Source organism: Trichosurus vulpecula, chromosome 2, assembly GCF_011100635.1.
Source record: "Trichosurus vulpecula isolate mTriVul1 chromosome 2, mTriVul1.pri, whole genome shotgun sequence".
NCBI lineage: Eukaryota > Metazoa > Chordata > Mammalia > Diprotodontia > Phalangeridae > Trichosurus > Trichosurus vulpecula.
The window spans coordinates 48,684,535-48,754,840 of NC_050574.1; the positions used below are offsets into that span (position 1 = coordinate 48,684,535).

Sequence of the window (70,306 nt, forward strand, 5' to 3'; positions counted from 1 at the left end):
TCCTCAGTTTTCTCACCTATAAAATGGGGAATAAGAATAGCATGTACTTCCCAGGGTTGTTGTGAGGATCAAGTGAGATAATGTTTATAAAGCATTTTATAAACTTCAAAACCATATATAAATGCTAGCTATTATTAGTCCCTCACAGAGTCCTGAGGATAAAATGAGACGATGTCTGTAAAACCATTTGGAAACCTTGAAGAGTTAGATAGATGCCAGCTATGATGGACATTGAATAATAACCACACAATTATAAACTGATTCAAAAGTGTTCTTCCTAAACCCCTGGGTAAGCTGGCAAGAATTAATAATCATTTCCATTTTACAGAAGAGGGAACTGAGGCAATATGGAATAATGGATAGAGCCCTGGACTTGGAGTCAGGAAGACCTGAGTTCAAATTTGACCTTAGACACTTTCTGACTAGATGACCTTGGGTAAGTCACTTCAAACGGTTTCCTTCGGTTTCCTCATCTGTCAGATGAGCTGGAGAAGGCAATGGCAAGCCACACCAGTACCCTTGCCAAGAAAAAACTGAATAGGTTATGAAGAGTTGGACAGGACTGAACAACAAGTTTCAACTAGGCCCTCACTGCTAGGTAATCCTCTTACATCTCCCTGATTAATTTACTATTCCATTCTCTATAGTGGCTCTTCTAAACCTTTATATCCCTCTTCAAACCTCCCCTGGCTCCACCTCTTCCCATCCTCTCAGTTCTGAGCATTGCCTCTTATTTCACAGAAAATATTGAGACTATTTGCCAAGAGCTTCCTCTTCTTCCCTCCTCTTCACATCACATCTCCCAGATCCCTTCTGCTACTCTCTCCACCTTCACCCTTGTCTCACATAATGGAGTGCTCCTTCTCCTTCCAAAGAATACTCCTCTACATATACATGAGATCCCATGTCTTCCTATCTTCTCCATTGGATTGCCTCATCTATCATCCCCACTCTTATGCATATTTTCAATCTCTCCTTGCCTACTGGCTGCTTCCCTACAGCCTACAAACATGCCCATTCCCCATACTCAAAAACCTCCCACTTCATCCATCCATCCCCACTAGCTACTGTCCCATTTCTCTCTTCCCTTTTGTGGTTTAACTCCTTGAGAAGGCCATCTACAATAATGCCTCTACTTCCAGCCCTCTCCCTGTCTTCTTAATTCTCTACAATCTGACTTCTAACTTCATCACTCAGCTGAAACTGTTCCCTCCAAAGATACCAATGATCTCCTAATTGTCAAATCTAATGACTTCTTATTTTTCATCTTTCTTGACCTCTCAGCAGCCCTTGACACTGTTGTTCACCCTCCTCTCCTTGGTTCTCTCGATACAGCCACATGTGTGCTGAGAGGACCATGGGGGATGCAGGGTCAGAAGGCCTTGCCAGCCTCCAGTGTAGCTGGAGGTAGCGTTTGGAAGACCATGGGGGGATGCAGGGTCAGAAGGCCTTGACACTTGACAGTGTAGCTGGAGGTAGCGTTTGGAAGACCCCCTGCCTGCCATTCTTCATGGAATTCCATTCTTCCATGAGGAGTTTTCATGACTGTACTCTCTCCTGGTTCTTTTTCTTTCTACCTGACCACTCCTCAGTCTTCTATTCTGGTTTTTTACATAGTTAATCAACCATGGGTGTCTCTGAGGGTTCTGCCCTGTGATGCACCTTTCCTCTCTCTCTCATCACTATTTCGCCTTGTGATCTCATCAGTCCCGTAAATCCATTTATCTTGTCTATGCTGATGAATCTCAAATCTACTTATCTAACCCTAACTTCTCTGCTGACCTCCATCTTGCATCTCCAACGCCTACCAGACATTTTGAATTTGAAGTCCCGTAGACATCATAAATTCAACATGTCCAAAACTGATTTCATTATCTTTCTTCTCAAACGCTCCCATCTTCCTGTTGTTGAAGGAAATGTCATCCTCCCAGTAACCCAGACTCACAGCATCATTCTCAGTTTCTCACTATCTCTCATCCCCTCCCCAAATCCAATCTGTTGCCAAGGCCTGTTGATTTTACCTACACAACATCTCTCCTACCTATCCCCTGACACTACCACCACCCTGTTATAAGTCCTCATCACTTCACCTCTGGAGTATTGCAACAGGCTGCTGGTGTGTCTGCCTGGACCAGCCTCTGCCCTCTCCAGTCCACCTTCCACTCTGTGTCCAGACTGCTCTGCCAAAATCGAAGGTTCAATCATAGATCTTCCCTACTCAATTAACTTCCATGGCTCCCTATCACCTCCGGCATCACATATAAAGTCCTCTGTTTGGCCTTTGAAGCCCTTCATAGCCTGACTCCCCACCTCCTACATTTCCAGTCTTTTTATACTTTATACCCCACTCTCACCACCATAGGCACATATACTCTGCTATCCAGTGACTCTGACTTTCATCATGAAACTTCATCTCCCAGCTCTGGCCATTGTCCCTGGCTGTCCCCCGTGGCCAGGAGGCTCTCCTGCCTTATTAGCACCTCCTGGAGCCCCTAACCTCCTTCAGCTCTCATCTCAAATACCACTATCTACAGAAAGCCTTTCCTGAACTGCCTCTATTCTGCTGCTTTCCCTCTGTGACTTATCTCCAATTCATCCTTGTATGTGGCTTGTTTGTACATTCTGTTTGCATGTTGTCTCCCCCATTAAACTATAGCCCCTCGAGGGAAGGGACTGTCTTTTGCCTTTCTTTGACTCCCCAAACCTTAGCACGGTGCCTGGCACACAGGAGGCATTTAATAAATGTTTCCTGATTGTCATTGTACATAGTAGGAGTTTTAGGAATGTTAGTTGAATAAAACTAAAGTACTTATCGTCTCTATCAGACCAAAGAAAATCCTGCAGTAAGAAAGCCTTCCTCGGAACCCACACCAAGGGTAAATAACCACTGAGCAGACTGAATATGGAGCTCCTAGGTGATACCATCGGTCAAGTTTCTGCCTGAGATGGTAAGTATGAGGATATATCTGCCTGGAGACATGGGCCAGACTAGGCCCTCCTCCCATCCTTTTGGAGGCTTCCTTCACTCCATGAAAGGCTGGGAAGCCTGGAAAGGGAGAAGGGGCCTACTGAATGTGTTAAGACCTAGGGTGAGGGCAGGGCCAACTCTATCACTTCACTTCTCTTTAGGTATGGACAGGGGTCTCCATGCATGCTGGTCTCTAACCCCATTTCTACTCTGGGGACTGAAATTCTGCTTGTCCCTTAAGGCTTAGATCAAGGCCTACCTCTTCCAGGAATGAGATTACTGTCATCCACATGGATCTCACCCTTTACAGACTTTCCTGGGGTCTTGTTGTCCAGGAGTTTTCTGAGGGCCAAAATGGGAATTTTCCTAACAGAACCCAAGGAAAGGGGCTCTCCCTGAGGGCAGGATTGGAGAGGAGGTGCTCCTTAGGACAACATTTGGGCCCCCTGCTTCAGACTGGGGATGCCCTGAGGGCATGGACCAAACCTTTCTGTGTCTGATACTCCCAGTTTTCATCTGGAACTCTGGACATGAGGCATCATCAGTCTCTGGGCATGGATGATTGTACCTGAGTCTGAAGAGGCCACGAAGCAGGTCCCTTGACCAGAAGGGAATGAAAGGGAACAATTGAATAATAGGATTTATATCTCAAATGGATCTTAGAGCACAGAATGGCAAAGGGAGGAACGAACTTAGAACAGAGAATGACAGAGCTGGGAGGACTCTTAGAAATGAGCTAATTCCTAATCTGACGGAGGAGGAGACTGGTGTAGACACATTTCCTGTCTCCAGATCCAGTGATGGGGGGAGGAAGGGGCAGGGATGGAGAGGCACCACAGGGGCAAAAGAAGGACTTCAGGGGTCACTGTGGCAGGGCATTCTGGTCCAGCATATGCTTCCTTTCTTGCCAGCTGGGGGCCAGCTGGGCAGGAGTCTAGGTCACTCTGCTCCAACTGGGCTTAGGGGTTCCCAGCATCCGTCCCTCTTGCCCAGAGTCCAGGCCTTCTTCATGGTCCAGGGTGAACCTGACTCACTCTTCTCAGAAGTGGGCCAGTGATGGAGGGGAAGGGGTCATGCAAAGGGGGTGGGGCAGGAGTAGTCCAGGAATAAGGTTCCAGACAGGGAAACAGGAGCTGGCCAGCTAAATGCAGACACGCTGTCATGGTGGCAAGGCCCTGAGTCACTGTTGCTGGGTGAGAGATTTTGTTCCCCAGCTCTGAGGAAGGACAACCCTCCTCCTTCTTCCCCCCCACCCCCAATCCAGGCCCCTAGGCCTTTGACACATATGCTGAGAATTTATGTTCCAAGGGAGCTTGGAAGGTCACCCAGTTTATACCAATGTCTTTGGTCAGAACCAGTGTCCCAGAATTATTTACAGTTATATCTAGAAGGGTCCTTAGAACAGAGAATGGCAGAGCTTGGAGGGCCTTTAGAACATAGAATGTTAGAGCTAGGAGAAGACAGAATGTCAGAGCTAGGAGGGGCCTTAGAACACAGAATGTTGAGCAGGAGAGATCTTAGAACAAAAGATGTCAGACCTGACAGGGACCTTAGGACCCAGCTGGAAGGGACCTTAGTGATCATTTAAATGCCCAACTGGGCACAGCTGAAGCCTGCAACTGGGCCAGCACTGTATGCCCTAATACCAGGTGCCCACAGGAACATTGTCACCCATCCCAGTGGGACCAGAAGCCTGACTCCATTTGTAAACTCTTTCCCCTGACTAGGGCTGTCTGTGCAGATCCCAGGGATGAGATGACAGGGCCCATAAGGCCAGCTAAGGGAGTTCACACCAGCCCACCTGTCCAGTCAAACCCAACCTCAAGGCATATTCACAGGGGCAACCTTTGCCCCCTGTAGCTTCTGCAGCCTCTTTAAGGAGAGGAGGACCCCAGTAACTCTGATATGTGATGATAACCTCCATGACCCCCAACATACCCCATTACTGCTATAATGACCCCCAGATGCTGAGAGGGAAGAGAATAGTCCTGGGTCTCTCTCTCTCTCCCCCTCACCCTCTCCATGGCCTCCCTGTCCTCACTGGCTCCCTGTGTGTACAGTAACAGCATCTGCTGGCAGGCCCCAGGCTCTCTTGTTGATAGCCCAAACCCTGCTTCCAGAAGCAACTGCCTTAGCCTGTAGCCTCAACTCGCTGGCACACCCAGAACCTTCCCTCTGTCCCTCTACCTCCTAGACTTCCAGTGCCCCAGAGCAATTGGTGGGGGGTACACATACGCTTTAGCTCTTCCTGCCCAGTCTTGAGGAAGATCCTTAGAGGAAGAGCCCCCAAGCCTGACCTCTGTGTACCTAGCACAGATAGCCTCCTCCATCTTAGCAGCCAAAGGCCAGAGGGTCCCCCCCCCAAGACAGAAGAGGAAGGCTGGGGAGAGCAACCTTCATGGAACACAGGGAATCTGAAGGGGGAGGACTAAGGCTGAGCTGATATCTTCCAGGGTGTCTAGAAGAACCCCCTCCCCCATGTTCTAGCAATTCATTAGAATCATAGGATCACAGATTAAGACAGGGAAGGGGCCTTAGTCTGACCCCCTCACTTTACAGATGGGAAAACTGAGTCCTGGAGACACTAAGTGACTTGCCCAAGGTCACACAGCCAGTGTCAGAGCTAAGACCTGACCTCAGGCCCTCAGATTCCACGTCTAAGCACACTTTCCACTGAACTCAATGATTCAGATGCTGAGGCTGATGTTGACCTAGAGGAAGGGCCAGGAACATGGACTTGGGAGTCAGGGAACCTGGGTTCTAGCTCCAGCTCTGCCACTTAATCACTATATGAGCTTAGGTCAGTGACCTCTCTTCCCTAGGCCTCAGTTTCCTCATCTGTAAAATGGAAATCATAGTACTACCTCCTCTGCCCCACTGGTGGGTCCCTGTGAATAGCAAAGGAACAGAATGGATTCAAAGTGTTTTCTACATTGTCATGTTAGTGGGAGCTTTTCTAGCTTGGAGGCCATGAGACCTAATGGATGAAACTGGGTCTGAGTCCCATCTATGACCTGCCCTGTGTGAGCCTGGCAGCTCTGCAATGTAATGATTGCCTGACCTCAGATCCATTCCCTTACTGTACCCCTCCCCCTCCCAACCTTGAAAGAGAGTCCTGGGCAAATAACTGTCATCTTGCTTTTCTGATCCTCAGTTTTCTCACCTATAGGATGGGAATAATGATAGCGCCTCCTTCACAGGGTTGTCGTGAGTCTCAGATAAGGCAGTGTGTGTGACATGCTTTGCAAGGTTCCTTAAAGCATTATGGCAATGGGAGCTGTCAGCCAGTTAATAAACACTTATTGAGCACCTACTGTATACCAGGAGCAGTGCTGATCAGTATTATGGGCTGTACTGGGGAGGGCAGTGAGCCTGGAGCCTGGAGCCAGGGTCTCCCTAGTGCTGTCCTTGTAGATAAGCCAGAGAGAGCTGGGACAGAGACAGCCTTGTAGAAAGCCTTATTTGGAGCTCGTGGGATGACCTGGCCCAGACCTGTCATTAACAGAGAGAGGCCAGCCCCAGGGGATTCATGATGGAGCACCCCAGGGGCCTGTGTTTGGCCAGTGGTGTTTGACATCAGCCATAGACAAAGGCGGGGATGTCGTCCTTGTCTAGCTGACAGATGACACAAAGTGAGGACCGGAGGGTTGGAGGACAGAATTGAGATGGTATGAAAACATCTCGGGCTCGAACCCTGGGCTGAATGGGAGAAGAGGACCTTTAATAGGGGGTAGATGGCTACTCCTACGCTTTGGTTCAAGAAGTCACCTTCCCTGGGACAATACAGGGGAAGCAGAGTGAGATGACAGTTTTTATGAAAGAAATCTGGGGGTTTTGATGGATAAGAAGCTCAGGATGAGTCAAAAGTGTGATCCGGCAGCACCCAAAGCTAACAGGAGCTGGGCTGCACTGAGAGGCTGAGTGTCCAGAGAGAGGAAGGTCGATAGGGAGCTATTGGCCTGGAATCAGAGATTTGGAACTGGAAAGGACTTCAGAGGCCAGCCAGTCTAGCTGCGTCAATTTATAGATGAGGAAACTGAGTCCCAGAGGAAGGGGGTGACTTGCCCCAGATCAGACGTGTAGAAATGTCATAGCCCATATTTGAACATAGGAGGTGGCGCCCTAGTGCACAGAGCACTGTGGTGAGAATCAAACTCCTCTTCCTGAGTTCAAATCTAGCCTCAGACACTTAGTAGCTATGTGACCCTGGGCAAGTCACTTCACCCTGCTTGCCTCAGTTTCCTCATCTGTAAAATGAGCTGGAGAAGGAAATGGCAAACTACTTCAGTGTCTTTGCCAAGAAAACCCCAAATGGGATCATGAAGAGTCAGACATGACTGAAATGACTGAACAGCAGCAACAAGTAAATGAGTGGTGTCAAGTTCAAATAAAAACAAGGGCCACTAATTTGTACATAGGGATCCCTACCACCACGTATGGACTTGCTTTTAAAATGTAATCTTATAGATTTGATATGATACGATAGGATATGATATAGATATGTCTTATTGCATTTTTGTTCATTTGTTAAATATTTCCCACTTACTTTTTAATGTGGTTCAGGCCCACTTGGGAGAAGCATTTGGTCTGTGGACTGAGTAGGTAATCTTGTTCTGATTGGCCTCAGAGCAATGAACTAGGAGTATTGTGGGTGGGAGTGGGGCGGAGCTGAAGAAATGTGGATTTAGGTTTGGTGTAAAGAAGTTTCAACCACCTAAATAGTATCAGAGGTCTCTCCCAGCTCTGTCATTCCATGTTCTAGAGCTCCTCCCAGCTCTGACATCCTGTGTTCCAAGGGCCCTCCCAGCTCTGACTTTCTGTGATCTAAGGGACCTCTCAGCTTTGACATTCGTTATCCTAAGAACCCTTCCAGCTCTGACATTCTGTGTTCTAAGGGCCCTCCCTGCTCTGACATTCTGTGTTCTAAGGGCCCTCCCAACTCTGCCATTCCTTATTCCGAGGGCACTCCCTGCTCTGACATTCTGTGTTCTAAGGGCTCTCCCTGCTCTGACACTCTGTGAGCCAAATGATGCTATCACCATGCAAACAAAGGTCCCTCACTGCATCTTGAGCCAGAGGCTCTGGCTTAGAATCTCGGGGCTGTGCACTAATTACCTGTGTAACCTTGGAGGAATCCCTTCCCTTCTCTGGCCTCCAGTTCCCTCCTCTGTATAATGAAGGAGATGGGCTGCAGGACCTCTAAGCCCCCCTCCCCCCACCTCTGATTCGGTGATTCTGTGACCTGGGTGATGCAGCCGTTCGGCCTTTGATGCTTCATGCTGCCAGTTTCTCAGCAGCAGACACAGACCTGAGCTTGCCTCTGTGGACTGGCTGGGGCTCATTGATTCCTTGCTCTCTGGAGGAGGCTGGGGGCCTAGGAAGCTGCGAGCCAGGCTGGGGAACACTTAGCCGGACCCTTGGTTTCCTACTTCTAGCTCCCTCCCTCCATGCCTAGAATAATTGGTGTGTCCTGTTCAGGTTGACTTGTCAAGGACATTCTAAATAGCTGTAAACTCTCCAGGCTTTGGGGAGGGGCGGGCAGAGGGGGAAGAGGCTGATTGGTGGAGCTCCCACCTGTCCAGGTGCAGCTGAGCCAGAGGGGGAGACTCACAGTAGAAGGTCTGTGCAGCCAGATGAAGATCAAGGGTGAGTTGGTCAAAGGTGGCCCTCTGGATGTGGGGGACCCAAACAAATAGGATCCCTGGGGAATCCTGGGTCGTTGTGGAGCATTGTGGCATTGCACAATGTGTGTGTGTATGTCTGAAGCAGTCTAGGGAGAAGGCTGTTTGCATACCACCCAGTGGGATCAGAGCACTTGGACCACAATCTTTGCTTTGCTGGGTCCTAACTGTGTGACCTTGGGTAAGTTCCTTCCTCTTTCTGATTCTCTTTCTCCATAAAATGAAGGAGCTGGCCCATGTGAGATCCAGGTTCCCTTCTAGCTGTAATTCCAATCATTTTAGTTCAGGAACAAGTTTCTTCTCTCTGGGGAACTGAGGGAGGAGAGATGGAAAGAACCCTGGGGGCCAAGAGCCAACCCTAGGCCAGCTTGTCCTATAGAGGTTAAAGGGCAGGTGGGAAGAACTGTTCAGTAGGCAGGCACTGACTATTCCCTGTAACAAACACAGTGATGTTCTGGGCAGAAGGGGATATCTGCTTTTATTCAGAGTCCCGGTCTAGTCTCCCTTGCAGCCATCCTCCTACTCCAAGGGGCTATGAGGGGTGGCCAGAGATATCCAGGAGGCCCAACGTCAGAGGGCCAAGCAGAGGGGCTCAGGGAGGTCAGGTGGCCTGGGGGACATTGTATCTGAAGGCTCCTCTTCCTGCTGCCATCCTGGAGGGACATGGCCAAAGAGCTGCCCTAAAGTGTGCCCCCAGACACACTACACAGACATATACAGGAAAAAGGCATGTAACGCAGAAATAACTCATGCACATATTCCCAGAGATGGGTGGCCCCTACATGCATGCATACACAGACACACACGCGCGCACACACACACACACACCACACACATACACGTACCACTCAAAACATACCGTACACATACCACACACGTATACACACATACCACACACACATATACGCATACCACATACACACCATAGGCATACCACACACAAACCACAAATGCACATACTACACATACCACACACCACACACAAACACACATACACTCACATTCCCACATCTCTCTTCCAGCTCCAAATCCTCGTCTGTATAATGTACACATTCATCAGAACAAGATTTGAAATGGGCCTTGGGGAGGAAGGAATCCTAGGTTCTTGGAAAAGAGCAGGTCTGAGCCCTAAGGGGTCTTAGAGATGACCTACTCTGAGCCCTTCATGTTTCCAATGAGGGTCCTGAGGCCCAGAGATGTTAAGTAACTGAGTTGAGAGGCACAGTAGGTGGCCAAGTTGGTTTTCTTTCCATTTCCCCTTGTGCCCTCTGAGCTGAGTTTCAGCCTGGAGACCAGCTGAGTGGGTGCTGGGGGTGAGGTGTGAGTGGGTGGTCACTACTGGGAGAGTGAGCCCACTCAGAAGAGGAAGGCCTAACTCTCTGGGCCATGGGGGGGGGGGGATGGCTGGGCTGCCCAGCAGGGTCCTCCTGTCTGTCCCCGCAGGGCTCTATGATGGAGGATCTGGTGGGACTTCGTGAAGGGGCTTCAGGGAATCCTGTGGCCTTGCAGGAGCTATGGGGTCCCTGCCCCAGGGCCCAGCGCCGAATCAGAGGTGAGAGGCCCCTGCCTGCCAAGCTCCAAAGGAGCAAGGGGGCAGGGTCATGGGGTACCTGGGCTCTGCCTCTTTCCCTGACCTGGCCACTTCTCTTCCCCAGCTTGCCTTTCTCTCACCTCCCCCTCCCCCAGCTTATTCCCTTCCCTGCTGCCTTTTTTAGTGGCCTGTTTCTCTCTCTATCTCAGACCACCTCAGCCCCTAAAAATAGCCCCTCCCCTAGGGCGCAGTCTGTAATCTCAGTCCCTGAGATGGACAGATGGGTGAGCTGCCAGCCCCCTTTCATCTGACCCCTGCACTGTCACTGCCAAGCATGACCTGGGAATGGGGAGAAGTGAGGTTCCCCAGCTTCCCTCTGCTGCCTGAAGAGCAGGGAGGGAGCCACAGGTCTCTCTGTCCTTTAGAGTCAGGTGTCCTCTGGCCTCTCTGTCCCTCCTCCACCACCCACCTGCCTGCTTTGGGAGACAGCCTGGGCTCCTACCTCTTTGGCTAGACTTTGTGGGCACCACGGTGGGGTGGGAGGTGCTACCACCTCACCCACTTCTACTAATCCTTATCTGGGAAGGTGAGGTGGCAGTGCAGTGGTCACTCTAGACAGCATTCTGGGAGTAGAGGATTATCTGAGGGTATAGTGTGTGTGTGTGTAAGGGGGTCATAGGAGATAAGGCTAAGAAGGTGGGGTGGCCCTAAGTGAATGTCAGGTGAAGGGTTCTGAATTTATGCTCAGGGGTATAGTCCTGGCAGAGTTCAGCTCTTTCTTCCCTGAGGACCTTGTCTTTACTGGACACCACTTCTTTTTGATGCCAGGACAGGGGTTGGAGCCAGGCCTCTGAGGGAAGGAGGGAGCCTCCAGGTCCCTGGAGTTGGCAGAGGCTCCCTCTGTCTCCTGCCTGGTCACTGGAGCCCTATCTCCCAACCCCTGGTCTTGGAGGGCCCACTTGGGGGGTGGGCTTTGCTTCCTTGTTTACTCTTAGCAGTAGGGTGACAGATTTATGACAAGCAGGAGCTGACACTGAGGGCCTGCCTCCCTCTTCCTTGCCAGACTATAAATATCCTATCACAGCAATTCTCTGGGAGGTGGAGCGGAAGTGGCTGGCCTCACTCATCTCCATACAGCTATAATCCCATGGATGGCTGGGCATGGCAGCATGTCCCCAGCTGGTTCTAGCTCCCCTCATTTATGTTCACTGGCTCTTCCAGACCCGGGTAGAAAACTGCCTTGGCATGGTGCCAGATGCTGGGGCACCTTCTGCTGGCAGGATGCCTCACAACACTGTTTGCTTTCTTCAGTGATACCCACTGCCTCTTCCCAACCTGAGGCTAGACACCTATTTACACTGAGGTTGGCAGGCTGTACCACCTTGACCCCGACTTTCTCTGGTCTTCCCCCTCCCTCCCTCTGTGATTGGCCTCATGCTGAGCAGACTTCTGCCCTGCCATGGGGTTCATTCCTAACCCAGCCCAGGCTACTGCCTTACAACATCCCCCAGATGCCCATGCCCTGAGCCAGGGTTGGGAAACCTTTTCATGTTGGAAGGCCACATTAACATTTAGCTGTAATCAAATAAGGCTGCATTCAAGAAACTTCAATTAGATATACTTAAAAATGTACATTATTTTTTAAAAATCTAACTACTATGTATTTAATTTCAAAAAATGAAAAGTATTTGTTAATTTTAAAATTAGCTAACCTTTTAATGGTTCTGCTGCATCTGCTTTTGTTGGAAAGCAAACGTTTGATTGCAGCATGGAAAGTTGATCCTATACGTGGGTATCAGTCATATGTGACCTTAAGAGCATCTTGATCGGGTCAGGTGGGAGAATGCAGATTGACAGCAATAAGTAGCTGAAAAGCAAGAGAGTATTTTTCAGGCATGTTGCCTAAAGTGTGGGTATTCCAATGCATTTTTCCACATTTCAATTGGATCTTCCTTAGCATCAAACAGTGACTTCAAAATGTCATCTACTGAGAACTCAATCAATCTTATCTGTAGTTCTTTAGGTGCCTTGGTGATATCAACTAGGTGAAGCTGAAACACTAATTTGAGTGTGATGTCATGATTGTCCAAGTCAGTGAACCTCTCATTGTATTCTCCAATGAATAGGTCTATAACAGCTGCATCTTCTCCGCACGATGTGCATATATCATCCTGCTCGTCAATGATCTTTGCTAACTGGGGAAAACGTTCATCTGAAATTTCCTTTTGAAGAAGTGTTTTGAAAAAAGATAGCTTTTTTTGAAATGCTTGGATTTTTGTCCATGTGCCATGCATGTATAGACTTAGTTTTACCTTGCAAAGAAATATTCAAGTCATTTTGATTTGACATGATATCACATAGAAATGCAGCATTTCTATAGAAATCTTCTTTCAATAATTCAGCTTGCTGATTCTGTTCTTTGTAAAATTTAACTGTCTTTTCTCATAGAGATAAAATTTTGGCTAACACCTGTACCTGTGTGAGCCAACACACTTTAGAATGACAGAGCAAATCCACACTGAATACCTCATCATTCAACTTCAGCATGTTATGAAACTGATGATACCATGTTGCATTTACACAAATATAGTTAACAATACTTGTAACTTGTTGCAAAGTATCACTTAAAATAGGAGCTTTAGCACAGAGATTTTGTGGATGAAAGATACAATGTAAACAAATGAGAACATTTGGATCTGTTAATACTTTTTTTTTATCTGTGCAATAAACCCTTCATGTTTTCCTGTCATGGAAGGTATACCATCTGCACATAAACTCACTTAATTTACCAAATTCAGTCCAACTTCATGACATTTATCTTGAAAGTTGTTAAAGATAACTATTCCCCACATTCTGTTCCCAAGGGTGCCCAAAGTGAGTAACTCTTCTTAGCAAAGAAAATACCTGAATGAAGTATAAAACCTGCGGTGAGTCAGTGGTATCAGTTGATTCATTCAACGTGACTGAATAATATATATTTTCCTTTTGAAGTATTGCATGAAGTTGTTCTGTTAAGTTGAAGGCTAATTCATGCTACCAATCAGTTACGGTTCTCCTTGAAAAAAGGCAGTTGTTTGTACTTTGAAACACTACCAGGGTCTAAGCATCCTACAACTTCAGTAATGCATTCTTTCACAATTTCTACACCACTGAATGGCTTCCTGTTTTTCCTGAGCATATAAGCTGCCTTATAAGTTGGTTCAGTGGTATTATATCTGGGTCTTATTGTTGCTTGAAATAATTGTCTTTGCTTTTACTTTCCAACTTTTAATTTCTACAATACAACCTTTCATGCCTTTCCCTCCAATTTAAAGTATTTATAGTCCTTTATGAGTGTTGTAATGCTGATGAGCACTGAATTTCTTTAATGTTGATATTGCAGTATCACAAAGCAAGCAAATCATCTTATCTTTAGCAGAAACAAGATAATATTGAAATTCCCAGCCCTCATTAAAAAAATCTGTTTTCTTCCTTCAGTGTTCTTCTTTGACATGATGGGCTGGCAAGCAAACAGAATTTAAAAACACTGTTGAGCTGTGCAACTATTCACAAATTCCACTGCAAACAGAAACACAGTGCACCATTGTCAAAAGCTGATAACAGAATGACCTACTCGACCCCAATTAACTCTCACGACCACCCTTGTGTGGTAGTGGCTCCAGTTAGGTGGGGGTAGTTAGAATTAAATCAAGAGCATAGCAGCTGTCAATTTAGCCGTTATGGCCTACTAATGTTCTAATGCTGGTCACTCTGGGAGGATTGATTATTTTGTTGAAACTTACTTTGTTCTTCGGTATTTTAAATACGTTCATTAAAAAAATAAAATAAAAATATAAAAGACAAAAATGTAGTAATAAAAATAAAAGGATTTGTTCTGTAAAATTTGGATTTAGGCAAAAGGCCACACTTAAGGACCGAGAAGGCCATATGAGGCCTTAAGGTCACAGGCTTCCCACCCCAGCCCTGAACTTTATAACCTTGACCATGCCTCTTCCATTTTGGCAGGCTTCCTGGAGAGAGTGAAGAGACACCTCTTTTGGGTGGGTGAAGATTGGTATCTCTTGGTTGGCCTAGGAGTACTCACGGGTCTCATCAGCTTCGCCATGAACTTTGTTGTCTCCAGGATCGTCCACGGTAACTATGGACATTGCCAGCCTAAGCAGTCCTGTCCTTTTATATCTGTGGAGTGGAGGGGGTCCTGGCCCAGGGCATCTGCAATGCCAGCAGGTTTGCCTGGCATGGGGAAAAGTGCCATATCCCCCTTCTCATCAATGCATACCTATTCCTCCTCTTCCCTTTTATCTGCCTTCCTGTGGGAAATGCTCTCCATTCCCTTCCAGAAGAATGGTTATGGTAGATTCAGAGTCAAAGAATGTTGGATCTTTGAGGGCCATTAGAACAAAGAATGTCAGGGCTGAAAGGGTCCTTAGAACTCAGGATATCAGAGCTGGAATGAGCCTTAGAACACAGAATGTCAGAACTGGGAAGGCCCTTAAAACACAGGATATCAGAGCTGGGAGAGCCGTTAGGACAGAGAAAGTCGGTGCTGGGAAGGGCCTTAGAACAGAAAATGTCAGAATTGGGAGGGCTCTTAGAACATAAAATGTCAGAGCTGAGAAGGACCTAAGAATAGAATATCAGAGCTGGGAGGGCCCTCAGAACACAAAACATTAGAATCTAGAATATTAGTGGCACACGCTGCATGGATTGGATATAGTCTGTTCACTGTGCTCTGATTGGACAAGTCTCTCTCTGTCTCTCTGTCTATGTCTCTGTCTCTGTCTCTGTCTGTGTGTGTGTGTGTGTGTGTGTGTGTGTGTGTGTGTGTGTACGTGTTGGGGGGTGGGGCTGGTTGTTAGTATAAGTTCTGGATGCCAGATACTAGGAAGGACGATGACAAATTTGGTCACATTCCGAGGAAGGCAAGCAGGGTGTTAGGAGGCCTGGAGACCATGTCATGTGAAAAGAGTTCGAAGAAACTAGGATTGGGAAGCCTAGAGAAAAGATTTAGGGAGGACAGGAAGTTGTCCGTTGGAAAGGGGATTCAGTTTATTCTATTTGATCCCAGAGGGCAGAACAAGTCTGCAAGTGGTTGGAGTTCATTGGAACAGATTTTGACTCAATGTAAGGAAAACTTGCTAACCATCAGAGCTGTCCCAAAGCAGAAGAGGCAGCCTTGGGTGGGGCAGGTAGTGAAGTCTTCAAACAGTGGTTGGTGACCCACTTGGCCAAGCATGTTGTAGGGGAAATTTCTCTCCAGGTTGGGCCTTGACTAAATGACCCCTGAGGCCCTAATCAATGCAGAGACTCTGTAACCTTAGAACACAGAATATCCAAAGTGACCAAATTCCTCCATTTTGTGGAGGAGGAAACAGACCCAGACAAGGCAAGTGACTTTCTCAAAGTCACTCTTGAAGTCATCAGGAAACACCCCCATCCTGAGTGGGAAGCTGACCATACCTTCTGGTTACCACCCACTGTCCCCAGCCCCAACCTTACCCTCTCCTTGGTGACTCTTGATACTGACTCACCCATTCAAGCCAGGAGCTCAGGGGCAATTCCATGAAGAATGGCAGGCAGGGGGTCTTCCAAACACTACACTGGAGGCTGGCAAGGCCTTCTGGCCCTGCATCCTCCATGGTCCTCTCTTAGCACACATGTGGCTGTATCGAGAAATCGGGGACAACCATCTTCTCCGCTACCTGTCTTGGACTGTGTTTCCCATAGCCTTGGTCTCCTTCTCCACTGGCTTTTCCCAGAGCATCACCCCCTTCTCTGGAGGTAAGAACCATGGCCTGAAGTCCTTTTTCTCCAGGGAAAAAGATAATAACAATAATGTTAGTAATAGGTATTGTCTCCATAGCATTTTCAGGCTTTATACAATGCTTTCTTCGTAATAACTCCAAGAAGAGGGCAGGGTAAGGTTTTTTTTTTTTTAAAGCAGATGAGAAAATGGAAGCTCAGGGAAGATTAATGGATTATCTATGGTCATTAGCTAACAAGTGTTGAAGCTAGGATCCCAACTCACGTGTCCAGATTTTAGGCTCAACAGAGCTCCTGCTCCCTCCTACCCTGTGCTATCCCTCCACTGGTGGTATCTTGAATTTCTAACTTTGTTTATACTTTTCTAAGTGCTGTCTAATAACTGCATCTCAATGAAGGAGATCACATAGATATCACTACCTCCAATTTATAGATGGGGAAACTGAGGCCCAGAGTGGGGGTGGTAGTGGAAGATTTGCCCAAGAGAAGCTCGTATATTGAATTGGTAGCAAGGCCAGGACTAGAACTCAGGTCTCTTGACTTCTTTTGCATACATCTACTGTATAGTGACAGACAGTATTGAGGTGGTACCAAGGTGATACCCTGGCTTGGAGTGTGAAGTTAGAAAGCCCCAGAAATGAAGGTGGCCTACTGGCAGCTGCCTACGAGGGAAGCCTTGAATCTCTTTATAGAAAGAGTGTCTAGTTTAGTCAGAGGGCCCAAATTCAAAATCTAGCTCTGCCACTTATTTGTGTGTAAGTCATTTATCTCTCTGGGCCTCAGTTTCTTCATCTGTGAAGTGAGGTGGGATGGACCATAGGACCATAGCTACGGAGCTCAAAGGAACCTCAGAGACCATCTAGTCTAACACCCTCATTTTACAGATGAGGCCCAAAGTGGTCAAGTATTAGAGGGAGCATTTGAATACAAGTCCTTGTATTTCAGAGTCCACACCACACAGCCTTCCTGGGATTATGGGTTGGTCTGTGTGTGTGTAGGGGGACAGATAGGGAGAAGATAGTGAATTAAGAGGTACCAGCTTCAACCCTACCAGTTTTTGCCCTGGATACATGACCAGTAGATAGGGGTTTCCACACTTGCTCCCCATAGCCCAATAAAACCACTTGCCTCTCTCCTCCTCACGTTCTCCCTGCTATTAGGCTCTGGAATCTCAGAATTGAAGGTCATTTTATCTGGTGTAGTTCTGGAGGATTACTTGGACATCAAGAACTTTGGGGCTAAAGTAGTGGGCCTCACGTGCACTCTGGCCTCTGGCAGCACCATATTTCTTGGCAAAGTGGTATGTGCCCCTGGGGTAGGGATGGATGGGAGGACAGGGAACAGTTTATATACCCCTGGGATTATGGTGGGGCTGCCTGGCATGTGGGGCCTGCCTGCCTGGCTGTGCTCATCCACCCCTTCTTTCTCCCAGGGCCCCTTCACACATATTTGCTGCATGTTTGCTGCCTACCTGGGCAGGGTTCGAGTTTCAGCCCTTGGAGAGTATGAGGTAAGATCTGGGGCTTTGGGTGGTGCAAAGCTCATCTTTGGAGGCGTTTGATTCTCTGCTTCAGAAATCCCTGGGCTCTGGCTGAAGAGTCTGGGAAAGACTGGGAAAGTGGGCTATCACAGGGAAACTGCAGGATCATAATAGTCTGGGGTCTTGCCTAGCTTTGATGTTCTATGTTCTAAGGGCCCTCCCAGCTCTGACATTCTCTCTTCTAAGGGCTTGCCCAGTTCTGACATCCTGTGTTCTAAGGGTCCTCCTAGTTTTGGCATTCTGTGTTCTGAGGCCTTTCCCAGCTCTGACATTGTGTTCTAAGGGCCTCCCAGCTCTGACATTGTATGTTCTAAGGGCCCTCCCAGCTCTGACATTCTGTATTCTTCCAGGCTTTCTTCTTGCCTGGACATTCAACATTCTAAAGTCCCTTTTGTTGTTGTTCATTTGTTGAGCTGTGTCCCATTCTTTGTGTCCCTCCGCCAGGCCCCCCTCTTGTATGCTATCTCCCAAAGTCTGTCCCAATTTGTGTTGGCTGCTTCCATGACACAATCTATCCATTTCACCCTCTGCCAATCCCTTTTCCTTTTGCCTTCGATCTTGCCCAACATCAGGGGATGTTCAGTGAGTCCCCTTCTCATTATGTGGCCCAAATATTTTAGCTTCTGCTTCATTGTAAACATTTCTTTTAGCTCTGGTTTTAAATGACTCTTGCAACCTAGGGTGGGCATATTCAGAACTGGAGGGTGTTCAGAAGCCAGGAAAGGGACAGGGCCACCAGGTCCCTAGGTCTGTCTTTCTTCTCAGAACAAGATCAAGCAGAATGAGCTGTTGGTGGCTGGAGCAGCAGTGGGGGTGGCCACTGTCTTTGGGGCGCCCATCAGTGGTGAGAGCTGGAAGGGGGGAGGGGAAGAACAGAGCTCCCCCTGCCCCTAGCCCTGGGACCTCCCCATCAGGTTTTTACTCCCTTACTCCAGGCCCCTTCCTCTCCAACATCCAGGGGCTCCCATCTCTCAGTTTTCCTGACCTTAGGATGGAAGGAGCATTCAAATTCCCACCCTTGCCCCATTGCCTGGGATCCTGGGAGCTGTGTCCTGCTTGAGCCCAGCTAATAGATGGGTATGTGCTTCTTAAGCACATGCCATCTGCCCAAACCTCTGCAGGAGACAGAGAAAGGAAAGGAAAGTTCCTTCTCTTAAAGCATTTATGATCCAATTGGGGGAGATAAGACAAGAAAACCACTGGGAAACAACGTAAGACAGCATTAGAACTAAACTATTAGAACATTAGGGGCTGATAGCTGGCGCCATATTGCACAGAGCTCTGGCCCTGGAGTCAGTAAGACTCATCATCCTGAATTCAAATCCAGCAACAGATACTTACTGGTTGTGTGACCCTGGGCAAGGCACTTCACCCTGTTTACCTCAGTTTCCCCACCTGTAAAATGATCTGGAGAAGTGAATGGCAAACCGCTCCAGTATCTTTGACAAGGAAACCCCAAATGGAGTCAGAGAGAGTCAAACATTACTGAACAACAGCATTAGAATTGGACACTGCATTAGGTGGCTCAGACGCTAAGAGCTTTAGAAATGCAAAGAATGATGAATAAGGTCCATTGCCGTTGCCCTCTGCCAAGCACTCTCCCCACACGCCTCTGGTATTGATAGTAAAAGGATTATCATCCCCATCTTACAGATGAGGCAGCTGAGGCAGTTTGGAATCAGAGTCCCTAGGGTCAAATCCTCACTCTATCTGTGTGGCCTTGGGGAAATCATTTCTTTTCTCTGGGCCTCAGTTTCCCCCCCTGGAAATAAGGGAGTTGGACTTCAAGACCTCTAAGGCACCTTCCAGGTCTCAATCTGTGATCCTATAAACCTAGGTCTTCTCCAGGTTGCTCTGGTAGTGAGTAGTTGAGCTGAGATTTAACGCCAGACCCTCTGACTCCAATGCAGAGGAGAAGCAGACTTCCCTAAGGTCACACAGCTAAATGGCAGAGCCAGAAGTAGAGAGCTGGTCACCTTTGGTGTCAGAGGACCTGGGTTCAAATTCTGCTTTTTCTCTCTAGACCTCAGTTTCTCCATCTGTAAAATGATGGGGCTGGATTTGATGACCTCCAAAGTCCTTTCCAACTGTAAATCGATGACTTCGTCATTCACCCCTGTATCTTCTGACTGTAGGCTCAGGGCTCTGAACAGGGGTTAATCAGGGAGGGCTTCCTGGAGGAGGTGGGATTTGAGCTAGTCTAGGTCCTCCCATTTCTTTTTGCTCAGGGAAAGTCCATCTGGGAGTGAGTGGGGGAAGGGGGAAGGAGGCTTCCCCTTGCAGCTGGGAACTCCAGCTGGGTGGGGGAGGGGGCAGATTGTTAGCTATCAGGTCTGGTGGAGAGGCTGGGCTGAGCCTCTTATGTCTGCCCCTCCCCCACACAGGGGTCCTGTTCAGCATCGAGGTCATGTCCTCCCACTTTGCTGTCTGGGATTACTGGAGAGGCTTTTTCTCCTCGGTCTGTGGGGCCTTCATGTTTTGGCTCCTGGCTGTCTTCAACAGTGAGCAAGGTGAGTGGAACCTGAGAATCCTCCTAAGAGGACATTTTTGTAAATAACTCAAGAGCTCCATGTTCCAGATCAATGGAGGGGTTTCTGCTCCACTGTCTCTAGGGCCTTCTTTAAGGAGGTGGCAAAGGGATTTGGCTTGGTTCTTCATGGTCCCAGAAAGTACAACCAGGAGCAATGAATGAATGGACAATGAAGTGACAAAGAGGCCCACTGAGGCTTGATGTTAGGAAAATGTCCTAACTCTTAGGGCTAGCTCCAAGAGGAATGGACTGCCTTGTGGAAGGAAGGTAGTGAATTCCCCATCCTTAGAGCTCTTCAAGCAGAGACTGAACATGACCACTTGTTTAGGATATAGTAGAAAGGTTACCTGTTGAGGCATTTAAGTTAAATTAGATGCCCTCTAAGGTGATGCCAGGCCTGGAGTCAGGAAGATTCATCTTCCTGAGTTCCAATCTGGCCTCAGACACTTCCTAGGTGTGTGACCCTGGGCAAGTTACTTAGCGCTGTCTGCCTCAGTTTCTTTATCTGTAAAATGAGCTGGGGAAGGAAATGGCAAACCACTGCAGTATCTTTGACAAGAAAACCCCGAATGGGGTCACAGAGAGTCAGACACAACTGAAAAATGACTGAATTAACAGCAAGGTTCCTTCCAGCTTTGAGATTCTATGATTCTATGGGAACAGTGGGACACAAAGTCAGTAGGGGTCAAGTTGTTTAAGGCCTTGAATGTCAGGCTAAGAGTTTTTGGAGACTTCACTTTGGGGAAGGAGATCCCCTGGCAGGGGCTTGAGGAGTGCAGTTGTGGGGACAAGGTACAACAAGCCAAGGATGTAATTCCTTTCTGCTCCATCTTTTCCCCAGAGACCATCACCCCCCTCTTTAAGACTCGATTCCGAGTAGATATACCCTTTGACCTACCAGAAATCTTCTTCTTTGTACTGCTTGGGTGAGTAGGTACAAAAAGGGCCAGAGACCCAGAAAGATGAGTGGGCCTTTGGCTGGGCATGGGCCTCCTCATTTTCAGGGTGCTCCTGGCCTGCCAGTCTCCCCTTTCCTCAAGGAGAAACTCCACTCTGAACCCCAATCTCTACAGATACAAGTGGATGGTCACCTGCTGACTTATTTCTGGGGTCCCCAGGCAGGGAGAGGGGGAGGGGATCTGAGTTGAATTTGAAGGTTCCTCTTGCCCCTCTCATTCCAGGTTTGTCTGTGGGATTGTGAGCTGTGCCTACCTCTATGGCCATCGCCATTTTGCATTGTTTGTTCAAACAAACTGGATCACCAAAAAACTGCTATCAACAGAGTATGAACCAGGATGAAGGGCTGGAAAGAGTTGGGGGTGGGGATGGTGTTCCTTGCCAAAACTCTTCCTGAGCCCCCATCAGCTACCTGGGCCCCCTTCCCCAATTTTGAGCTCCTAGCCCTGAGTGCCAGGCCTTAGTCCAGGACTGGGATCAATCAATCAATCAATCAGCATTTATTAAGCGCCTACAAAACTTAAATACTTTGGCCACGTGATGAAAAGATGGGACTCATTGGGAAAGATGCTGACGTTGGGAAAAGTTCAGGGCAAAAGGAAAAGGGCATGGCAGAGGGTGAGACAGCTGGATAGTGTTGTGGAAGAAATGAACACGAGCCTGGACAGACTTTGGAGATAGAGTAGTTTAGAGGAGCCTGGGGTGCCATGGTCCATGGGGTCCATGGGGGATACAGAGGCAAAAACTGTCCCTGCCCTCAAGAAGCTTCCCTTTAATGGGAGAAGAGAACAAATACAGGGATCTGGAAAATGGGATGAAGTGGAACATGCCCAGTCAGCAAGCATTTATTAAGTGTTTACTGTATGCCAAACCTTATATAAAGAAGAACAAAACCAGTTCCTGCCTTCAGGGAGCTCACATTCCAATGGGGGTGGGAGTGGGAAGAGACAACAGCACTAGGTAGACATGGGATCTATACTGAGGAGATGGAAGGCACCCTGAGAAAGGAAGTCATTAGGACATTGTAAGACTGCCCCTCACTCCCAGCATCCCCCACTGCATAGGGGATAGAATGGGGTCATCCTGGCTGCCTTTCTCTCTCTTCCAGCAAGCCTGTGTACTCAGCCCTGGTGGCCCTGCTTCTAGCCTCCATCACCTATCCACACAGCCTGGGAAGATTCATGGCCTCCAGGGTAAGAGGGAAATGAGGTGGCAGAGCTAGGGCCCCTCAGTCTAAGTGCAGTGCTTTGCCCCCTGTATCTCACCAGAGCCTATTATTGCAGAGAAGTATGAGCAAGGCTCTCTGCCCTCAGAGAGCTCCCAGTCTAGATGGGGAGACAGGACCCCCGGGCACCACCTACACCACACAGTGAGGGGAAGAGAAGGAAACAACATTGATTAAGTGCCTTCTATGTTCCAGGCACTGTGCTCAGCCCTTTATAAATATTATCTTGTCTCATCCTCACACATCCTTACAATTTGAGGAAACTGAGGTGAACAGAGGTGCAATGGGTTCTCCAAGGTCACATGACTAATAAGTGTGTGAGGCTGGATTTGAACTCAGGTCTTCCTGACTCCAGGACTAGCTCTCTATACACTGCACCACCAGCTGCTTCTGGCTATGAGGAGCACAGTGATTGGTGCAGTAGTTCAGAGGATGTCTCTGTGGGCAGGGATCAGCAGGAGTGGACAGGGAAGGCTCCTTGGATGAGTTTGGAGGCCTTGGGTAGGAGAGAGCAGTAGTGGGGTGGGGAGCAGGGAGGGACGTCTATGAGAATTTACTCCCATCTCTACCCCCAGCTGTCTATGAATTTGTACCTGGATTCCCTGTTTGACAACCAATCCTGGGCTCTGCTCTCCCGGAATTCCTCCCCTGAATGGCCTCCAGAAGTGGACCCCAACAACCTATGGTTTGAGTGGTACCATCCCCAGTTTACCATCTTTGGCACCCTCACCTTCTTCCTGGCCATGAAGGTAAGTGGCCCCACCTGGCCCCCTCAGCCTCCTCGCCACCTTCTCTAACCTGGCAGTTTCCCCACTCAGGTGCCATCTCTTCCACCTGCTTCCTTTCCTGACCACACTGGCTTGCTGCTGTTGAGGCTGTAGCTGGGCCAACCTGGGCAGGCTGGTGGAGAGAGCTTTGGTTCTCAAGCCAGAAGGCCTGGGTTAAAACCCCAGCTCTGACACCTGGTTCCTGTGTGAAGGAAGCAAGTTGTTTTATTCTCTGGGCCTCCTTGCCTCATCTGCAGCACAAGGGGACCGGACCTCACGCAGTAGCCTTCAAGGTTCCTGCTGGCTCTCAGTCTATGATCTCAGCAGCCAATGAACTACTCAGAGATATGAGGTGGCTAGGCCTCCATGTGGGTGTTCGGTCCCGTGGGAGTACATGGCTTGGGCACTCACTGCCCCTAGCCATCTCTATTACGGCTCACTTCCCCACTCTGCTGACATCCTTTATCCTACCTGCATCCAGCTCAAGATCATTCCCTCATTCAGCCCTCTCCCTCCCTACTCCACCTCTCCTACCTGCTCGACATACCCTCAAACATGCCTTCACCCTGGGACCCTGACTCTATCCACAGTTTTGGATGTTGATTCTCGCCACCACAATACCCATGCCAGCTGGTTACTTCCTGCCTGTATTTGTCTATGGTGAGTCTGGAGGGCCGAGAGATGTTTGGTACCGTATTATCCTTAATTAACCCCTATGCTGTTTATATGTGGAAGAGGCCTGGGACCTGAGAATGGGCTGCCTGCTAGATGCCCTTGAAACCATTCACTCAACAGATCTTTGCAGAATAAGTCCTGTGTGTAAGAAATGGTGCTAGGCTTTATGGAAGCTATAAAAGCTAATGTGATCTTAGGTCATATTAAAAGAGGCATAGCATTCAGAATGAGTGAGGTGATAAGTCCCCATGCAATGTCCTCTGCAGTTCTGTGCACCACATTACAGATAAAACATTGTCAAGATGGAGCAAATGAAAAAGAAGGCAACCATGATAGTGAGGAGAGGACTGGAGATCATGCTATTCCGGGATTGGTTGAAAGAACAGGGAGTGTTCAACTTAGAGAAAAAAAGGCTCAGGGGGACCCTGACAGTTGTCTTTGGGTATTTATAGATCTGTCACATGGAAGAAGAAAGACATATTCTGCTTGGCTCCAGGAGGGAGAACTAAGGAACAGTGACTGGGAAGTGGTTGTTGTTGTTCAGTTGTTTTCAATTATTTCAGACCCTTCATGATTCCATTTGGGGTTTTCTTGGCAGAGATACTGGACCATTTTGCCATTTCCTTCTCCAGATCATTTTACAGATGAGGAAACTGAGGCAAACAGGGTGAAGTGACTTGCCCAGGTCACCCAGCTTGTAAGTGTCTCAAGCCAGATTTCAACTCAGGTCTTCCTGCCTCCAGGCCCTGTGTTCCTTTGCACCTACCCTGAAGAGGCCACCTGGATAGAAAGTTACAGAAAGATAAATCTTAATTCAATGTAAGGAAAACTTTGTTAATAATTGGAGGCATCCAAAAGTGGAAACTCAGGAAGTCGTGGGATCACCTTCAATGAAGTCTTCAAGCAGAGACTGGATGGCTCCTGGTTGGGGATATTATAGAGGGGGTTCCTGCTCAGGCAGAATGGACTAGATGCCCTAAATTTGTGGCATAGTGGAGAGAATGATAGACTTGGAGGCAGGAAGACCTAGGTGTGAATCCTGCCTCAGACCTGGAGCAAGTCACTTAATGTAGCTGGCCCTAATTTTCCTCTTTTATAAATGAGGGCATTTGATTGTAGAGAGCAGCTCTGAAGCTATGATCTTCCATGTGACCTTGGGCAAGTCATTTACATTTTATAAGCCTCAATTAATTTCCTCATCTGTAAAGTGGACTCATTGACCTCCAAGTTTCCTTTTCACTCTAAAGGTATGAGTGTATATTTCTCTAATTCTGAGGCCTAGAGCTCTTGGGGGTTGTCTGACTGAGGGTATTCTCCTCTGCAATTTTATCTTAAGGATAGTTTGTGCACATGGAAGGACTTCAGGGCCTTTTGAGCAGTAGAGCAGATCCTGTCTCACTTCTCGCCCCTCTCCTAACCTTTGCCAGGGGCTGGCATTGGACGGATTTTTGGTGAGATCCTAGCTGTCATCTTCCCAGAGGGCATTAAGACAGATGATGGGATCATCAATACCATCATCCCTGGCGCATATGCCCTAGCAGGTAAATTTCTCTGTGTGACCAAAGAACATTAGCCATGCCTGAGCCTCTGGAGCATTTTGAGGAGAGCCTGCCTGTGGGGAGGTAGTGATAAGCAAAGGATGCCAAGCTAAGCCTGGACTCAGAGTCACAGGAACCAGAACCACAAGGCAGGCTCTGGTCCAAGGCCAACCTTGCTTAAGGACAAAAGTCTTTACCAGGGTTGCCCCCTTTCTCTGGGAGCATCACAGACTCATTCTTATGTAGGTCTTAGGTGCTGGGTGTTGACCCCTCCCCAGCACTCTTGTTAAACCCAGAGGTTCTGGGAGGTAGAGAGGGGATTGGGTTGGGGTGGTCTGGGGCTAACTCCCAGATTTCTCCCCAACTCCTTGATAGGAGCTGCTGCCTTCTCAGGAGCAGTGACTCACACCATCTCCCCAGCCCTGCTGGCTTTTGAGGTGACCGGCCAGTTTGTCCACGTGCTTCCTGTACTGATGGCTGTACTGGCAGCCAATGCTGTGTGTCAAAACTGCCAGCCATCCTTCTATGATAATGGCATCATCCTGAAGAAGCTTCCCTACCTGCCCCGGGTCCTAGGCCGCAAACTCAAGTGAGTCCTAACCATTGCCAACTGCCTGGTGGGCTGGGAGGAAGGCCCAGGACTCCCTCACAGGGGCTGCTGTCCTGGAAAGAGCACTGGCCTGGAGGCAGAGGCTCTCTGCTGCTGAGTATGCACGTAACCTGGAGCAAGGAATTTCTCCTCTCAGGTTCTCAGTTTCCTTGCCTGTAAAATGAGTGGTTTGGACTAGATAGCCTCTAAAATCCCTTCCAGCTCTAGAACTATGGTCCCACAGTCCTTCTGGCTCTATACATTCTAAGGGTATCCCCCAGCTCTGACATTCTGTGTTCTGAGGGCCCTCCCAGCTCTGGCATTCTGCGTTCTAAACTCCCTCCCAGCTCTGACATGCTGTGCTCTAAGGGCCCTCCCAGCTCTGACATCCTGTGTTCTAAGGGATCTTCCAGCTTTATTGATCCTCGCACAGCTCTAGTGGTTCCTTACATCTTCTATCTCTGGCCTAGAACAAAGGGAGTCTCTTCCCTGGCCTCCCTTCCATGACACCCTCCTCTCCAGATTCCCAGGGCAGCACAAAGGCCCAGGGTGTCATTCCTGGTTCCTTCTCTGACTGGGTCTCCTTTGCCCTCAGCTCCCACTGGGTGACTGCTGAGCTCTTCATGAACCCAAACATCACCACCCTGGCCAAAGATTCCTCCATGGATGAGGTGATCCAAACGGTGACCTCCACAGAAGCTGTTGAATACCCCCTGGTGGAGAGTGCAGGTGACCTGTGGGAGGGAGAGGGCTGGGCATTCCCCTTCCTTTCCCTCTAGTCTCCTGCCTGGAGGAGAAAAGGCCAGAAATGTAAGCAGGAGAGACCTTTATTAAACACCTATTGTAGACAAGGTGCCATGGTCAACTTTGGGCTACCAAGGCAGAAAGATATAACACTGACCCAGCCCACAAGGACTTTATGATCTGATGGTGAGAAAGCTAAATACACCGACTAGGATCCAAGGTAGAGGGCGATGAAGTATAATGGAGAGATCCAAATAGGATAGTATGTTTAGTCAGAGGACCTGAATTCAAATCCCACCTGAGATGGCAGCTACCTTTGTGACCTCATTGAGTCACTTTACCTTCAATTTCCTCCCTTGTAGAATGAGGGGGTTGGATTTCAGGGCCTCTGAGGGCCCTTCCCACTCTACATCTAGAGTCTTAAGTCACTTCTTGAGCCTCAGTTTCCCCATCTGTAAAATGAGAGGGTTGGACTTGATGGCCTCTGAGGTCCTTCTGTCTATGGTGACAGGCATTATCACCCCATGGGCTTAATTGTGTAATGGGGAATTTGAAGGGGGAGAAACTACTTTTGCCCTGGTGGAGAAGGAGACTGCTGAGGGAAGGCTTCATGGAGGAATACGTAGTACTTGATTTGAAGCTTGAAGGAAGGGAAGCTATTCTCCAAATGGAGGTGGGGAGTTCATTCCAATGTGTGAGTGGGCTAGCCTTAGTCTGCCTAGCCCCTGAGGGCAGGGGCCAATAGGAGCAATTGGTAGATGTTGGGGTGGGGGGAGAGAAACAGAGAGAGAGGGAGAGAGAGAGAGAGACAGAGAGAGAGAGAGAGAGAGAGAGACAGAGAGACAGAGAAAGAGAAGAGAAAGACAGAGACAGAGACAAAGAGACAGAGAGGGGAGAGAGAGAGAGAGACAGAGAGAAAGACAGAGAAGGGGGTGGGGTGAGGAGTGCCTTAGCCTCAGTGTTAGGAGAAGCTTCCTAACAATTCCAGCTGTTCCAAGGTGGGGTGGGAGGCTTTGATGGGGGTGCTGTTGTAGAGGGGATTGGTAGATCAGGAATGGCTCACACTGGTTGATCTCTGAGGTTTCTTTCATGGCTAAAAGTCTAATTCCGCTGGAACATAATGTCCATGAGAGGGAGTGATGTGAAATGAATTGAGAAAAGCAAGGATGAGGCATATCATAGAGGGCTTTGAATGCCAGTATCAGTCTTGCTCTGGAGACCTCTGGGAGTCACTTAAAATAATTGCAGCTTCACCAATTTAGAGATGGAAAAGACTTGGGAAACCCTCATTTTGCAGTTGAGGAACCAGCCTGAGCCCAAGGGATATGACCAGACTCACAGTTTGCCACCCACATGGCAGATTCAGGATTTGACTGCAGATTCACAACTCCAAATTCCACCTCTGTTCCCCTGTCCCAGACTGCCTCCCCAGTAGCTACCATTTCCCAGAGTGCTTTGAGGTTTGGAGAGGATTGGGGAGGTTCTCTGAGCAGTGGAATGAGGGACAATTACAGAGGAGGTAGACAGGAGGCAAGAAAGCCAGTTAAAAAGGCTAGGGCAGCAAGCTAGGTGAATTCCATCCAGCTGTGTGACTATGAAAGATCTGCATAACCTCTCTGAATTGGTTTTATTCACTATAAAATGAGGAGATTAAAGGTAGCCAACACCCAGCACTGCTGACTGGGGCCAAATCAGATTAAAATGCAATTGGGAAATATTCAACAAAACAAACGAAAATGCAATAGAACATAGGTAATGTTAATATGGGCTTTTCAAAGCCAACATGCGCAATCAGGATTTTTATGTATCATTGAGTGGCCCCCATTTCTATTTGAATTTGATGCCACTGCCCTAGAAGACCACAAGGTTCCTCCTGGCACTGATATTCTGATTCTAAGCCAGGGCTAGTGGGGAGACCAGAAGAAAAGTACCTTAGGTCTTTCCACAAAGGTCCCCCTCTTTAAATCCCCATCCCCTGCTCCCCACTCAGTGGACTGTTCTACCTCCTCCAGCTCTTCTCCTGATCCATTGCCCTGCCCTGTCCCTCCACCCAGTTTCATTGAAGTCTGACCCAAATTCTCACCCAACCAAATGTTCCTGTCTCCTCTCCCCCTTTCTCTTTCCTGCTCCAGAATCCCAGCTCTTGGTGGGCATCATACATAGGGACCAGCTGCTGCCATTCCTCCAGGCAGAGCCGACCATCCAGGTACCCAGACACCAGGTGGGTGAAGGTGTTGGAGGCAATGCCCAAGCCCAGCCACCCACCCAAGATAAGGGTGGTGGGAGTAGATATCCAGAATAATCTTCTAAAGGAGGAAGAAGGGAGAGGAGGGGAGAAGGCTGAGGCCATAGTGGGGTTTGAGGGACTAGGCTGGCAGACCCTGGGGTGGGAGTGGGGAGAAGGAGGGGCTCAGAGCCATAGAGAGCAGCAGGAAACCCCTCCTCCAACTGGCAACCTGTCCTAAAGTTCTGCTATGGGTGTGCAGCGTGGCTTAACATGCAGAGATCTCAATGGAGTAAGGAAGACTTGGATTGGAGCTCCACTTCTGACACATAAGGGCCATGTGACTCTGGGCAGGTCACTCAATCTCTGCATCGCCCAGATGACTCTAAGTTGTGGAGAATGTATTAACTCTGCATTGACAGAGATCATTCTCCACCGGGAGCTGCATAAATGATAAAATCACAAGTTTGGAAAGAAAGAAAGAAAAAAAAGAAGGAAGGAAGGGAGGAGGGAGGAAGTAGGGGAGGGAGGGAGGGAGGGATGGAGGAAGGAAGGAAGGGAGAAGGGAGGAAGAAAGAAAGGAAACAAGAGAGGAATGAATGAAGAAAAAGAAAGAAAAGGAAGGAAGGAAGGAAGGAAGGAAGGGGGAGAAGAGAAGATGGAAAGAAGAGAAAGAAAGCAAATGAGAGGAAGGAGGGAGGGAAGAAGAGAAGCAGGAAGGAAGAAGGGAGGAAGAAAGAAAGGAAAAAAGAGAGGAATGAATGAAGAAAGAAAAAGAAAAGGAAGGAAGAGAAAGTAAGAAAAAGGAAGAGAGGGAGGGAGGAAAGAGGGAAGGAGGGAGGGAGGAATCTCTTCTGTGTCCTTTCCATGTAGTCCCTGGGAGGCAGGGGTTTGGGGGGCAGGCACTCCCTCACCCCTCCCTTTCTCACCCTCCCAGTGGCATCTCCATGAGGTCCTGGCTGGGGGCTGCCCTGTGGAGCCTGTAACCCTGCAGGTGTCACCCCAAACTTCCCTACACCAGGTAACTAATTAAGTAGGCATGTGCTAGGGGGAGGCAGAGAGCAGTGTGCTATGAGGAATGTGCTTTCAAGTGTGTGGATCAGAACTAAGGGAAGACAGTGAGCTGTGGTCTGGAGACTTACAAAGAACTTGGATTCAAGTCCAGCCCTGGCTCAGTCATTCACTAATTATGTGGTTTTGAGCAAGTATTCCCTTCTCTGGGCTTCAGTTTCCCCATCTGTAAAATGCCAGGGTTGAATAGGATGGATCTCTAGGGTCTATTTCAACACACATTCATTAGTAAGGACCTCCTAGGTGCCCGGCATGTGCATTGGCAATACAAGGAGAAAGAATAAATGAAACAGTCCCTGCCCTCAAGGAGCTTCTGTCCTACAGAGAAGGATTCATTTGGGTGCAATGTAGATTCACTTTTTTCCTTCTTTTTGAAATGTTTATTTCTTTTTTAAAGCACAAAGACTAATTTTTTTTTTTACTTCCCAATTCTGTCTCTCTTCCACCTAATGAAAAGGCAAGAAAAAGGAAATCTATTACAAATTTTAAGAAAAAAAAGGAATTTACATGATAATTTTGTTGTATATTTGAAAGGAATAGCAATTTGCGCATAGTAGATTTAGTTTCATGTGCAATCATTTTTTTTTATTGTACTGTTATGGAAATGTTGATTTTATTCCACACATTAAAAAATAAAATTTAATAATGATTCAAAAAAACCCCAAAATTATTAAAAAAATCCAAGTGTGTATAGTCATGCAAAGCATTTCTGCACTAGCCACATTTTTTAAAAAGTAAGAAAAAGAAAGAGAAAAAAATGTTTCAGTCTCCAGTGTGAGTGCATCAGTTCTCTCTGTGGAGGGAGATAGCATGTTTCCTTATGAGTCCTTTGGAATTGCAGCTGGTCATCGTAGATTCATTTTGATGGAATTTTGATGGAATATTCCTCTGATAAGGAAGCTGATGGCTCAGTGGATAGATCACTCGCCCTGGAATCAGGAAGACCTGAGTTCAACAGTGGCCTCACATGCCTCCTAGCTGTATGACCCTGTGCAAGTCTATTAACCTTCTGTTTATTTCAGTTTCCTCTTCTGGAAATTGGGTTTAATAACAGCATCTATCTCCCATGGTTGTCACAACTCAGATAACTGTAAATCAATTAACCTAGTCTCTGGCTGTCACATAGTAAACACTATATAAATGTTAGCAATGATTATTATAGAGCCCTAGAGCTGGAGTCAGTAAGGTCTGAGTTCAAATACAGCCTCAGACACTTCTTAGCTACATGGCTTTGGGCAAGTCTCTTCATCTCAGTTTCCTCAGCTATAAAATGGGGACAATATCTTGCAGGGTTGTTGTGAGAATCAAATGAAATAATATGTCAAGTGCCTGGCAGATATAGGAAGTCCTCTATGAATGCATGTCCCCTTCCCTGATAGAATGTAAACCTTGAAGGCAGGTGCTGGCCTCTTTTGTTGATATTTCTGTTTTCAGCACCAAACACCAGATAGTGAGCACTTCATAAATTAATTATAAATACATTGTAAATGAATTGATTGAAATGCCAGTCCAGGGATTGGCACAGATTTGAGGTAAAATTTTACTTGTAAACAAAACTGTTAGAAGTCAAGGTCTGTTCCTGCTCCCCATGTACCGATCTGCCTTCCCTCTTTACCCATACTTCTACATGGCTCATGGTCCCTACCACCTGAGTCCCTGAAAGCCAGCCTGGAAACACTGTTGGACTGGGAAACATGGATCCGGTGGATTGAGTTTTTCAGAAGAATCCCTTTAAACCCAAGGACCCCACTCAAGGCAAGAGTGGACAATCTCACTTGCATCAGAGCCTCTTAGAGGAGAATCAGAGCTGCGCCTCAGTATGCTCATCTGTGAAGTGGGGATAATGATCTCTGCCCTGCTTACCTGCCAGGGACACCTTGTTAAGGAGGGAAGGGTGTTTTGGGAGACATAAAGAGCAAGTTTTTGTTGTTCAGTCTGTGCATTGGCCCTCAGACCATCGTCAGCACAGGGAGGAGGGAGGGGTAAGGAAAACGCATAAGATTGTGTGTGTAGAGCCAGAGACGTTAGAGATTATCGTTAGCATTTACATAGTGCTTTACAAATACTATGGAGTTTTATCCTAATAACAACCCTGGAAGGTAGGTGCTATTATCCCCGTTTTACAGATGAGGAAACTGAGGCACACAGGGTGAAGTGACTTGCTCAGGATCACACAGCTAGTAAGTGTGAGGCAGGATTTGAACTCAGGTCTTCCTGACTCCAGGTCCAGGACCCTATCCACTGCACTACCCAGCTGCCTCACCTACTCACCCACCCTCCACCTACTCTGTCTAGATGCCCTGTATCGATCTCAGAGGTTCCTCATTATTTACATGTTGTCTCCCCCTCCTCAAGGGCAGGGACAGTTTATGCCTTTCTTCGTAGCCCTGGTGCTTAGCACAATGCCTGGCACACAGTAGGTACTCAATAAATGCTTGCTGACTGACTAGTCCAGAGTCAGTGACTTGTCCTAGGTCAGAAGTCTGTACACTTTAGACTTTGGGCGAGTCACCTCAGCTTTCCAGGTCTGTCCCCACCTCTATAAAGTAAGGGGGGGTCTCATTACACTTTCTCTACTTCCCCCTCTACGTTCCACTCTATGATCCAAGTCCCAGCCTCCCAATTCCCTATATCTGGGAAGGTTCTCATGTGGGAGCAGGGTGGCCTCTGCTGGCCACTTTCAGAACTACAGGAAAAGGTGCTCATTCCCTGCCTCTCCCCCTCCCCACCCTCCCTCTTAAGGCTGGAGAAACCAAGGCGCAGTGTGAAGAAGGGTCTTGCCAAAGGGGATCTAAGAGTCCTTTTTCTCACAACACATCCCCCTTTGTTCATCTCTTCCTCGGAGCTTTACTAAATTCGCCCTTCCAGGATCCCTGCCCTTTGCAGCACTGAACCCACCTCTCTCTTCCCCAGATACACAACCTCTTTGAACTCTTGAAAATGCAGAGGATCTTGGTGACATCGATGGGCCGAGTGGTGGGCTTCATCTCCTGGGTGGAGGTACCAGGGATGGGGAAGGGAGGAACCAGACAGAAGTGGACAGTGATCTGAGATAACTCCAGCGGGTCAGGGTCTGGACCCTGTCACCTGGAGCCTTTAGGCCAACTCCTTGTTCAAGGGGCAACTCAGGTCTCAGGGGTTCCCAGTGGGGATTTGTTTCTAGGACTTAGTTCTAGGTTCTATTTCCCAAGAGGAAAAATCTTCGGGAAGTTGGGACCAGAGAGCCACTGTTATTTGGTTTTTGAGTAATCTCCTTCCACCCCCAAACAACACATACCAATCTTCTCTTCTCCTCTAGCTGGAGAAGGCCATTGCTGACCTGGCGAATCCTTCTGCTCCTAAATAAGGCAGCCTGGTGGAAGACAAGAGTGGAGCCCACCAGCCCCATCCTGTTGGCTTGATCAAGGAACCAGGCTCTTGTTGCTATGACAAGGGCTTCCATTGTTTGTGTTACTAATGGCCCTTGGGCTCATTCCACTGACACAGCCCCCACCCCTAAGCCCACTCCCTTCTCCACTGGGTCATAGGATCTAGAATCTTCAGGGTCCTCAGAGCTCATCTTGCCCAATTCAGTGGGAAGTAAGCTCCTTGAGAATAGGGATCATTGTCTATTTGGTCTTTAGAGTCCCTGTTCCTAGCCCAAAGCCATGTGCATGCTTAATAAACGGTCCTTGAATTTTACAGAATCTCTTCATTTTGCAAACTTTTGAAACCCAGTTAGGGTCACTGATTTGACCAAAGTCACACAAAGTGAGAAGTAGCAGAGATCAAGATTTGAATCCAGACCCGCAGGGTTCCTTTCACTCTATCACATTCACTCTCCTTCAATTTCCAACAAATTCTGCTCTGAGGGAGCAGTCCTCAGCCCTAGTCTTCCCGCAAGGGGTTAGAGATCAGAGCAGATTCTGCCCCATGCCCCCAGCTGTAATGGCCCATCCAGGGCAGAACATCTTCTACAGAGAAGGGTGGGCAAGCATCCAGCATCCTGGGAGTGTCCATTGGGCACCTCTGGTCCTCTGTGGCCAGGGAGAGGAGCTGAGGTGGGACTCAGCAGCCTACCCCTCCTTATGTACCTTGTAGAAAGGCCAGTCTTTCCCCATCCCCCACAAGCCCAACCCTCCTATACAATAGTTACTGTCCTGCCCCCCAAATTCTGTGGCTAGGGAAGATTAAGCTGAAATTCTGGGTTTCCAGTGATCTTCATTTCAGCAGTGTAGATCTCTGGTCTTGGAAGATGGAACCTTCCTTATTCTGTTTCCCAGCAGGAAGGTTGCCCTCAGGTACAAGCAAGCTTTGCCCTGGTCTGCTTCTAGCACCAGCTGGTGAAATGAAAATGGGTCTAAGAAGGCAGTGCCCACACAAGGAAATCGAGCCTTAGTTGGTTGGTCATCCCAGTAAACTCCAGCTCTGACCCAGGTTGGCTCCCTGAAAAAGGTTCTGCAGCATCTATATGGAGGTGCTGATGGAGCTAGGGACCCAAGAATTACCATCCCCCAACCCCCAAGAGATCCAGATGTTAGCTACTGGGCAAACCCACCACTTTAATGTCTTCAGAGAACATGGGGGTAGGGGAAGGGGAGGGATAGGATGGAGAGAGAGAGGAAGACTGTCCACCAAGGGGGCCCTGTGAGGACGCACCAAGGAAGATCTCCAGTAAGTTGGGAGCCAATCCCTGGGGTGTCCAGGAAGTGCTACAGTGTGAGGATGGACAGACGGTCACAGTGACAAGAAGGGGGCCTTTAGCTGCCAGGGGAGGGAGTCACCACCTCATAAGAGGGCTAGGGGAGGTGAGGCAGGAAGAAGCATAGAAGGATTGAGGGGTGAGAGAGCTTCCTCTGGTCCCTGGTAGAAGTGTGGGATGTAGGGGGAGACTGAGAATGGAATCCAGGGGTTTAGACACCCTACTCAATCCCTTGCAACCTTCCAGTACCCCCATGCCCCAGCTAAGGGGATGATAGGGGGATTTTTCATGGACAACTCTTGATGTCAGAGCTCAGTATTCAGCTTGGCCCCAAGGAAGGGCTAAGAAAGTCAGAGATTGTGGGAAGGAGGGGCATTTAGAAGACTCATGAGCCAGCTTCTGCACAACCTTACCTTCCAAAGAGAAAGGGAAAGGAAGGGGCTGGGGGGATATGGCTCCCATTGAACAAGGGGGTAAACTGAGGCACCAATTGGTTTCCTAAGGAGTCTTAATGACTCCACCATGGCCCCATGCCCACCTGGTGCCTGACCTGCCCATCTCATCCAGATGCCAGAGGACCCAAAGAGAGGCATGAGTCCTTGCGCTAGAGGGGAGCAGCCCTCAGGTCTAGACTTGGGAACTCTGATGCCCCATGGTCCTGAACCATGGCTCATAGGGGCAAGCAGGCCCCTGGTGGCAGCCCTTGGCATGGTGTGAGCATCAGGGCAGGGAGGTCAATGGGGTCAGTGAAGAGAGGAGGGGCCCCTGATCCTCCTCCCTCCCACTGGTGTCTTTCTCTGGCCCAGCCCAGTGCCAGCCTAGGGCCCGGCCTCAGTTATAGAAGACTTCGTCCTCTGAGAGGGAGCTGCTGTCCACATAGTGGAGGGAGCCGTGGAGCTGGGTCCTGCACTCTGCTTGGGCTTGGCCCTGCCCTGCATCTGGTTCTCCTTGCTGAAGCAGCAGCCGCTGCTTTTCAGGGCTGGGAGGCCATGGTCCCGCTGTAGATGGCTCCTCGGGGGAGTCCCAGCTCTCAGCAGGCAGGCCAGGGGCAGGGAGAGATGAGGACAGTGAGGAGAAGGCCTGGAGGCTGCCATCCAGCAAGGGCCCATTCAGGAGGTTGTCCTGCAGGTAGATGCTCCCGAAGTCTGGAAGCCAAGGAGATGAGGTTTAGGATGGGGCCCTGACCCCTCCCTGCCTTTATCCCTCAGGTGGGACCCCTTTCCCTTTCCCAAATCTCCTTGTTTGACATGTAGCTCTGGGCATATCACATGACATGACCTCTCTGTGCAAATCTGTCAAATGAGGAGGCTGGCCTGGATGGCCTGTGGCTAAATGCACCATGGGACACCAGATATCAGAACCAGAAGGCTAACCTATGTGTTCTGACTCCAAGACCAATCAATTAATCAGCAAGCCAGGTACTGGTCGTCTCTTAAGATGCAAAGGCAAAAACAAACAAACAAAAAAACCCCAAACAGTCCCTGAACTCAAGAAGCTCACATTCTAATGGAGCAGACGACACGTATAACAAATGTAAGCTTTTACAGAAAACAGACACAGAGTGATCTTTGTCACAGAGGTGTTAGCAGCTGAAAGATAGGGGTTAAGTGGTGCCTGGGCTAGGCTTTGAAGAAAAGTAGGGAAGCGAAGAGGGACAGTGCACCTGGCATTGGGCAAAGCCAGTGCAAAGGCCCAGAGCTGGGAGCTGGAAGGTCACATACAAGGTGTTTCTTGTATATGTTGGGATGCCATCCCTCTAGCGAACGCTATTGCCATCCAGTGCACTAAGAGAGAGAGTTATCTTCACCCTCCATTTCCCAAGCTTCACAGTCCAGTAAAACTGGACTCGACTGATCCAAACTGAATGTTTCTCAGATGATTCAGAAGGAAGCATTACACAGAAAAACCGGACTAAGGTTTTTGGTGCATCACAGGGCAGGAGCCAGCTCTGACTTGTTAGACCCAGTGTGAAAATTTACACCTCAGCCATCAGCAAGCCCCACCAATCAGGGGCATTTATTGTTCTGTTGATTTCCAGACTGAAGAAAGTGAGGGAGAAAGTGTTAATGATTCAGATGAAACTTACCAGGATTTCGTAATTCTTCCTCCTTCTCCCTGCCTTCCTTCCCACCCCACCCCCACCCACCCCCAGCCTGGCTGTTAAACCTCTACCAGCATATTCCTATATCACTCTATAAATCCTGCCTGAGCTCGGCAGGACTGCATGGAGGCTCAGGAAATGACGTCATCACCAGACTTGGAAGCCCATTATTGCTAACCATAAAACTAGGAAAGTAATAAACATTTATGTGCTGTGTGCAAGGTTCTGTGCTAAGCGCCTTACAAATGTTATCTCATTTGAACCTCACAATGACCCTGGGAGGAAGATGCTATTATTAACCCCATTTTACATTCAAGGAAACTGAGGCAGACAGAGCTTAAGTGACTTGCCCGAGGTTACACAGCTAATAAGTGTCTGAGTCTGGATTTGAACTCTGGTCTTCCTGCTTCCAGACCCACAGGTCTATGCGCTATGGTGCCACCTAGCTGATAACGTAATAATAAGTGGGTACCGTATAATAATGATATTAATAATGGCATGTTAAGGTTTGTAAAGTGCCCTACATACACGATCTTCTTTGAGCCTCATAACGCCCCTGACCCTGTATGAGGCCAGTTTGGCTGGACCAATGAGTGTGTGAAGGAGAGTAATGTATAATGGAGCTGGAAAGGTAGACTGAGGCCAGGCTCTTTCCACTAACCTAGCCTTGCCCCTTAGCATCCACTCTGGCTGGACAGGAACGGTGTGATGCTGGGTCAATGGAAAATTCCAAGATTAGAACTCCAAGTCCCAAAGCACTTTCTATGACATGTGCCCATGTTCTCATCCTCCCTTTCTTTACTCAGGGACCGCCTCTTCTCTTCCCTACCTTGATCCCAACCAGCCCTGGTCCTCCTGTCCTCCTCACTTAGGGGAAGGGCCACTCTGGTCCTTGCTTGTGGCCCACTGGCAACTTCTGGCCCATCCTTCATGGTGAACAGGCACCTGAGGCTTGTGCTGTCTCCCAATGTCACTCCCTGTTCCGTTGTTACTAACAACCCTCTCATCCATTCATAAAGGGGGCCTTCTAAGGAGAGGATCCATGGAGCATTAGGGTAGAGGACACATAGATAATACTTTAAAAAAAAATCCTTGTCAATGATCTCATCCCCTAATCATCTCCAGCCGTCCCTCCTCTGATGCCTTGTGGGGGCATGGAGGTGACCCTGGGCTTTCCAAGGCTTTGCCAAAGGCATGTGGGCCTTGGCACAGTTAAGCAAATTGGAACCGTGTCAAATGTGGGAGAGTCCACTCAGCTCAGAGATACTCATCATCAGAGGGCTGGCCACTGAGGGGATGGGGTTTTTTTTAGACCCAGTGACTCATGAAGACTGTCTACCAAAGCATGGGGGTTGGGGGAAGGGGTTGTTATAATCTGTCTGGGTAGCAGGCCAGAGTGCAGGCTCTATGAAATCGCCAGTCCTTCACGTAGAATGCAATTACTAGACATTTGTAAAGTGTTTGATACCTTTTTTCATATTCACCATCACCTGTTTTGGGGGCGGGCAGCTAGGCGACACAGTAGACAGAGTACCAGGCCTAGAGTCAGGAAAACCTGAGTTTAAATCTGGCCTCAGACACTTACTAGCTGTGTGACCCTGCACAAGGCACTTTATTTTGTTTGCCTCAGTTCCCTGATCTGTCAAATAAGCTGGAGAAGGAAATGGCAGACCAGTATCTCTGCCAAGAAAACCCCAAATGGGGTCATGAAGAGTCAAACATGACTGAAACAAATGAACAACAACACAAAGGCCTGTTCTAATCTCTATAACTGTGATCTCTCCATTACAAAATTATTCTATATAATTTACATATGTGTGTGTACATATATATGTATATACATATATACAGTTGTTGGTTTTTGTTTTTTCTTATCTATGTACATGTTGCTTCCCCCCTCCAGTAGATTGTGAGGGCAGAGATAGTATCTTTTTTGTCTATGTATTACTTAGCACAGTGCCTGGCACATAGAAGGCATTTACAAATTCTTTCTGAATTTAATTAAATTGGCTTGTTCATCTTCTCTCCTTTTGCTCCCCCACCCCAACCCAGGGGAACATACCCTGTAGGGGGATGACATCCTGGGAACTCTCTCCATGGCACATCTCCTCATCTTCTATTGAGGACCAGGCACTCAGTGTGGCCTCGGTGATGGCAAACTGTTCGGCAACACCTGTATTGAGAAGGAAAGACATGGGCTGGAGTTGGTGGCAGACACTACCCCATGTACCCCTGGTAGCTGCAATGGGTGGATTCAACAGAGGGAGACTGATAGAGCATCCACCGCTTTAGGCTCTTTCCCATGCCTACCCAGTGATCCCCCTCCAATCTCCGTCCAGTGATCCAATGGTCCAATCCCCACTTAGCAATCCTGTATCTGCCCTATGGTCCAGTGCCTACCCAATGATTTTGTTCCAGTTCAATGATCCAGTGCCCAGGAAAAATCCTATTCCAACCACCCAATGGTCCAATGCCATCTAACCTCCCTATGCCCACAAAATGACCTTATAACGGTCCAAGGCTCACCTCATGATGTCATGCTAATTCAATGGTCTAATACCCACCCACCCAATAATACCGTGCATATTTAATGGTCTAGTGCTCATCCTATAGGTACCAATTCTATGCCCATACAATGACTTACTGCCCACCCAATGGTCTAGTGCCCACCTGGTGATAATCGTTGATATTTCTTTATTGCTGTAAAGTTTACAAAACACTTGTTTCTCAACGACCCTGTAAGGTTGGCAGCTTAGTTAGAAGTATCCCCGTTTGGTAGATGAGGAAACTGAGGCTCATGAAGGCTAAGTGTCTTGTTTAGGATCAAAGAAGATGAGAGGGAGAATCAGGATTTGAATCTAGGTCTTTGGATATCATCCAATGCTTCCTCCACTCTGGTCTCCCCTTTGGGTAGAAGTATGCCATCTGAGGCTCCATGGAGCCTTGACCTCGCTACCAGTCCTTTGCCCCTTAGCTTCACCATCTCCCCCTACCCACTGCTCCCACTGACCTGCAGCAAATCGGGCCTCCCGAAGCTCATCAGGGAGGTAGCTGTAATGTTCCTCCTCTGCTGGCGACGGGTCCCACCCCGACTGCTGGGCGCTCCAGCCTTTCCACTCGATCAGGTGGGCTACTCGGCCCCGAGCCATGGCTGTGGGCTTCGTGATGTGGTCCTTGATGCTCTGCACCACGCCTGGGCATGTGGAGAACCTGAGTCAGCTGTCCCCCCTTCCCATTCTCACCTATGTGCCCATGCCCACTGGATCATGGATGGATCACAGATCTGGAGCTTCAAGGATCCCAGAGGCCACCTCCTCCCAGTCCTCCACTTAACAAATGAAAACATGGAGCCTGGGGGGAGGGGTGGGGCGGGGAGGGAGGTGACTTGCCCAAGGTCATACACAGGTAGTAAATACTAGAGGTGGAATGTGAAGCCAGGCCTTCTACTAACAGAGCCAGAGTTCTCCATCCTGTACTGTCTTGTACCACCATCAAAAAACACAACAGTGTTGCACGTTGTATACCAGGCCATGTAGAGTGATAAGAGAATTTCTGGCTTAACTTTCTTCCCACCATTTATTTAAGATGGGCAGGCCACGTAAAATAAGCTAGAGTACAAAATCCAGCTGAGACATCAACTACAGCCCTACTGTTATCTGGTTAGTTCCTGCTCTGTTTGCAAATTTACAGCTTGAAATATCAGCCACAGCTCTGGTGTTAACTGGCTGGTACCTTGTTTTACCCGATTCAGACCTTCCCCTTCTGCCATCTGTTCTTTTATCTGTAAATCATCTTCTTCTCTTATTTACTCTTTGAAATTCCCCTGTTCCCATACTGCTTATGTAACCAAAACCTCCAGAAGGGTGCTGATACTGCTGCTCTGGCCTCACTGGTTCTTATCACAGCTCTGCGTTGTTGACTGGCCGCAGTACCTCTTAATGCATCCTCAGATCGTTTTTTTGCTCGCAGTAGTTAGCCAGTTCTGTAGGCATTCATAGATTTAGAGCTAGAAGGGACCTTAGATATTATTGACCCCAATGCCCCATCTTACAGATGGGGAAACTGAGATCCATGAGGGGTAAGGTGATTTGTTCAAGATTACAAAGGTAGGAAGCAGTATGACCAGGATTCCAGTCCTATTCCTCCATCCAGGGTCCTTTCTACCACATCGTATTTCCTCTTGGAGGAGAGAGAGATTGCTGATGATAAGTGTAGTTGGGAAAGGCTCCCTGGAGGAGGCAGAGCTTAAATGGAGCGTTGAAGGATAGAGAGATAAAGGATAATGGAGAGGGTATTCCAGGCAGAGAAAAGAGCTTGAGCAAAGGACAGTGGCAGGAAGAAGCCTGGCCCATGGTGTGGGAGGGAGGGAAGCCTGTCCCTCATGCCTTCTATGCACAGGCTCCATGGTCCATCCCTCTTAGCACTTCTTCTTTCCCCAACAGGTATGGCATCATTCATTCCTACCTCCTTGTCTTTCTTTGCCCCTGCATGAAATGCCCGTACTCTTTTTCCTTACTCATTTAAATACACAGTCTTTGAGGTCTAGCCCTCTTAGCACAGTCCCTGGCACACAGTAGACACTTGATAAATTACTGTTGGAGGGTCAGCTTCCTGACCCATATATTCTAGGGTCTGGTCCCTGGTGGAGGAGTATAGAAGATAGCAGGTCCAGACAAAGGTCTGTACAGAGTCATTCCTAGGGTGAGGCAACTGGGACTTTGGCTTAGGGCACCAAAATTTAGAGGGAGCTAGAACAAATTAAGCTTAATACCTAGTTTAGCTTTGTCCCAGGGTAATTGAAACAATTGAGTTTAGCACCTAGGCAGAAAGAATAATGAGTCAAAACAGGAAGTTGCCTGCCAGTGGCAGTGTCTACCAGACAAACTCCTCTCTAGCTTAATCTCACTCTATGACCCTCCCCTGCTCATTTGTTATTGTAGTTTGTCCTTCGTCCTTGAAGAGGACCATGACATCAGGAAGACGATGCCATGACTTACAAATGAATTGGATTTAAGTGAGGGAGGCCTTGCAGGTCATCAGCCTCACTTTCTCCTCTGGAGCTGTCTGGGTCCAGTGACAAGATATAGATCAGGATGACTCGAGATGGCCCAGGATGCAGGGGGAGACCTTGGCCTTTTTAAGAGAAGATCTTTCCAGGTCTCAGTTTGACTGAGACAATGTCCTTTCAGGGATTAAGGCTAGGTAAGAAATGAGGGGGGAGGGCAGGAATGGCTTCTTTTACCTACTCAAAAAAAAAATCAATTTGGGAGGGGAAGACCCTCAGCGTTTATGGTCAAAACAGAAAAAATTGCTATTTACATTCACTCTGAGCCATCAGGGCCCAAATAATGCCCAACTGGGACAGGCTGAGACCTATTCTTGGCCAATCAGTGAAAGCCAGAGTGTTTTAGGTTTGAGGCATGGCTCTTAAGAAAGAAATCTATCCTGTAAACCCCAAAATATCTTTCTAGGTTTCAGTGATCAAAATGTACATTCCTTTGGGCAGAGCACCCTCAGGTAAGGGTATGACACCCTATGTAGACAGAGGGAGAGGAGGGAGGAAAGGAGAGGAGAAGGGGAGGGGAGAGGAGCTGCATTGCTCAACTGGAACTGGCCAGTTGGGTCCCCAGTGGGGCAGCTATATGTGGCCACTGGACCCAGGTGGCTCTGGGGGAGAGAGTGAGGCTGGTGACTTTGCACAGCCCTCCCTCATTTAAATCCAATTCACTTGCAAGTCACAGCATCATCTTCCTGTTGTCATGGTCCTCTTCAAGAATGAAGGACAAGCAACAATCTATGAGTAGTACAAGATGCCCTGCTCATCTACCAAGAGTCTGTCTCCCTCAACAGGGTGAGTCTTTAGAGCTCAGTTTTGTGCCATCTGTCCTAGGCGCTAAAAATTTCAAGCCATAAGGCTTGGCTCTGGGCCTGTACGTACCCACCAGGGATGAGGTGGCTAGGGCGGCCACATTGTAGTTACTAGAGCAAGACTTGGACTCAGACAGGAAGCCATTGGGTGTCCGGAAGCATTTCTGAAGGGAGAAGAAAAAGGGAGGGTCAGTGGGCAGCCCCTGCTCACCATACAATACCCTCCCCTCCTCCGGTACCAATATCAGGTGCTGGGCCAGGACCATGGAATGAGATGCCTGGGAGGGGATAGCCCAGGGTTGGTGTGTCTGGATCCCACTTTGTCCCCTCTGCCCCAACTTTTCCCACAGGACCCAACAAGGACCATATGAAGGGTGACAGCATGCCAAAGGGCCAGGCATGGGGTAAGGGCTTGGTGGGGAGAGACTGGGGCAAGTCAACTGACCTGCCAGGGATCCCAACAGAAATCCATTTGTTTTTCCTAAATTGGGATGAAAAAGGGGATTCAGGCAGATCATGTTTTCAAGAGAGCATCAGGCAACTCAAATCCCCCCTTCTGAAAGAGGCCTTGTGCTGGTCCCCCTAGCTCCTGGTGCCTTTCCCTTTCAGTTTCTCCCTTCACCTGCTCTCTCTGTCTCCTATGTGTGTTGTGATTTACATATTGTTTCCTCCATTAGATTGGAAGCCCCCTGAGGGCAGCGACTGTGCTTTTGTATCTCTTTGTATCTCTAGAACTTAGTCCATGCACAGCACATAGTAGGTACTTAATCAATGCTTGTTGACTGACTTAATTACACCATGTATGCTCATCAAAGAAGTATGGCCAGCCCGTGCTCCTGGAAGGAAGTAGAGAGCCCAATAACTGGCTCATCCATCCAGGGATCAGGCCTAAGTGCCCCTTAGCAAGTCTGGAAAATGAATAAATAAATGTGTGTGTGTGTGTGTGTGTGTGTGTGTGTGTGTGTATAAATACATATATATGTATATATACATATATATATACACATATACACATTGCTGGATGCTCGGATAACTGGGAAATGGATACCTCATTATCTCTTTATAGATCTCCATCTGGAAGGGACCTCAAACATCTTCTAGTCAACCCCCTCATTTTACAGATGAGTAAACTGAGGCTGGCGGGGTTAAGTGACTTGCCCATAGTCACACAGGTAATAACAGTCAACATTTTTACAATACTTTAAGGTGTGCAAAGCACTTTACACATATTATCTCATTTAAAGCCTCACAACAACCCTGGGTGTTATTGTCTCTATTTTACAGATGTGGAAACTGAGGCCTAGAGAGGGGAATCGACTTTCCTAGGATTGCACAGCTAGTTAATATCTAAGGGAGGATTTGAATCCAGGAAGGAAAATCAAGGGTTTGAACCCAGTTTCTCTGAATCCAAATCAGCATACTTTCCAAGGTACCATACCAACAACTTGTCCATTTTACAGATAAGGATACTGACATCACAGAGCAAGCCCATAGCAGAGTCAGGATTCGAACCCAGATTCTTTGGCTCTGCCTCAAACACCACAAATGTAGGGAATCTGAACCTGCTGTAGAATCATGAAGGTTGGCAGAGGATCAGAAAGGGTCCCAACCCCAGTGGTGCTCTCTTTAGGGGGAAATAGGGGTCCATGTGTAGTCTGGGGGTACAAGCAAATTGGGATAGGGTAGAGGAATGTAGGGGTGTCATTTACCTTACTGGTGACATGGTCTGGAGCAGCAGGGGGAAGGCAGCCAGAGGGGAGGTCCGGGGCTGGGCAATCTATGTCCCTGGGCAGAGGGCAGTCCTTGTGGGCACTTGTGAACAATTCTGGAAGAAGGAAGAGCGTGGGTTAAAGAAAAAGCATTGAGATGGAGGAAGAGAGCCTCTGTCAGGCAGGGAAAGAGTGGTTGTTCTTCTTCTTCAGTTGTTTTCAGTCATGTCCGACTCTCCATGACCCCATTTGGGTTTTCTTGGCAGAGATACTGGAGTGGTTTGCCATTTCCTTCTCCAGCTCATTTTACAGATGAGGAAACTGAGGCAAACAGGGTGAAGTGACTTGCCCAGGGTCACACAGCTAGGAAGTGTGGGAGGCCAGATTTGTCCCTGATGGAGTAGGGGTGGGTGGAGGCAAAGGTGGTGTCCATATTTTCCATCTGGCTTCCTGCTGCTCCCAGGGCAAGACTGAACCAGGGGTCTGGCCTCAGGGAATATCCTAGGTTGGACCCTGCCCTTAATTTAATCTCCTTCCATGAAGGCAGCCTGGGCCATTAGACACTGCCCTGGGTCAATTCAAGGAAGCCTGACCTTTCTGAGGCGGCTCCACCCCCAGAAAGGATGGAGAAAGAGAGAGAGATGCCCGGAATCTCAAAATGGGCAGGGTCCTCCACCATCACAGCGCCTTCCTCCTTCCCCCTGCTGGGATGGGTGGCCCTGCTTCAATATCCCTTACCAGAAGCCACCCAGTGTCTTCTTACAGACCTCTGGTGTAAGGGAATCCACTGCCCCTAGCTCCTTCCACTTTGAGGAATCTCTAAATGTCAGGAAATGTTTCCCAACATTATCAAGCTGAAATCTGCCTCTTGGCAACATATACCCAACTGTCTCGATTCTGCCAGCTGGGGCCCAAGAAGAAAAAAGCTAATTCTTCCTATTCGTGACAACATTTCAAATTATTGAAGAGTCTTCTCTTCTCCAGGGTAAATATGCCCAATTTCTTTAACCAATCTTGGCTTGGCGTGATCTTTTTTTCTTTCCATATGCCATCGGCCCTCCTCTGGATGGACAGTGTTCTTCCTACAATCTTACATCCAGATCAAAGGACAATACTCCAGACTGGTCTGACAAGAGGAGAGAACAGATGAGCCATGTCCTCTCTCATTCGAGACACCAAGCTTCTATTAATTCAACTTAAAATCATCATCAGCTTTTGGGGCTAACTGACCTTGAGACAGTGAGAAGGGAAGGACCTCTGAGAAACTGAGGAATAGGAAGATAGGACAATAGGCCTGGCTTCAGCTTGCCCTCTTACTATTTGAGGAAGGAAGAATGCTATGATGCCCAGAGAGATCTTTCATTAGGACTGACTCATTTCAGGGTCACTCCAGCCCTCCCCAGGGCACTGATGGGCACAGCTAGGCAGATGCTCAGTTGGAAGAAGGGGTGGGAGGTTCTTCTAGCTATCCCTTCCTTCCCTGGTGTGAATCTTGATGCCCTGGGGCAGAGCCCCATTTGCTGGGCCAAATATCCTCCAAGTTCACCCCAATAAGACCTGGCAGCATGAAGGAGTCTGAGAAAAACAACTGAGTTAAAGGCTTCTCAGAGGAAGGGGCAGGGACCAGAAACCCCTGCATTTAATAGGTTGGATGCAGCCTGGAAGTTGTTGTTTTTAGGGAAGAGACCAAGCATTTATTAAACACCTACTGTGTATGTCCCAGGTACTGTGTCTTTAAGTGCCCTACAAGTATAGCCCATCAGAAGCTCCTTTGGGGGAGGGACAATGTGTGGGATGGTGGGAGGCCACAGGAGAAGGAGACAAGACCCAGATCCAAATGCTCTGGGCAGTCACTTTTCCTCTCTTGGTCTTCATTTCTTCCTCTGTAAAATGTAGAGGCCATCGAGCTCCAAGGAGAGCAGGAAAGGAGCTTAGTCCTCCAAGGTAGTTTACAGAGAAGGACACTGAGGCCCAGAGGTTCAGTGATTTGTCCAAGAACACACAGGTTACAGTAAGTGGCAGAACAGGATTCAGGTTCTCCATCCATCAGTCTCTAAGTCAAGCACTCTTCCCTAAGGCCCCTGCCAGCTCTGACATCCTGTGTTTTAAGGGCCTTCCCAACTCTGACATTCTGTGTTCTAAGGTCCTCCCAGCTCTGACATCCTGTATTCTAAGGAGCCTCCCAGCTCTGACCTTTCCTGTTCTAAGGGTCTTCCAAGCTCTGACACTCTGTGTTCTAAGGCCCCTCCCAGCTCTGACATCCTCTGTTCTAAGTTCCCCTCCCTGCTCTGACATCCTGGGTTCTAATGCCCCTCCCACCCCCGACATTCTAGGTTCTAAGGCCCCTCCCAGCTCTGACACCCTGTGTTCTAAGAGCTCTCCCAGCTCTGACATCCTCTGTTCTAAGTTCCCCTCCCTGCTCTGACATTCTAGGTTCTAAGGCCCCTCCCTGCTCTGACATCCTGTGTTTTTAGCACTCGATGTCCTCAGGGCCCTCCAGGCTCTGATATTCTATGACCTCACTTTCACAGAGACTGAACTCTAAAGATGAATAAGAATATTGATGAGCCCTCCACACATCTGCTAAAAGATGTTAAAAAATGCCTGCATCCTTTTATGCGGGGCCCTCATTAATCCTACGACAACACCCTACTGTGTCTCCCAGTGTTGAGGGCTAGGGCAGGGAGAGACAAGATGAAAGTATCAGAGGAGCCACCCCTGGGGTTGGTTCCATTTTAATGATGGAAAAACGGAGGCTCCAAGAGCAGTGAATTGCCCACACAGTCGAGTGGGGACCCAGGTCATCTGCCTCCAAGTCAAGTACTCAATCCTTCCCACCAGAGAGGGTTCTTTCCGCCACACTGCCTTTCTTGGTCCCTCCCCAGTTTGGTTTCCCATTCCTGTGTCTCCTCTCCAGGGTCCAAGCCTACAGCTGGTTGCCTCCTGCCTCTCTCTCCCCCTCAGGACTTGGGCCCTTGTGATGTCACCCGTGGTTGCCATAGAGACATCAGGTAATGAACCAGCCTTGGGTGGAGTCACAGGCTCCTCCTCCCCCAGCTGGGACCAAACCGACCACGTCACTGGCCATTGGAAAAACACAGCCTGAGAGGTATGGAGAGAGGGGACAGAGGCAGGAGCATAGCTCCTGCCCCCTCCCCCAGGATGGGCCAGCTCTGTGCTCTGGGAGATCAGCCACAAGGAGAGTCTGGATCTCTAGCAGCGTCTCCCCATCCTCTCCTCTAGTCAACCAAAGGCTTTAGAAGTTAAAGAGATCTTGGCAACCTTTTGCTGGTGAGGAACCTGAGACCCAGAGCAGGGTAGTGACTTGTCTAAGGTCATCCACGTAGTTAGTAGCAGACTATGAGATTTGAACTCTAGACCTCTGACTGCCCTGGCAGATCTAACCCAGTAACAGACCCCCTACCTAGACTCTTGGTTTACCCTGAACCTGCTGTCTACCTGCTATTTGCCTTTCTTTGCATCACCAACACTTAGTAAGGTGGCTGGCACATAGTAGGTACTTAATAAAGTCACATCTCCTGAATGAATAACTCTTCTTCCTCTCCTCAAAAAAAAAAAAGACAATTAAAATTGGTTTGCTTCCTGGGGGCACTTAGAGTTAATGTCTTACATCCTCCTGCATCAAAGTGGGCAGCTTCTCTCCAGTTGTTAAAGAAACTAGAGGCAGAAGGTACTATTTCTTTCCTCAGTACATTTGTTGCAGTATACGATGATCCCTCAACCTGGGGAAGTTCCTCCTTGTATCTAGCCAAATATTTTCTTGCTGTGTGTCTAACCTAAACTTTCCTTTGGTAACTTCAGCCTCTCTTCTCTTCTGGAATGGTCGGGGAGGTGGAGAATCACTGGTCACCCTCCCCCTAGATAATATTTATATAGTATACAGATCTGCCTGTTCCTGACTCAGCTTAGTTCCTTTGGGCATCTCAAGGAGCTGTTTCCCTCTAAAGACTTCACAGTCTTTGTGGGGCAGGCAGGGAGGGCTCCGACTGAGTCTGTGTCTCTGCTTTACATCAGAAGGGCAGAGAGAAGAGATCGCTCTCAAAGTCATGCAGTGGGAAGAAGACCTCCCTTTTCACCCCTGTTCAGCTCACTCGCAAAATCTGCGAGTTGGAAGGGACCGTCTCATCCAACCCTTTAAGGAACAAAAAGGTTAGGTAATTTTCCCGAGGTCACACTATTAAAATTTAAGTCAATAACCTATAATGTGCAAGGCACTAGTCTGGGTGCTGAGAAAATGCTAAAGCCAGTATCTGAACCCAGGTCTTCTGCCTCCCTTCCCCTACCCTATATTTTCTCTGTTTACACCAAGAAGCTCAGCGTCACTCATGGCCTCCGGTCTTGATTATTCTAACAGGTCCTAGGACATCATTCCTAAGGAAGGAGAGTCACACTTCTGCTTTCAAGATGGGGAAGTGAGGACTGTTAGCCTTTCTACCATCCCCATGAGAGTCGGCCAAATCCTTTTCCTCTCTCTCAGACCTCGGTCTCCCTTTCTGCACAACGGGGCCAATGTCTGCCCTCCTCTTCCCCCAGCCCCCCAAGTGAGAGGGAGAGGATGCTGCCTCCTCCCTCTGCCTGGTGAGTCACCGCCACAGGTGCAGAGACCCAGCCTGGCGTGGCGGCTTGGCTGAGAACAGCCTGGCTGTTACCAATCTTCCCTAGCCCTCGAGAAGAGATATTTATAGAGTGATTGTGCTGCTCCCATTGCTTTTCAGAACCCTTGGCTCAGTTTTCTGCAGCAGCAGACACCCATCCTTCCATTTCCCCTCCCTGCCCATCCCCCTCCTCTCTAAATCTGTAAGGGTTATAGAACAAGGACAGATTCAGGTTCAAATCTGGCTTTGGACAGCGACTAGCTACATGACCTTGGACAAATCATTTCACCTTTCTCAGCCTCCATTTTTTCGTCTATACGATGGGGATGATGATGCCTGTAACACTGACTCCCACATCATTGCCGTGAGGCTCAAATGAGATGTCTGTCTGCACATCACACTGCAAACCTTTAAAGCTCTATAGAAATGTCAGGTGTTAACATATTAACATCAGAATATTTTTGGCCCCTTCTATAAACCATCCTGGGGCAGCTAGGTGGCACAGTGGACAGCGCACCAGGCCTGGAGTCAGGAAGATCTAAATTCAAATCTGGCCTCAGACACTCACTAGCTGTGTGATCCTGGGCAAGTCACAACCCTTATTTGCCTCAGTTCCTCATCTGTAAAGCGGGGATATACTGGAGAAAGAAATGGCAAACCACTCCAGTGTCTGCCAAGAAAACCCCATGGACGACATCCCCCGCCTCCTTCATAACACTGCTTTAAACTCACCTCCTTCATGAAGTCTCCTTGAATCGACCTGATTTAAGCCCATCATACCAACACTTGAGGATTCAGTTTGTGCTATAAGAAATGAACTTATTAATCTGCTGCTTCATAAACATTCTTATTGGCATTTCCTAGAGTATATGTGATATGTTCTCTTTCTCCAACTCAATTTAGGAGGTCCCTGAGGTCAGAAACCAGGTTTCTCCTATCAGATGAGGGTTCTTCGAGGGCAAGGAGAGTCTTCCTCATTGGACTGGGAACCCTCTAAAGGAAGAGATGGGAGAGGGGAGACTCTGAGGCTTAGTGGTCTCCTCTCAAGATGGGAGGAGCTCCAGGTTCTCATTGAGACATGTAAGATGGGTGACTGGCTTATTTGGAGCCTCTTCCAGACTTCAGTGTATTTCCATGCTCAATGGAAAGACCAACTGCATCTTGGATAAGTTGGCATGGAGAAGGAAGGGGAGCTCAGCTTCCTGGGTGGGAGGGTGGGGAGAAATGCAGGTAACTGTGTTTTCCATAGGCTACCTTGGGGATGACCTGTAGCCAATTTGCACCATTACTGGACTCCTTACTGCAATGTGAGCCACTGTGTACTCAAGTAAATATCACCTAGCACATGGAAAGGACCAGAATATATCTAAGTCAGGGAAAAAGTCTTAAAACATAGAATGTCAGAGCTGGGAGGGCCTTAGAACACAGAATGTCAGAGCTGGGAGGGCCTTAGAACACAGGATGTCAGAGCTGGGAGGGCCTTAGAACACAGGATGTCAGAGCTGGGAGGGCCCTTAGAACACAGGATGTCAGAGCTGGGAGGGCCCTTAGAACACAGGATGTCAGAGCTGGGAGGGCTCTTAGAACAAGGAATGTCAGAGCTGGCAGGCCCTTAGAACACAGGATGTCAGAGCTGGGAGGGCCCTTAGGACACATAATGTCAGAGGTAAGAGGGCCCTTAGAAGAGAGAATGTCAGAGCTGAGAGGGCCCTTAGAACACAGGATGTCAGAGCTGGGAGGGCCTTTAGAGCACAGGATGTCAGAGCTGGGAGGGCCCTTAGAACACAGGATGTCGGAGCTGGGAGGGCCCTAAGAAGACAAGAGGTCAGAGTTGGGAGGGCCCTTAGAATACAGAATATTAGAACTGGATGCAACCTAGACACTCTTACCCTGTCATACTCACATAGATGTATCTCAAGCCTGTTAACTTGGCCATCCCTAGTGTGTTATAAACACACAGTGCGAGACCTGGGAGGGACCTTAGATATTTTCTAGTGTAGAGATCCCACAAACTACTGCCTGGGAGCCAAGTCCTGTCCACTATCTGTTTTTGTACCTCCTGAGGAACTAGGAATATTTTTACATTTTAAGATACAATGTACATACATAAATTCAAAATATTCTCTATTTTTAATATAATAAAACTTTATTTTAAAATATAAAAATCATTCTTAGTTCCTGGTCACCTTAAAATAAGCTGGGCTGGATGTAGCCTGCAGGCTGTAGTTTGCTGATCCCCCATCTAGACCAAGCTTTAGGGAAACTGAAGCCCCCTATAATGATTCACCAATCCTTAATTAGAAGCAGTTGGTGACAGATAATTGGGGATGGCAGGCAAACTAATCTGAATCAGTGACAAATCTGAATTATTGATTACTTGGGAAAAAGGAAGTGCTTGCAGAATGAAAAAGTACCAAGGAGGAGAGCTCCTGAGGTGACCTGATTAAATGACCACAGATCTGAGGAGCATGAAGCCAGGAGGTGCTTCCAAAGTATCCAAGAATGGGTAATTCTCTTAAATAAGCTAAATTCATTCATTCTATCTCAGTCTAAGTCATTCAGATACACTGCACATCCATTTGGTAAATACCACTTCCTTTCCCCTTCTCCCTCAATATCATTCCCTCCCTTCCCCACTTAAACATAGTGAAGGTATTTCATCCCCGGAACACATTTCCAACCCTGGTTCAAATTCTTGAAATCAGAGACCTGAGTTCTAGTTCAGTCACTTCAGCTCTTGGGGCTTGTTTCCCCAACTGCAAAATGAGAGAAACACTGAGGTCCCTTCGACCTCTGAAATTCTGTATTCTAGGGTCCGTCCCAACTTTGACATCTAAGGGCCCCACCAGCTCTGACCTCCTGTGTTCTAAGGGCCCTCCCAGCTCTGACCTCCTGTGTTCTAAGGATCCTCCCAGCTCTGACATCCTGTGTTCTAAGGCCCTCCCAGCTCTGACATTCCGTGTTCTAAGGCCCTCCCAGCTCTGACATTCCTTGTTCTAAGAGCCCTCCCAGCTCTGACCTCCTGTGTCTTAAGGCTCCTTCCAGTTCCAAAATTGTATGTTCTAAAGTCTCTTCCATTTTTTGATATTGTAAGGCCCCTTCCAACTCTGATATTTTGTGTTCAAAGGGATCTTTTAGCTCTAATATTGTGTGTTCTAAGGGACTTTCCAGCCCTTATATTCTCTATCCTAGGGCCCTCACAGCTCTGACATTCTGGGTTCTAAGGGCCCTCCTAGCTCTGACATTCTATGTTTTAAGTCTCCTCCCATCACTAGTGTTCAGTGATTCAATGTTAATCAGGGAAATCTGAATCAAAGAGGTTTTATGTTTAATGTGTCCTGAGATTAAACACGACTTTTACATTACTGGAGATCTATTTGTAATGGACTCTTCGGATTGTCCGTGACCTGTCCCCTCCCTCATGTTGGGCAAAACTTTTTCTGGAAACACCCTTCAATACTTTAAGCATTCATCAGCATGCACAGTGAGACAACTGGAAAGTCATCTCTGCTTTTTCTTTCCGTCCAAGACCTAACCTAAAATTTCCCATCCACATCCAACCTGACAGCAGATGGTCTTCTGCTGTTATGGAATATAGTCCAGAGATCAGGGACCACTCCATGGATGCCTGGACTGAACTGTTTTAGCAGCAGGGCAGAGGGCCTCAGCCACAGTGTGGGGCATCCGGAGTCAGTGTGGGATCTCTGCCCAGGTGACAGAAGAATAACAGACAGCCTTGTTTCTCAGGCTGGGCCTCGAGGAGGGTATAGCAGGTATAAGGTGACCTGGGGTAGAGATTAGCTTTAGTTCAATGCAGATGCTAACCCCAGGGCTTAGGCCTTTGAAGTGACTGAGCCCTCCATGATTGTGACACCCCCTCACCCTGAAGAAAGGATTTCAGTGAAAGAATGGGGAGAGGGATGGCATGAGGAGGTTGAGGAAGTCAGTGAAGGCAGGAGTACTCTAAAGAAGATAGGGAGGTCAGTGAGGACGAGTTCAATAAGAGGAAGGTAAAGGTCACTGCAGACATGGGAGCTAGGTGAAGAGGGCAGAGATGTCAGGAAGAAAGATGTGGACCTTGGTGAGGATGGAGAGAGGGACTTACTAGATGGGCTCAGTGAAAGAACGGACCTCAGTGAAGAGGTAGAGGGGTCATTAAGGAGGATTGGGAGAACAACATAGGGGTGCTGGTGCAGTGAGAAGGATGGGGAAGTGAATGAGAAGATGGAGGGGGGTCATTGAGAGGAATGGGGAAGCCACGGAGAAAGAGGAGTGGCTCATCCGGAGAGGGGGAAGCAGGGACTCAGGAATACAAATCAAAGCAATTCACTAGTACCCTCGGTCCTTGGGAAAAGTCTAACCTTGGGCTAAGAAATCCCTAGGCTTGGCTATGTTTGAAGAACTTCATTCTCCTAAAAGCCCATCCTTGACATAACTGAGGTGATGTTGGTTCCCCTCATTCAGGAGCCTGTCACACTCACATAGACACAACCTCATACCTGTCATACTTCATACCCTTAGTCTATCATAGACCTAAACTAAGATCTGTCACCTTCACATAGATGGCACACCTGGCCAGCCCTAGCCTGTCATGATAACAGATATACTTTATCGTAATCACATCTGGTCATCCTTAGTACATCCACCCAGACACAACCCTGGACACCCTCAGTCCATCACACTAAAACACAAGTTGGTAGTGGTGGGGAACAGAAAGGGGAAGGAGGTAGTGACTGGCCCTAATTTTGTGTTTATGATGGAGTGTAAGAATGGATGGTTTCTCCAGGGCCTAGGCTGACTGCAGGAGAACTTTGGAAAACAGGGCCAACTGTAAGCCAAGGCTGGACTACAAAATGTTTGAGGCTAGAGTGGGGCCTGGACCAGAAGGGAAATCAGAGTGGTAAAAAGATTTGCTTAAGGTAGTAAGCACAAGAGTCAGAATTTGAACTCAGGACTCCTGGCTCCCAATCCAGAGTCAAGAGGCAGTAAGTGAATCATTAGCTCACTAGCTGGCCAGTTGTCTGCCAGTGAGTGAGGTGTTAGTGCTTTCAGTTGTCAGGGAGGGTGTCAGCTGTCAATTTGTCAATCAATTGTCAGGGAGTGAGTCTTTCAGTCTATTGTTGCTCAGTTGACTTGTCAGTTGTCAGTTCTGCCATCAGAACCATCCCTAGGCCCAGTACAAATCCCTCATCAAGTGAAAAACAGCTCATATTTCAAAGCTTTCAATATGCTTTGCAGTCATTTCATTTCAGTCTCTCAACAGCTCCGTGAAGTAGGTAAGGACAACTATTATTAACCTCATCGTACCTGTGAGGAAACTGAGGCAGAGTGAAGTTAAAATGACTTGCCTAAAGTCGCATAGCAGGTCAAAGTCAGAATTAGTATTCAAGTAGGCTTTGCTCCTCCTAAACAAGACTCTCACACCCTTTGGGCTGTTTGTCCTTGCCTCGGTGACCTCCTTTGCCTTCCCCCATTACTTTTGGCATTTGCAGTAACCAGACTTTGCTGGGAAGAACATCAAGGGGTGAGAGAGGGCTCGTGGTTTGGTCTACTTCAGCTTTCATCTCCCAGGGATGGTGCTGGGGAGTTCAGCCATGGGTCAGGGTCCTCTCTCAAGCCTCTTGCGGAGTGCAACCCTGCAGCAGGTGCCTTTGGGCTCCTCCTGAATCTGTCACCCCATGGTGGCCAAAGCTTTTCCCAAGCAAAGATCTGTTCCCCTGGTACCCATAAGTAGCATAGGAGTGGGGGTGGGGAAGGGCATGATGGCTTAGGAAGCTGGCCCTAAGAAACTAGCCCAGTGATGTGGTTACCCTGGAAACCTTGCTTCAAGGGGAAGGGAAGGGAAGGGAAGGGAGAGAGAAAGTAAAGGAAAAGAGAGAAGAGAAAGAAAGGAAAAAGAGGAAAGAGAAAGAGAAAGAAAGGGAGGGGAAGGGAAGCAGAAGGAAGGGAAGGGAAGGGGGAGAGAAAGAAAAGGAAGAGAGGGAAGAGAAAGAGAAAGAAAGGGAGAGGAAGGGAAGGGAAGGGAAGAGGAAAAAAAGGGAGGGGAAGGGAAGGGAAGGAGGGAGGAGGGAGGAAAGGGAAGAGAAGGGAGTAGGGGAGTAGGGGAGACAGGAGGGTCACTCTGGAAGCCAGAGGAGCTGCTGTGTTGATCAGAGCCCCAGGGATGACAATGGACCACCTAATAACACTTTCCTGACTGACAACCCAGGCATTAGACTAAGGGATCTGCTCTGACTGAATGATACATGATTGAGTGATAACTGACTGGTTCAATTGACTGACGTGCAGGACTGGGAGACACAGAAAATGGGGGGGGGGGACAAAGAGAGCATCAATTGAAGACTCCTAGGGACTGAGAGGACCTTTGGAGGTCATTTCATCCATCTCATTGCTTCTGTGAAGAACTCCACTTATCTTTCCACAGTCAGACTGGGTGTCTTTGAGCATTTAAGGAAAGATCCCCAACCCCCCTACACACACACACACACACACACACACACACACACACACACATTCTGGAGGCTGCGCCCAGAGAACAAGCCCCTGATTCCTTGTTGTGGCTATTAGGATCAGGCACAGCAGATCAAATCCCTGTGCCTTTATGAAATAACAAGTCCCTTTCCCTTAATCTTACCTCCCCCTCCCCTTGTTCTCATGGGTTCACAGAAGGCCACAGAAGCTTCTATTAAAAATGGTTTGAGGGAAAGACCTGCTTTTGTGTTTTTAAAGAGAAGCAAAGGAGTTCTTGGGAAGACAAACCCAAGGACTTAAGGTTGGAGGGGAGGGAGAAGGGGAGCTGCCTTCTTTCTGATAACCGGACATCTAGGAGGCAGTGGGGTGAGAGTCCTCAATTAAACTCTTATCAACCTTTCCAAGGTGGGATTTAGAGGAAGGGAATCAGACCCTTGGAAAAACGTGGGGAGGATGGGTCAGAGAGGGCAGGAAGGGGTTCCGGGGAAGGTGCTGATCCACAATCCACAATGACTGTATCTTAACTGGACCTCGTGCCAGACAGAGGGTGGCAGCCACCCCTGGCTGTCCTCCATTCCCCAGAGGATAGGCTGGAGCAAGAAGCTTTTCAGACTTGCAGGACTCTCCACTCCCAGGAAAGGGTCAGTTCAGGCGCTGGGTGTGGGAACTGGAGGCCGGTGTCTCTCTCTCTCTGTGTGTGTGTGTGTGTGTGTGTGTGTGTGTGTGTGTGTGTGTGTGTGTGTGTGTGTGTGTAGGTGTGGAGGGGAGACAGAAGGGAGAGGAGGTGGTAAAAAGGATGGGGTGGGGACAAGAAGCTTACCAGAGGCGGAGCATTAGCCCCCAATCCCGCTGCCAGCGTCGGTCCCCGGGGTCCGACCACTGAAGGGAGGGGGTGACCTCAGCTTTCTCCTCCGAGAACGCCCGCTGCGTCGGGCACCATGCCAGCCTCCCCGGAGTCCTCCCACTGCCTGGGGCGCCGAGCCCCTGGGGGCCCCGTACTCGAGGGACCTGCAGCCCAGAGGCTGGACGGCTGCTCCCGGGGGGGGGGGCGGGGGGGAGTCGAGGATTGTCACCTGGCAATCTCCACTGAGGAGGGGGACGTCCTGGTGCGCTCGGGGGCAGCGCCCCCGTGCCCGGCAAGATAAACAAATCCCTGTCCTTGGGTGGGAGGGAGAGGAAGTGGGACCCCAAAGAGACGTGCTTTCGCTCACGATCCCCCTCCCCTTACTTTCCAAGGTTTCCTCGGACCCAGCCCTCCGGCCTCAGCTTCCTCACCTCGGGAGACGCAGGAGCCCATCACGGGCCGAGCGGCGAACGGCCGTCCTCCTTCCGTCCAGGGCAGGGCTGGCCGCTCATGTCTCCCAGGCCGGGCAGCGCCACTCCGCCGCCACCGCGGCCCCAGCTCCGGGCGGCCCGGCGGCCCGAGCAACGGGGCCAGGCTCAGGCGCACGCCCCCTGGGCCCGGGCTGGGCGCGCCCCCCGCCCGCGCCCCGGACTCCCTCGGCGTTCTCTAGGGCTCCCGGGGGCCCCGTTGAAGTTTGCGGCCGGGGGCCAGGGCTGGGGTCGCGAGATCCGCGTGGGGGGCGAGAGGTGAACCCCGAGGAGTAGCGGTGGCAGGGGCCGCGGCGGCGGGAGGAGGCAGAGGGCGCGGGGAGCCGGGCCAGCGCCTCTGGTTCCTGCCAGGCAGGAAGCCTCGGAGGATTCGCCCGCTGTAGCCACGTCCCCTCCTCCCTCTCTCCGCGCTCTGTCCCTCTCCGCAGCCCTGCCTCGCTTTCCTCTCCGCTCGGTGCCACTCTCCACTCTGTGCCCCTCCCGGCTCTGCCCCTCTCCGCTGTGCCCTCTCTGCTCTGCTTCGCTCCCGGCTCAGTCTCACTGTCCGCTCTCTATTTCCTCTCTCTCTCTCTTTCCCCTCCCTCTTTTTCACTCTCACTTCTCTTCCTTCTTTTTGCAGCTCTCTGAATCCCTCCTCTTTGGCTGTCACCGCGGGTGGGGTTGGATGGCCCCAGGGGGACCAGGGCGAAGCCTTGAGGGCTCCCTGGAGGAGAAGGCTAGGGCCCCGCCCCTGCCAAGCTTGCTCCCTGCCGTGGTGGAGATGGAGGAGAGCCGAGCTCCCATGCACCTGTTGATCAGGCTGGGAAGGCCAGGGGCTGGGGAGTCAACCATGGTGAACCTCCTTTCATCCAGGGACTGGATGGGGGAGGGGATTTGAGATGCCTGCACACTCCCTGCCCTCAGCTGTGCGGGAAGACAGGAATGAGTTTCCTACAACTGGAATGATCTCCCATCCTCCCATCTCCACCTGTGGATGGTCTATCCACCCACTTTGAAGGTCACTTCTTCCAAGCAGCTTTCTCAATCCTGCTAGCTAAAAAGCCTCTTTTTATGGCATCTCTCCTCTGCTAATTCATGTTATATTTACCAGCACTATATTTATCTATTCCTCCACTAAAGTCCTGCTCTGATGCTCCACTGTGGTGAGGAAGGGACCCTGTGCTGCCCAGGGCCATCTGGGCCTGTGGAGTTAATGGGCTGACAGGTCCTATAAAGCTCTAAAGGCTTTGAGAGTAACTCAGCATGCAGGTTATCTGAGGACCAGTCACTGGCCACAGCGGGATGGATTATTTATGGGATGCAACTCTTGGAGACCATCTTCTAGTTTATAGGAGGGTCACAATCTACACTTATGGAGGGAATATCTACCCTGAGAAAATTACAGACCCACAAAGTTGTGGAGTATATCTATTTGTTTGTGAACTCAAGGGCAGGGGCTGCTCCCATTTTCATCTGTATATCTCTGGGGCTCAGCAGTACCTAGCACACAGTAGGTGCTTCATATATGTTGAATAGAATTGAGGAGGCAACTTAGTGTAAGTATAAATAATAACACATTTGGAGTCAAATAATTTGGGTTTAAATCCCAATTCTACCACTTAGTGCCAGGGTCACCTCAGAGGGAATCATTTCTCTTTACCGGGCCTCAGTTTCCTCATTTATGAAATCCCTAAGGCCCTTTACAGCTTGAAACTGGGGCTTCTTCAATATTCTCTCCTCTAATCCAGGGCCCCGATAAAATATGGCCTGGAAGCCTCAGGTTTGGTTACCTGCTGCTGCTATCGCTGCGTCACTGTTGGGGTTCCTGCCCAAGACTGTGCTTCTCTTTGGGAAATTGACCAGAATCCTTTGGGGTCTTCACATGGCATTTCTAAAGCCTTTGCCCAGCCGTTCTTTAATTTGAGCTGAACTTTGGTATGGTAAGTAGGCATCTGGCTGCCTGGTAAGGTAGGCAACACAAGAATTATCTTCCTATTTTACAGATTAGACAATAAGGGCTGGTTACACAGCTAATGGGTGGTGCTGGGTGGTGCAGTGGATAGAACATTAGGCCTGAAGTCAGGAAGACTCATCTTCTTGAGTTCAAATCCAGACTCAGACATCCCTGTGTGACAAGTCACCTATTTGCCTCAGTTTCCTCATCTGTAAAATGAGATGGAGAAGGAAATGGCAGACCACTCCAGTATCTCTGCTAAGAAAACTCCAGAAGAGTCAGATGTGACTGAACCAGCTGAACAGCAACAAGATACAACTAATAAGTGGCAGAGTCTGAGACATCCTTCCCTGACCCCCTGATCTCTGCAGCTGTTATTCAATGGAAGCTTGCTGATGGTGACCAGCACAGTGAGGCTGAGCATCTCATTGGAGTCCAAGCTGGAAGGGGGCAGAGAAGTCACCGAGTTCAACCCCTTCATCAGACAAATAAGGAAGCAGACCCAGAGAGGGAAGTGGCCAGGACAAGGTCACAGGAGTAAATGACAGAGCCGGCATTTGAACCCAGGTCCTTTGACTTCCTGACCCACTAATTTGGATTGGGACCCATCAATTGCACAAATACAACAAAGACAGCCCGATTTGTTTGTATTAAAGAGTATAGGTTTCAGACGTAGAAAGAGTCTAGAACACTGACTGTCAGAGCTGGGAGGACCCTTAGAACAAAGAATGTAAGAGCTGAGAGGGGCCTTAGAACATAAAATGTCAGGGCTGGGAAGGCCCTTAGAACCCAGAATGTCAGAGCTGGGAGATATCTTAGAACTTAGAATGTCAGGGCTGGGAGGGCCCTTAGAACACAAGATGTCAGAGATAAAAGGGTACTTAGAATGTTAGAGCTGGGAGGGAAAATTTAGAGATAATTTAGTCCAACTCCCTCATTTTATAGATGAAGAGAAAGAAACTCAGGAAGACATGATTTGTCTAAGGTCACATCACTCACTAATGGGGGACCTCAGATTTGAACCCAAGTTTTCTGACGCCCAGTTCAGTTCCTTTCCACACTATGTATGCTGCTTCTTCAGGAATCCTCTGTCTGGGACCTCTCTTGATTAGAAGAGGGTAAGCTATGGAGGCAGAATTGAATCTGAGCTAGAACTTTGGCATCTCAGGTATCAGCTGATTGGGAGGCAGTATAGTATTGTTTTGGGAGTCAGGGAGCCCAGATTCAAATCCTGTCTCTACCAGTTACTAAGAATGTATCCTGGGGCAAGTGACTTCCCTTCTCTGGGCCTCAGTTTCCCCATCTGTAAATGGGTGTTGAACTAGATCAGTTCCAAGGTTTCTTCCAGTTCTATGTTTATGATCTCTAAGATCAGTTTCTGCTGTGGGCACAGAGACCCTCCCCAGGAAGGATAGGTCACTAAAAATGAGATTGGAAGACATGGAGAGCCACCCAAGGGATCAAAGTGAAAGTAGCAAAGGGGGTCAGAGGATTTCAGAAAGGAAGGATCTCAGAGCTAAAATTACAGACTCTTGAAGCTCCGATTGACCTCAAATGCCAGCTAGCCCAATAGGGATCAGAACAGGAATACAATATTCCTATGATATTCCTGCCAGGTGGTCACTCAGCCTCTGGTGGAAGTCCTCCAAGGAGGAGGATTCACCAGCTCAAGGGCAACCTGCTCCATTTGTGGACATCTCAGATTGCTAGGGACCTTTTTCTGACAGCCAGCCTAAATGTGCCTCTTTGCAGTTTTCATCCACTCTTTCCCATTTTGCCTCTGGGGCCAAAGAGAATATCTAATCCTTCTTTCACATGATAAGCCTTCAAATATTTGAAGAAATCTATCCTATTGAACCAAAGGGTCTTCTCTTCAGGCTAAACCTCCCCAAATCCTTCAAGAGGTCTTTCCTGGACACTGTCTCCAGTGCCATCACCTTCCTGGGTGCTGTCTTTTGGGGGGTTCTCTAACATTAGTATTCTCCTTACAATGAAGTACTTAGGATGCAAATAATATTCCATATCTCTGAGCAAGGGGATGGATTGTGGTGTGTGTGTGTGTGTGTGTGTGTGTGTGTGTGTGTGTGATCCATCAGAAGTGGGGAAATCCTTAGAATGTTGAGCTATTCAGGAGTTTCATTCAGGACCTCATTTCACCACATGAAGCAGGGCAGAGAGAGTTTATGCTCCTTTTACAGATGGGGAACAAAGCACAAAGGGGCTAAGTTAATAGCTCAAGGTCACACGGCTAGTAAGCAGTGAAGACAGGAGTAGGAAGCAGGTCTCCTGAATCCTAATCCAGTGATCCTTGGAACAAGTACAAATTACCCTCAGGTCATTGTACCCGGAGGCTAGGGCAAGTAGATCCCAGCCCAAAGGAGCCAAAGAAGACAGGTGTGGTTGTCCAATCCCTGGGGGACCTGTGCCCATCAAGATGTGAATCTTCATCATCCCTGCCCCTGCCCCATACCCCCACCCTAAGCTCCTGGGGAGGGAGGTCTTGGTGGTTTTTTTCCTTCTTCTTCTTGTAATGAAATGTTTTATTCAGGCTCCAGGAGGGAGCACCCTGAGTCATGGTGACGTCCTCAGTCACAGCTGGTGACACATTCCCGCCCCTGTCTGGGCAGCCAGTGCCAGTGGGGACCAAAGGAAAGGGAAGAAGAGGGGGAGGGGACCCTGCTCAAGGCTCTGAGGCTTGGGGCAGCAACTGCATCAGCTCTCCTCCTGGGGATTTCAGTGTCACCTCCAGGAATTTAAACTGGCAGAGTGATGGTTATTCTGGTAGCAACAGACAGAGGAATGACAGAGTTGAAAAGGGTCCTTAGAACCCAGAATGTCAGAGCTGGGAAGAATCAGAAATTCTCCAGCCGAACCCCTTTATTTTACGAAGGAGGAAACCCCAGAGGCCGAGTGAGGTTGCCCAAAGTTATATAGGGAGTTAGGCAGTGGCCATGCCAGATCTGCATAACCCAGGTCCCCTAAGGTCGCCTCACCATCATCATCATCATCTCCATGTAACTGCCCTATCTCTCAGCTCTTCCCCACTCAACAGCGCTCTCCTGCTTCATGCTCTGTTCTGCCCAGGCTGGTTGCTGCCCCATGAAGCCTGACTCTGCTCCCTCATGTCCCCTGGGTCAGGGCAGCAGGTATGATGATGATGCTTTATTACAAGCAAAGATAGTAATTGGAATATTTTATTGATAATAATAAGATTATTTTACAGCCCAATTTAAGTGACCTGAAAATAAAGCTAGTAAAAATTAGACAAAAAGAATGGAAGATCCCTGTGAGTGGGAATTGTTTCATCTTTATACATATGTATTGCCAGCACCAAGCACATAGAAGGGGCTTAATTAATACATGCCGATTGTTTGGGCAAAGATCTCTCATCCAGCACGGTGCCTTGGAATATTAATAAATTCTTGTTGAATTGGCGGGGGGGAGATGCTTTAAAGTTTACAAAATACCTTCCTCTCAGCAGCCCTCTGATATAGATAGGACAAATCTTATCCTTCCCATTTTATAGATAGAAAAATGGAGGCTATAAAGAAGGAAGTGACTAAACCTAGAGACCCCATGCAGGGCTTTCAGAGGCCTTCTCTGGGGGAAATTAAGACTGAAAATAGCAGTGTTTTGCCTTGGCAATAAAACAATACCTAATCCTGGGTCCTTTTCTGAAGAGTTGTGGGTAGATTGGAGAAAGCTTCTGACCAAGCCAGAAGACCTCAGTTGGAGTCTTGGTTCAAACATATACTAGCTATGTGACTTTAGAGCAAATTGTTTTACCTTGTCTGAACCATTCTTGTCATATATAAACTGGAGATGGAAATGCTTGTTGGTGTGGGTGTGAGAAAAACTATATTAGAAATGTGAGTTGTTGTGATTTTCTGACCATGGAAATGGTTCTAGACTCTTATTGTGCCTTTCTGGCATAGCTCAGAACTTGGAAGTTGCCAGAATTTTTAGAGGTTGTGTTGGGTAATGGTTAGAACTCCACACTTAGCATCAGGTTCAAATTCTGCCTCAAATTTTCATTGGTTTGTTGAAACTTATTCACCATGGGTAAGTCTCCTATCTTCCCCATGCCTCAGTCTCCTTATCTGTGAAGTGGGGAATCATAATAATACCTACCACAGAGTGGTCATGGGATCACAGATTTAGAGGTGGGAGAGATCTCAGAAAGCAGCTGATCCAATTCTTTCATTTTACAGCCAAAGAAACCAAGGCTCAGCGAGAGAAAGGGGCTTGACGAAGTGTGCCTTGGAATCAGGATTTGAACCCACATCCTTGGACTCCAGAGTCACTGTTTTGTAACAAACTGCTATGAAGAACAAATGAAAGTGCTTACAAACTTAAAGGCTCTGTGAACATCACATATAATCCTTATTGCCCTTGAGGACAATTCCCCTTCAAACATTGCTTTGGAAAATATACTTTTCCTGGTATCTTTTATTTTCATATTTACTATATTTCCCATTGTATTCCTCCCAATTCTCTTTCCAAAGAGCTGTCTCTTATAATAAATAGAAAAGAAGGGAAAAAACCCAATTTGGCAAAACTAATCAGTATAAAAATTCTGATGTTGTATGCACTATTACCCAACCGTAATCCCCTGCTTTTGCAAATGGGGAAGGGGCAATGCCTTCTCACATCAAACATTGTCTTTTGATTCTCAAGGTGACTTCTTCCTCCTGACGTCCTACTGAAGGGACGGTGGCCTGGATGAAGATAGTACATCTCCAACCTTGTGAGGAATCTAACCTCAATCAGACATAAGGAGTCTGACCTAGGCCTATTATTATTTTTAAAAATACATTTTTGATATGTTTTGTTATAATATCAACTATGTTTCCCAATGTACCCGCAAGCCCTTCTGTTCCTAGAGGGCTACCCCCTTTTAATGAAAGATAATTTTTATTGGTTCTTACAATAGAAGATTTAATCCAAAGTATATAATTAAGAAAGTCACATAGTCCTGTATCTGACACCAGTGTGGACATTTCACTGGGCAAATAACTTAATTTCTCAGTGCTCTTGGCATCTTTGGAAGACCAAGTTCCAGAGAAGGTACTGATCTCCCATGGTAGAAGGAATTTCCTCACTGGAATTCTCCTTAACCAATGAAATCCCCATCCCTCCCAAAGGCAGACATGCATTTCATAGCTTAGCAAGGTAGCTGTGCTATCAAATGGAGCTTATTTTTTTAAATGATTTGCTTCAAGCCTGGGTCATTCTTTAAAAAAAGCAAAACAAAACAAAAAACAACCAGAATTGTTTTCAATTAGTAAGCATTTATTTTCTTTCTCCCACTTCTCCTCCTCCCACCGAAAAAAAGAAAAACAAAACTCTTATAACAAATCTGCATAGACAAGCAAAACGAATTCCATAATTGGTCATGTTCAAAAGGTACATGTCTCCTTCACCCTGAATCCAGCACCTTTTTATCAGGAGTGGGCAGCAGGAGGGCCATCCCTTTAAACAAAGATTACAAAAAGTAGGAGCTGGAGGGGGAACAGCTCAGCAAAAGAAGCCAACAAATTGTAAGCTGACCACTATCTGGGGTGTTCCACACCCATAGTCCCCCCTCCTCAGCAGAGAAGTGGGATGAGGTGGGAGATCACTTCTTATTTCTCTTCTGTGGAGCCAGTGTCGGTCATTGACGTTTCACAGCATCCAATCTTAAATGCTTTGTTGTGATTCTTTTTATTTACATTGTTCTAGTCGGGATGTTTTCCTATTTGCTTATTTCACTTTTCCTCTGTTCATATCAGTCTTCCCACGATTTTCTCTTTCTTACAGCATTTCAGTCATTTTTCAGTTGTGTCCTACTCTTCATGATCCCATTTGGGGTTTTCTTGGCAAAGATGATGGAGTGGTTTGCCATTTCCTTCTCTAGCTCTATTTAGAGATGAAGAAACTGAGGCAAAAGGGGCTAGGTGGCTTGCCCAGGGTAACACAGCTAGTAAGTATCTGAAATCGGATTTGAACTTATTTGAACTTGGACCTGGCTCCAGGCCCAGCACTCTATCCACTATGCCATCTAGCTGCCCTTACAACACAGTAAGGTCCCATTACATTGTTACTATAGTTTGTTTCAATGGGAATCTACTTTGTTTCCATTTTTTTGCTTCTAAAAAAAACTTTTGTTGTATATGGGACCTTGTTTGTTTGTTTGTTTGTTTTTAATCATTGATCTCCTTGGGGAAAATATGTTTAGCAGAGGCAGCATCTCCGGTCAGAAAATAAAAACTGTTCACGTTTCTAATTTCCTCACAACAGTTCTGAGGTGGGTATACAGCTATTTCCATCTCCATTTTATTATTGACAAAACTAGAATAAGAGAGGTGAAGAAATTAGCTCCAAGGTCACGCAGCTAGGAAATATCTGTGTTAGGACTCAAGGGGTCTGGAGCTGTGGATATTTTGGTCACTTCCTTCATATAAATTTAAATTGCTTTCCAGAATGGTTGGACCAATTCACAGCTCTACCAATGGCGCTTGAGTGTGCCTGTCTTTCCACAGCCCCTCCTGCATTGACTATTATAGTCTTGGATCTTCATTGTTGATTGTTGCCTCTGACTCCTGACATCCCTTACAATTGGTTGGCTTCTTTGCCTGAACTGTTCCCCCTCCCCCACCCCACCTCACCCTTGGCTTCTTTGTCTATGCAGATTTGTTAGAAGAGTTTTTGTTTTTCTTCTTTTTTCAGTGGGGGGTGGGGTGGTGGGGTGGGAGGGGAGGAGAGAGGTGAGAGAAAGAGAAAATAAATGCTTACTAATTGAAAATGATTCTGGTCATTGAACCTTTCTGTCTATTTACCTACATATCACATGTTGTCCTATGTAAGCTCCTTGAGGGCAGGGGCTATTTGTGTGTTTTTACCTTTCTTTATCCCCAGACACAGTGTCTGGCATATAGTGAGCACTTAATGAAACCTGCTGACTGACTGATTTGCTGGGTGTGAAGTGAAAAAGACTTGCTTTGAGTTGCACTTCTCTTATTACCCGTGATCTGGAGCATTCCTTCATGTGATTGTCACTAGTTGGCAATTATTCTGAGATCACTTATTTATTAGGAGATTTGGCCGGTTATTGTCATTATTATTGTTATTATTCAAATTTATTTAACACTTTAAAGGGTATAAAGTACTTTCCCCACAACAGCCCTTTGAGGTTGGTAGTAAAATTGTTATATCCCCATTTTACAGATGTGAAAACTGAGGCTTAAAGAGAAAAAGTGGGCAGCCCATAATTACAGGGCTAGTCAGTGTTGCAGCTGGGATTCAAATCCAGGATCACACCCTTTACCCCAAAACCACTCTCCAGAGAGCCCAGAACCCTATACCAAATGATGGTGCCACAAAATAAAAACTTCCAATTCCTCTACTTTCCTGTGTGACTTTGGGCAAATTACTTCACATCTCCGGGCAGATCACAACCCAAGATTCCTGTCCATCCTTCCAAATTCTCCAAAGTAGATGTATTCAATGGGCTGGAAGCCTTCCTCTGACTCTTTTAGTAGTTTGTGGCTACCATCACAATGGAGGAGGCCAGGGTAGTGGCTAAAGAGCCAGTCTCAGAGTGAGGAAGACCTGAATTTGAATCTTGTCTCTGATACATCCTGGATGTGTGACCTTGGGCAATTCACTTTACCTCTTAATTTCTCAGGTAACTCTAAGACTAGAAATTGAAGAGCTGGTGCTGATCTGCCTCGGTAGAAGGCATTTCCTCTTGGGATGTTCCCTATAGCAGTGAAATCACAGGTCCATTCCTAGCCACCTTTAAGGAACATTATCTAGTTTTTGTTTTTTTTAAAAGAATTGGCCAGGAAACATAAATTAAGTGCCCACTGTGCTAAGTTCTGGGGATACAAAGAGAAGCAAAAGACAGTCCCTGACCTCAAGGAGCTCACAGTCTAATGAGGAAGACAACATACAAATATGTGCAATCTATACTGTAGAAATAATTAACAGAGGGAAGGCACAAATTAAGAGGGGTTGGAAAGGTTTCCTATAGAGGATTCGATTTTAGTTGGAACTTGAAAGAAGTCAGTAAGCAGAGATGAGGAGGGAGAGAATTCTAGTCTTGGGAAACAGGCAGAGAAAATGCCTGGAGCTGAGAGATGGAGTCTTTTTGTGGAACATGCAGGAGGCCAGTGTCACGGAATCAAAGAGTGCCTGGTGGAGAGTAAGGTGTGAGAAGAATGGAAAGTAGTGGGGGAAGGGCTGGAAAGGAGGCTCGGTTGGGAAGGGCTTTGAATGCCAAACAGAGGATTTTGTATTTCATCCTGGAGATCCAGGGAGCCACTGAAGCTTATTGAGTAGATGGGTGACCTGATGAGACCCGTACTTCAGGAAAATCATTTTAGTGGCTGAATGGAGAATGGTTTGGAGTGGGGAGAGAGACTTGAAGCAGGCAGAGCCATTAGTAGGCTGTTGCAATTATCCAGGCATTAGGTGCTGAAGGACTGCATCAGTGTGGTGGTAGGGTTGGAAGAGAAAAGAGATATTGCAAAGATGAAATCAATAGACCCTAGCAATAGATTGGATATGGGGTGGGGGGCAAGGGGGAGAGATAGTAAAGAGCCAAGGATGATCCCTCAGTTGTGAGCCTGGGAAACTGGCAGGATGCTGTTGCCCTTAATAGTGATAGTGAAGTCAGAGGTAGGGAGGGTTTAGGGGGGAAAATGCTGAGTTCAGTTTTGGACATGTTGAGTTTAATAAGTCTATTGGACATCCAGTTTGAGATGTCTAAAAGGCAAGTGGAAATGCAGAGGTCAGCAGAGAGGTTAGGGCAGGATAGGTAGGCTTGAGAATTGTTCACATAAAGATGGTAATTAAATCCACAGGAGCTGATGAAAACACCAAGGGAAGGAGTAAAGAGGGAGAAGAAAGGCAGGCCCAAGACAGGACCCTGAGGGACAACTTTGGTTACAAGGTATGATCTGGAGGATGATCCAGCAAAAGAGACTGAGAAGCAGTGGTCAGAGAGGTAGAAGGAGAACAAGGACAGAGCAGTGTCCCAAAAACCTAGAGAAAAGAGAGAATCAAAGACAAGGTGATTAGGAGTGTCAAAGGCTACAGAAGGAGGATTGAGAAGGGGTCGTTGGATTCGGCAACTAAGAGATCATTAGTAACTTTGGAGAGTGGTTTTAGTGGAATGATGAGGTTGGAAGTCACATTGTAAGAGGTTAAGAAGAGTATAAGATGAAAGAAAGTAGAGGCATCTATGATAGACAACTTTCTTAGGAAGTTTAGCTACGAAGGGCAGAAGAGATGTGGGAAAATAGTAGGGATGGAAGGATCTAGTGAAGATATTTTAAGGATGTGGGAGACATGCGCATGTTTGTAGGCAGTAGGAAATGAGAGAGGGAGAGATTGAAGATAAGTGATAGAGTGGGGATGACAGAGGAGGCAATCTGCTGGAGGAGATGGGGGTAGAATGGAATCACTTCAGCAAGTAAAGGGATTAGTCTTGGTAAGAAATGAGGCCACCACTTCATGAGAGACAGGGGCAAAGGAAGAGATAATGGCAGAAGGCATCTGAGTGACAGGAGATGAGGAATTGGGGAGGAGAGGGAGCTCATGGCGAATGGATTCATTCTTTTGGTAAAATAAGAGGTAGAGATCTCAGTTGGAAGGAAGGGAGGAGAGAGAGCTATGGGAGGCTTGAGGAAGGATAAAAAGATTTGGAAAAGTTGTTGTGGAGAGTGGGATAGTGAGTTGATGAAGGCAGTATAGTAGGATTGCCTAGCAGCAGTGAAAGCCCAGTTGAGGTTGTTTAACATAAATTTGTAGCAGATCCAATCAGAACACTGCTAAGAACCATCACCTCTCTGACCTCCCATCCTCTTACTGAACAGTTCTATCACTAAGCCTTCATCCCTTCCCCATACTCCTGACTCATCTTCTCATGAAACTCTCCACATCCCCCATTGGGTTCCCATCCCTCTTTCTGAACACTCATCAACTTACTAAATCCCAACCCCCTTCAAAGAACTCATATTTCTTTCTTACCTCAATGCTTGGCACAGTTCCTGGCACATAGTAAACTCTTTTAAAATTCCTATTAACTGACTAAAGCTACTTTCACTGGGCCACCTGGTACTTCATCACTAAGCCCTCATACCTCTAATTAGCCCCTTATCCCCTTGCCTGATTTCTTTTTTTTCACTTAATAGTATTTTTTCTAATTATATGTAAAAATAGTTTTCATCATTCATTTTTGTAAGATTTTGAGTTACAAATTTTTCTCTGTCCCCCTTCCCCAAGACAGCAAGCAATCTGATATACCTTATACATGTACAATCATGTTAAACATATTTCCACATTAGTCATGTTGTGAAAGAAGGGACAGAACAAAAGGGAAAAACTGTGAGAAAGAAAAAACCAAAAAGGTGAAAATAGTCTGCTTTGATCTGCATTCAGACTCCATAGCTCTTTCTCTGGATATGGATGGCATTTTCCATCATGAGTCTTTTGGAATTGTCTTGAATCATTACATTGCTGAGCTAAGAGCTAAGTCTCTCACAGTTGATTGTCGCAAAATGTTGCGGTTTTTGTGTGTATAATGTTCTCTTGATTATGCTCACTTCACCCAGGATCAGTTCATGTAAGTCCAGGTTTTTCTGAAGTCTGCCTGTTCATCATTTCTTGTAGCATAATACTATTCCATTACATTCATATGCCACAATTTGTCCAGCCATTCCCCAATGGATGGGCCTCCCCTCAATTTCCAATTCTTTGCTACCACAAAAGAGCTGTTATAAATATTTTTATATGTGTGGGTCCTTTTCCCTTTTTGATCATCTCTTTGGGATATAGACCTAGTAGTGGTATTGCTGGATCAAAGGGTGTGCCCAGTTTTATTGCCCTGGCATAGTTTCAAATTGTTCTCCATAATGGTTTGATCAGTTCACCAACAATGCATAAGTGTTCTAATTTTCCCACATCTTATCCAACATTTATCATTTTCCTATTTTGTCATGTTAGCCAATCTGATGGGTGCGATGTGGTACTTCAGAGTTGTTTTGATTTGCATTTCTCTATCAATAGTGACTTAGAGCATTTTTTCATACTCTGGTTTTCATATGCTAGTTTTCTCTAGCTGTAACAACAATGCTACTTTCCGCTACTGTGGCTGTGTAAGGCCAATAACACTAGCATGCAGGAGGGCTACTAGCACAGGTTCTTTGATCTGCTTTTCTAGGAAAGCAACTTTAAGGAGTTAATGATCTTACTTTAATTAAATATACATCTATCATTCACTTAATTGAGGGGGAAAAGTGAGCACCCTGAACTTCAGAGAAAACACAAACAGAAATTACAAGTAGAAATTATATAAACAGAGCAAAATAACACAAATCAACAGACAAGCTTCTAGCCATCTTAGCAAGACATCACACACATAGTTACCAGAGACAGAAGCACAAACATCTGGGTTTTTCAAAGCCCAGGGGCTCTCTAAAGGCTACCCAGAGTCTCATCTGGTCGAATCACACAACACTCTTCCAGTGAGTGAGACCCAAGCAAAACGCTAACCTCAGAGTATATATACACTTCTTCAGGGTCAGAGAGAGTCACAACTTTGAGACTCAAACCCATGTTTTGAGTTTCCCATGACTTAAGCAGGTCATCAAAGACTCCTGATTCAATCAAAGACTCTTGATTGAAACAAAGGCAAGACTCCAAGGCACTTGATTGCTTTAGTGTTGAGAAGCACTCCAAAACAAAAGACAACAAAAAGTCCCACTTTACTTGCCATTACGATATCCTTTGACCATTTATCAATTGGG

At 47.8% G+C, this 70,306-nt stretch overlaps 2 protein-coding genes across 4 annotated transcripts; one reads left to right on the forward strand and one right to left on the reverse strand.

The window, feature by feature from the left end:
• The first annotated feature begins 10,098 nt into the window (after positions 1-10,098).
• LOC118838196 (chloride channel protein ClC-Ka-like) lies at positions 10,099-33,149 on the forward strand. 3 transcript variants are annotated; one of them, XM_036745420.1, is made up of 19 exons: positions 10,099-10,201; positions 14,186-14,314; positions 15,833-15,961; positions 17,104-17,243; positions 17,376-17,453; positions 18,249-18,327; positions 19,868-19,993; positions 20,855-20,939; positions 21,195-21,296; positions 22,079-22,163; positions 22,771-22,944; positions 23,553-23,622; positions 25,065-25,178; positions 25,551-25,764; positions 26,360-26,493; positions 28,641-28,729; positions 29,670-29,753; positions 32,717-32,803; positions 33,102-33,149. In XM_036745420.1, the coding sequence occupies exons 1-19, from the start codon at positions 10,099-10,101 to the stop codon at positions 33,147-33,149; spliced, it is 2,070 nt and encodes a 689-aa protein (XP_036601315.1). The 3 variants fall into 3 exon arrangements, with proteins under 3 accessions (XP_036601315.1, XP_036601316.1, XP_036601317.1); XM_036745421.1 differs by having other exon boundaries at positions 10,102-10,201; positions 28,641-28,741; positions 29,685-29,753; XM_036745422.1 differs by lacking the exon at positions 15,833-15,961 and having other exon boundaries at positions 10,102-10,201.
• A 1,311-nt stretch (positions 33,150-34,460) lies between these two features.
• Positions 34,461-56,695, reverse strand: FAM131C (family with sequence similarity 131 member C). Its single transcript, XM_036746360.1, has 7 exons — positions 56,525-56,695; positions 44,163-44,278; positions 42,899-42,934; positions 42,524-42,617; positions 39,596-39,778; positions 38,648-38,758; positions 34,461-35,629 (listed from the first exon to the last, which is right to left on the reverse strand). The coding sequence occupies exons 1-7, from the start codon at positions 56,544-56,546 to the stop codon at positions 35,316-35,318; spliced, it is 876 nt and encodes a 291-aa protein (XP_036602255.1). The 5' UTR covers positions 56,547-56,695; the 3' UTR covers positions 34,461-35,315.
• Between the last annotated feature and the right edge of the window lie 13,611 nt (positions 56,696-70,306).

What these genes read in the sequence shown, in the direction of transcription:
- LOC118838196 (XM_036745420.1), top strand. Translation starts at nt 10,099, where the DNA reads ATGATGGAGGATCTGGTGGGACTTCGTGAAGGGGCTTCAGGGAATCCT. An exon ending in TTCTTCTTTGTACTGCTTGG is followed by an intron (nt 20,940 to 21,194) that starts GTGAGTAGGTAC and finishes CTCTCATTCCAG; the next exon opens with GTTTGTCTGTGGGATTGTGA. An exon ending in CCTTCTTCCTGGCCATGAAG is followed by an intron (nt 22,945 to 23,552) that starts GTAAGTGGCCCC and finishes CTCTATCCACAG; the next exon opens with TTTTGGATGTTGATTCTCGC.
- FAM131C (XM_036746360.1), bottom strand. Translation starts at nt 56,546, where the DNA reads ATGGGCTCCTGCGTCTCCCGAG. An exon ending in GGAGGCCCGATTTGCTGCAG is followed by an intron (nt 38,759 to 39,595) that starts GTCAGTGGGAGC and finishes TTCTCAATACAG; the next exon opens with GTGTTGCCGAACAGTTTGCC. An exon ending in GGATGTCATCCCCCTACAGG is followed by an intron (nt 35,630 to 38,647) that starts GTATGTTCCCCT and finishes CTTGGCTTCCAG; the next exon opens with ACTTCGGGAGCATCTACCTG.